Here is a 59,396-nt window from a genome sequence, read left to right as displayed (position 1 = left end):
AGGCTGCTTCAGAGTTCGCTTTTCGAGGGTAATGTTATATTTATTAAATATATAATATTTATTTTTTATTGCAGCAAGAACAATTACAATCGGTAATACAAGCAGCTGTTGCTACTGCGCATAGAGGATGGAGAGGAAGAGGAGGATGGAGAGGTAGAAGAGGAAGAGGAAGAGGAAGAGGAAGAGGAAGAGGAAGAGGAAGAGGTAGAGGCCAGGGTAGAGGTGGAGGCGGAGAAAAAGGGATACAAATTTATTATTATTAATTATTATACTATTATTAATATAATATTATTAATTTAATATTATTAACGTAAAAGTTAAAATATTAATAAACAAATAAAAAATAACTAAAAAATATTTTTATAAATGTATTTATTTAATGTTAACTGTGCCCGAATTTTTTTATTCATTTTCTGTCCTCAATTAATAACGAAGAACGTAAAAGCACGACGAGAGGAAAGGGAAATCAAAAGAGATAAAATCGTAAGATCGTCGCGTGGCAGTCGCGTGGTGTGTCATTGATGAGACAAAGATAGAATAATGGATTATCGGCCCTTATCTGACTCTCCATCTCTGAATAGTTCGGACATGAACTATATCGTAGACACAAACCATGTTTTGTTACCGAGCGTAATGGACATAGTTCACGTCCACTTTGTCAGACGGCGCGTCAAGCATCGAGAAATGTGCCCGTCGAGGCTGGTGGCCGCTCTCAGGTTTCTCTCTGACGTGACATTGCCATGAATTTTGGAACGCAGTTTGTAGCGCTGGCAGCACTGGCAGTGAATTTTGGAACACAGCCTATATGCAAAGAGAAACCTGAGAGTGGCCACCAGCCTCGACGGGCACATTTCTCGATACTTGACGCGCCGTCTGACAAAGTGGACGTGAACTATGTCCATTACGCTCGGTAACGAAACATGGTTTGTGTCTATGATATGGGTTCATGTCCGAACTATTCAGAGATGGACAGTCGGATAAGAACCGATAATTCATCGTTCTGTCTTTGTCTCATCAATGACAGACCACGCGACTGCCACGCGACGAGCTTACGATTTTGCTTTCCCCCTTCTCTCGTCGCGCTTTTACGTTCTTCGTTATGATGTAATAATGAAATGATCTTCACATAATCCTAATTTTCTAAGGGTATTGGCAAATAAGTTTTCCAACTTTGTATGCTCTGTAACAAAAATACAACACATTATGAAAATTACGATTACATGCATACTTCAAGCTGACATAGCAATTGGTGTACCGAATGTTTGGTAAAAAAAAATTTTTTGTCAGGCGTGTTGGTTATAATCAATTCGATAAAGTGTTACTTCATAATAGCGCGTAGCAGTGCAAGTAAGATGACTGCTTGTCACGGCGCTGACCCGAGTTCGAATCTCCCTGCTGTCGTTTTTTTTTATTTTTATTTTATGAAATAATAAAATAACAAATAATATGTATTGAATTTGGGAGTAGAAAAGGCAAAAAAATTAATAAAATAATGACAATTATTGCACAAAAACATACCTGTATTGCGTATCCATGTATTGCATCTTGTATCCTTCTGCATTGGAAATCGGAATAGCCGTTTCCCATGCGAAAATCTCCCATTCTTACATTCTTTGTATACGCACTTATCATAATAACTATCTACAGGGCACTGACTCGACATAGTGATTGTTTATTATAATGCAAAACAAAAAAATATAAAAATAAAATTTAAAAAACTTAAAAGTAGAAATAAAAGAGAAATACAACACGTGATAAAAAAATAAAAAAATTACACACCAACACGATAAAAGCATACACGCACGTACACGCAGAAATATTTACAGATAATGTGTCGTGTTCTATAAAAGAAACGATAACACATGTTGCAAAATACACAGATCTTACAGATCGTTAAAAAAAATATAAATTTAAAACAATATAAGAGATCTGTTATGCACAGATAATGAAGCACCGCAAAATCGAATTGGATGCTGTATTGTGCCGTATATGTGTGAGCAATCTTATTGAAACTTTATTTTTTTACAAGAAAATTATTCACAGCATTCGATACACTAGATGTTGTATTACATTATGTTTTTCATGTCTAACACTAACACGCAAATGCATCAAAGTAAGATATCATTCGCATTGATATGTATATTTTTTTAATTAATTAATTATTTAAAAAATATATAAAATAAAATATTACTATAATAATATAAGAGTTGTAAGCATTTATGAAATACAGATATAATTATTTTAAATAGAAAGAAAAGGTTTTATTAAAAAACATTTTTAATAAATGTCTTTATAATAAATAAATAAATTTGTCTCTATGTATTGGGTGCCCGAAGTCGTCTCGAAATCCTATCCGAATTATATAAAATGTAGCGCGTGAAAGATGAGACGGGGCCGACAAGGGTTGGAAGGAGACATGAGCTTTACGATAGAAAATCACCGCTCGCCTCATTCCTACCGCCGCGTGATTTGCCATCATTGGTGAGACAAAAGCAGAACGATAGATTATCGGCTCTTGTCTAACTCTCATGTCCATCTCATGTGAATAGTTCGGATATGAACCATAGCTCGGACATGAACCATAGCTCAGATACGAACCATGTATTATTATCGACTGTAATGGAGACTGTAGTTGACGTCCACTTTATCAGGCGGCGCATTAGGACAATGTGCCCGTTAAAGCGAGGTGGCCGCTCTCATGGTGCGGTCCCATGATACGGAACGTATGCGCAATGCGGAATTGGCGGAACGCTCGTGATTGGTTTAACCTGTTTTACGTCTGTTCCGCCGATTTCTATCCGCAAGTTTCTATTTTATACACATTTTGTGCGGAACTTCGAAATTGTGTGTATGATGAAAAATGTCGAAACAGCAGATATCCGTAAGAATATTATTAAAAAATATTTTAAATAAGAGTGTAACAAGGAATGGTCCAACTAATGCTAATAATGCGTCAAATAATTGAGGTGCCATTCTAAAATAATCCATATATTTTTCTGTGTCTTCGATCAGCATTTCCTTTACAAGATTCTCACTTGCTCCTTGTTGGAATCTTCTTTCTAAGCTGAATATAGGTCGCATCCAATATTTTCGTCGTTTTTTAATATTTTCATTTCTTTTTATAATTATATACAATGAATATAATTTTATAATCTTACGGCGTAATTCATTCTTTTTAAATATACACCAACTTTGTTTTAATTTACTTAACAATCCACAAATAATAATAAACAATTTTTCAGAATCCATATTCAATATTAAGTTGTTGTCAGTTTTGAAAGTTATATATGAAATTCATGAATTTTTTGACATATATGTGTGAATCCGATCCGCATAAATTTGTATTTCCTATGTCCCATGCAGCGGAAAATACGGAAGCGTAATTTGCGCGAGCCAATAATGTACGCTGTTCCGATATAGACAACAAAAAAATCTATGGGAAAGAATCTTGTGATTGGCCAACACCAATTGCGCTTCCGCGTTTTCCGCTCCATGGGACATAAGAAAATATATTTCAACGGAACACAATTGACGGAATGTCTGTGATTGGACGAACTTTGTTCCGCCAATTCCGCATTGCGCATACGTTCCGTATCATGGGACCGCACCATCAGGTTTCTCTCTGCTATATGTCTATGGCCGCGGACATTGGCCGCCTCTATTACCTTTATTACAATAAAATGTCGAAAATAATAGTATCGGAGTAAAAAAATTTTTTAACAAATAATGGCGAATTTTACCGAAGATTTATTTGACGTTTTTGATGAGCATGGCGATGATGTGGAAATACCGGACATTTCGAAGTAAGTGAACGGTTAATCTTTATTGTTAAAAGCAACCTCATGGCTGCAAATTATTTATTCTAACCAAATTTGTAGGAAAATCGAATCGGATGCGGGAATAAAGCGACAGCTTGACACTGAAGATGATAAGTCGTTTGTTAAGAAATTACGACATGATCCTATTCTGGATGACATTAAGTATGGCTCTTGATTTTATATTCTTGAATTCATTATTTTAATAAATGAAATCATTATTTTGAACTTTTTAATACAAATTAATCCAGAGGATAAAGTTTATATAAATGTTAAGAGTATTCAACTATATAAAGTTATGCATTAAAAAACTGCATAGACAGACATAAGCATAGATAAACTTACATAAAAGAAATTAATTTATATATATGTATAATGATATACAGCATGTGCCACCTAGAAGTGGCCACCCCCTTTTATCTTTTAAACTAAAAGAGATAGACCATAACAAATATATGTGAAATTAAATGGCTTGAACTGAACTTTATTGTGAATGTAGTGATTAATTACAAAATTTATCTGTATTGAAGAACGCAGAGATATGCATAATTTTTTTATAATGTAGATATTTTCATATAATAAAAGTTGTAGCACTATTTGAAATGAATATAACGATGTATGATTTAATGTAAATATTTTATTAAATATATTATATGAGATTTTCCAGCTTGAAATATCGCGGGCGACATCCATCATTTCATTTTCGGCCCTGTGATATAGCCAACTTCTGACTCGTGCATTAGAGATTGACGTATGTCATGTTGTCATTTAATCATGATACTCAGTCAGAAGTTGGCTATATCGCAGGGCCGAAAATGAAATGGTGGACGCCCGTGATATTTCAAACCGGAAAATCTCATATAATATGTAAAATATTTACATTAAATCATACATCGTTATATTCCTTTCAAACAACGCTATAACTTTTATCATATCAAAATATCTACATTATTATAAAAAAATTATACATATCTCTGCGTTCTTCAATACAGATAAATTTTGTAATTAATCACTATACTCAATAAAGTTCAATTCAAGCCATTTAATTTCACATATATTTGTTATGGTCTATCTCTTTTAGTTTAAAAGATAAAAGGGGGTGGCCACTTCTAGGTGGGACACGCTGTATATATATATATATATATATATAAAATTATATATACAATTTATATTTTTGATATTGCATATATTATTTTTAAAAATTAAAGTAAATATAATACAGATACATATATATAATTTTATAATTTTGTTTAATTATATTTATTTAATAATATGATATAAAATTACAGAGGTGAAATTATAATATACAATTATGTTAAACTAAATCAAAAGGAAATGGGGATTATGTTAAACATTATTATTATTATTAAACATTATTATTATTAAACATTATTTTTTAGTCTAGAGGATATGATATGTCGAATAAAAGTACATAATATAGAGACTATGGAATCTTGTATGCACGAGGTTGCTATTCCACCTGAGCAAGAATATGTACCCTTAGAACATAAACAGGGTAAACCAGCCAAAGAATATAAATTTATACTCGATCCATTCCAAAAAGAAGCAATTTTATGCATTGAGAATAATCAGTCAGTTCTTGTTTCCGCTCATACTTCAGCTGGTAAAACTGTTGTAGCCGAGTAAGTATCTCATATTTTATTTTCAAAGAATGTCAGCAATTTTTTCCAATGGCTTTCTCATTTCATCATCTAATGATCATTCAGGTATGCAATAGCATGTTCACTTAAGGATAAGCAGAGGGTGATATACACAACTCCAATTAAAGCATTAAGTAATCAGAAGTATAGAGAATTTCATGAGGAATTTAAAGATGTTGGTCTGGTAACAGGTGATGTTACTATAAATCCAACAGCTAGTGTATTAATTATGACTACCGAAATTTTACGTAATATGCTGTACAGAGGCTCAGAGGTTTGTTTTATTTTTAAAACTATAAAAATGCAAAGTGTTCTATCGCATCACAAAATTAGGCAGCAAAATTAGATTAACTTTTATTCTAATAATTTAATTTTTTACCATGAAATTGATACAAAGCTTACACAGTACATTTACTAATATAAGATTCAAAGTATCTCTTTTGTCAATTTAATTTCTTAATTTCAAGAAAGAGTTTAGAGTATTGAACAGATTATTTGAAGTTAGTAGAATAAGTGTAAGAAATAATCCAATAGTCATTTATTTGCTTATTTGAAGAAAATCAAATTTTTATATAAATTAAATTTCGAATTTTATAAATTAAATATATATAATTTATTTATTTTTTGTATAATTAATTTATTTTTTATTTAATTATCAATTCTATATATAATTAATGCTCTATATTAATCCCAATTTTATGCAGAGTATGAATTAACTATTAATGTAATAATGATTATATAACTTGTGTTACACTATAGGAAATTATAATTTTGTAATATTCCATTTTATTGCTTTTATGTAATTAATATATATGAAAGTATAGTAATGTAAAAGTATAGTAATGTAAAAGTAATATAAAAAGTAATATTAGTATAGATAAATATTAGTTTATATATATATATATATACATATATATATATATATATATTATAATATTATAATATTAGTATATATAAATATTATTTTATATAATTATAGTATAACAATGTTTTTTCTTTTTTAAATATTACATAAGAAAAATATATTAAATGCATACACACATTATATATATATATATATATATATATATATATATATTTAATATATTTTTCTATATATTTTTCTATATATTTTCCTATATATTTTTGTATAGGTAATGCGTGAAGTTGGTTGGGTAATCTTTGATGAAATTCATTACATGCGCGATAAAGAAAGAGGCGTGGTGTGGGAGGAGACGCTTATATTGTTGCCGGATAATGTACATTATGTATTTCTTTCTGCTACCATACCGAATGCACGACAATTTGCAGAGTGGGTGGCACATTTGCATAATCAGCCTTGCCATGTGGTCTCTACGGATTACAGACCTACTCCTTTACAACATTACATATTTCCAGTTGGTGGTGATGGAATTCATCTGGTCAGTGATAATTTTTGAAAATGTACCTATTTAAAAGTTTGATAAAAACCAGAAACACATCCATCTATTACATTTATTTATTATAAAACAGGTTGTAGATGAAACTGGTCAATTTAAAGAAGAAAATTTTAACAGAGCTATGGCCTGTCTGCAGAATATAGGTGATGCGGCTAAAGGTGACACAAAAGGACGTAAAGGTGGCTTGCGCGCTACTAATAGTGGACAAACAAATATCTTCAAAATGGTAAAAATGATCATGGAGAGAAATTTTGCCCCCGTGATAATCTTTAGTTTTTCAAAGAAAGACTGTGAAGTTTATGCAATGCAAATGGCCAAACTAGATTTGAACACATTAGAAGAAAAAAAATTAGTGGATGAGGTTTTCAATAATGCGATAGATGTCCTTAATGATGAGGACAAAAAGTTACCGCAAGTTACGAACTTGCTGCCACTTTTACGGCGTGGAATAGGTATTCATCATGGTGGACTCTTGCCAATTTTGAAGGAGACAGTCGAGATATTATTCGGCGAAGGTTTGATCAAAGCGCTTTTTGCCACTGAAACATTCGCAATGGGTTTAAACATGCCTGCACGAACAGTTTTGTTTACGGCACCCCGTAAATTCGATGGTAAGGACTTCCGTTGGATCACATCAGGTGAATATATTCAAATGTCCGGCCGTGCGGGCAGGCGAGGTCTAGACGACAAAGGAATTGTAATATTAATGATAGACGAACAAGTTAGTCCAGTTATCGGTAAAGCTATTGTTCAAGGAAAACCAGATCCAATAAATTCTGCATTTCATCTGACCTATAACATGGTGCTTAATCTTCTTCGAGTGGAAGAGATTAATCCAGAATACATGTTAGAAAGAAGCTTCTTCCAATTTCAAAATCAAGCTGGTATTCCAGCTTTGTATAATAGTAAGTCGTTATTCGCTAACATTGTAATAGTTTAAAAGCCGTGAAAATTAATTGCCTTTGTTATACTTTTTTACAGAAGTAAAGGAATTATACACTACCTACAATACCGTGAATGTTGAGAGATATGATGAGATTTCTTCTTATCATAATATACGCGAACAACTCGATCGTTTGAGCGGAGAGTTTCGATCATTTTTAACGCAACCAGAATATTTGGTTCCATTTTTACAACCCGGAAGACTAGTAAAAGTGTATATTTATTTATTACGTGTATTTCCGCCATTTTGAATAGAATTTTTAATTTTTTTTATGGATATTGTAGGTGAGAAATGAATTTGAAACATTCGATTGGGGTATTATAGTAAACTTTAAAAAGAAAAATCAGAAAAATCCAGTAAAAGATAAGACTATTATTATCATTGATATTTTACTTCACATATCGAAAGATTCCAAAGAAGGCAATCCAATTCCATGTCGCGAAGGAGAAGAAGGTGAAATGGAAGTAGTTCCTGTTTCACATAATTTAATTTCTCAAATCAGTTCACTCAGATTATATTATCCAAAAGACCTCAGACCATCTGATAATAGAAAGAGTGTATTGAAAACAATACGAGAAGTAAAGAAAAGATTCCCAGATGGTCCACCATTACTCAATCCTATTACAGATATGCACATAGAGGATCAAAGTTTTAAAGATATTGTTAAAAAAATTGAAGCATTAGAAAAAAGATTATATGCACATTCTTTGCATAAAGTAAGTGATAAATACATATATAGAAAAATATACATACATACATACATATACATACATGCATACATACATACATATATATATATATATATATAAACATAATTAAATGTTTTTCCATTAAGTACTTTTCGATATGTAATTTTTAATTGCAAATTACATATTTGTTCTTCGAAACAACTATATTTTTTCTTTACACCAATTGATTCCTCTCATTATTTTGTACATAAAAGTATTAAGGTAAGATAATCGAAAAATGAATATTTTACTAGATATTATATATATATTTTATGTAAAATTAAGATATTATTTCAAGTCTTATAACTCGAAAAGTACTTAATGAAAAAACATTTAATTATAGTGTTTTGGAAAGCTCTCGTGATAAGCTACAAGAATATGTAATGAGAAAATATAGGTTTCATTTAAGAAATTGGAGGTGACCTTCAAATAACTCTTCAAGGTCAAACCAATGGTACCATCTTATGTCCCCCCCGAAACCATACAACTTTTGTCCGAAACATTTTTGTTTGATGGGCTTAGTTTTTGAGATATTTTACTGTCCAAGTTAAAATGGAACACCCTGTATATATATATATATATATATATATATATATATATATATATATATATATATACACACACACATATATATATAAGTATATATATAGAGAAAAGTGGTAAATTGAAATACAAAATATTGTACAGTATAATTTTAAATTTTTAACATCTCCTATACACTTTCCATAACAAAAAAAATTCCATAACATATCTGTATATATATTTTTACATAAAAAACTTTCAAAGCTTACGTTTTGCTTATTATGCAACATATTTTAATTGTTTAATATTATGTAATATTCTTTTCATTTATAATCAATTTGATTTTGTAATATTTATAGGATCAGAATGTAAATGTATTATATGAACAATTTTTACACAAGGAGGAATTGGCTGTACAGCTTAAACAATCCAAGGAAGAATTTAAGCAGGCTAAGTCTATACTTCAGATGAATGAACTTAAATGTAGAAAGCGTGTTTTAAGAAGGATGGCATATTGCACATCGGCGGATATTATAGAATTGAAAGGACGTGTAGCTTGCGAATTGAACGGTGCCGACGAGCTATTAATGACAGAGATGATCTTCAATGGTCTTTTCAATGCTTTAAGTGTACCGCAAATGGTGGCATTGATAAGTTGTTTTGTATGTGATGAAAAGTCGAACGAAATGCCTAAAAGCACAGAGGAATTAAGCGGTCCACTCAGACAGATGCAAGATTTGGCTCGTAGAATAGCAAAGGTTTCAACAGAGGCCAACTTGGAATTAGACGAGGATGCATATGTCGATAGATTTAAACCATATTTAATGGACGTTATATATGCTTGGTGCAAAGGCGCAACATTCTTACAAATTTGTAAAATGACAGATATATTTGAAGGTAACGTATCTTGTTGTGTTGAGGCAATAATAAACTCAAACCTCACTTTATCTTTCTGTATTGATACATATAAAATATATTTTAGGATCTATTATTAGATGCATGCGTCGTTTAGAAGAAGTGCTTCGACAACTATGTCAAGCTGCAAAAGGTATTGGAAATACAGATTTGGAAAATAAATTTAGTGAAGCAATCAAACTTATAAAACGTGATATTGTGTTTGCGGCGTCCTTATATTTATAATGTAACAAAAAAACTAGTGTCACAAAATAATAATTTGTGTTTTTCTTCTTCATTACACGCGCACGGAACACATACAACATTTTTGTTTGAAACATTTTTTTTTACTAACACACCGTTTTTGAGATATTTGAGCGTATTATTTAAAATGGGACACCCTGTGTGTATGTGTATACACACACACTTTGAATGGGGCCATCAGATGGTGGCAATGATTCGGACCTTGAAGAGTCATTTGAAGGTAACGTGAAGATCACCATCAATTTCTTATATAAATGGAACCCCCCTATTTTTTATTGCATACTCTTGTAAGTTTATCTCGAGGGCTTTCCAAAACACTATAATAAAATATCCCCTCAAGTACTTTTTGAGTTATAAGGCTTGAAATCATTTCTTAATTATACATAAACCGTAAAAATCTTGTAAAATATTCATTTTTCGATTATTTTACCTTATAATACTCCCAGATAGCAAAACATATGCATTCTGAACTCATATTGTATTCATATTTCTTACAAACATGATAACAAAAATAGACAGATGCAGGCTCATATGCTACTCAAAACGCGGATATGTTGTGATATTTTTAAAATTTTGCAAAAGGATGACATTATGCGTACATAAATGATACTCAAATTAATATTGTATATTATATGTTATATAAAGTTCAGAAAATAACAACATTGTATGTTTGTATTTATTGCAGTGCTATGAGCTCACGAAAATAATATAATATTTTTGGGACATATTAGCTATACAAGAAATATATAAATACTATTGACATATTAGTAGAATATGCGTTCTCAACAGTTTGGAAAATATAATCATATAAAATTAAATATATGAAATATTATTATTAATATTTTAATAAATATTATTAATGCACATTAATTATTGAAAATTTTTAATATTTATAAAAATATTATTTCATATTTAAAAATAATGTTTCTCTTTTTTGCTTAATTGTTTAGACTGAAAACATAAATGTCACGGAAATCATTTGCTTGAGCTCCATAACATACAATAATGAAAATGCTGAACGTACATAACTTATAATACATAATAGATAATTGTTGCAGTCAACATGTGATTATCATGAATTAATGAAATAACGTTAATATCTCTCATTTACTCACATTTTTTCATCATATGTATGTAACTTGTGCTCATAATACCATGAATTAATGAAATAACGTTAATATCTCTCATTAACTCACATTTTTTCATCATATGTATGTAACTTGTGCTCATAATACCTATCATCATAATATGTTTGCAAGACATACAACACATTTCAATCAATATCAGAAGATCATGACGTGATAAAATCTGATCATCAGGCATTGCTATCTGAGCTTTTATTTACAAAATAATGAGAGGAATCAATTGGTGTAAAAAAAACACAGTTATTTTTAAGAAAAACTATATAATTGTTAATTGCAAATTACATATTTTTTCTTCGAAACAACTATGTGTTTTCTTTACACCAATTGATTCCTTTCATTATTTTGTACATAAAATTATTAAGGTAAGATAACATTTTTGAAAAATGAATATTTTACAAAATATTTTATGGTTTATGTAAAATTAAGAAATGATTTTACCTTATAACTCAAAAAGTGCTTGAGGGAAAAATATTTTATTATAGTGTTGTGGAAAGCTCTCGAGGTAAGGTACAAGAATATGCAATGAAAAATAGGGGGTTTCATTTAAAAAATTCAAGTTGACCTTGCCCTGACTTTGGCGACGCCACTCAATGTCAAATGGATATTACAGTTAAATACATCTTTTTAATCCTTACAACTTTTGTCTAAAGTATTTTGTTCTAAAATGCATTCGAGCTATACGAGATATTCGACTGTATCCAGACTTTTGGTCCACCCTATATATAGGGTGTCCTAGAGGGTGTCCTTAAGGAATCAGACGTTAATAGCAGATTCCTGAGATCATTTGGATTCGAAAATTCTAATATCAAAATGTTGAGGAGGACTTCATAAAAATGTTCAAATTACTGACTACTGTCGCATCGAAGACGTAATCGTGCTCACTGCAAAATCCTATTTTTTATTTTATATTGATCCTTCTATCGATATTGATATTATCTGTATATGCGGGCCCCTTGATGCGTTATGTTTCTGAGCATAGGACAATGTAACGCACCATTTGGTAATATTTAATCTTTTGTAGTGCCGAAACTACATCCTTCCTCAATATTTTGGTATTAAGATTTTCATTTCCAAATGATCTCAGGAATCACCATTAATGGCTGATTCCGAGACACTCTGTGCGTGCGCGCGCGCACGCGCGCGTGTGTGTGTGTGTGTGTCCCTCGCCGCGCATCATCTGAACCATGCTATAGCTGGAACGGTTGAGCGCTTCTCTCATTCGTCCGATTTCAATAATTAATATTTTGATTATTATTACAAAAATCGTTACATGGAATAGGATTTCTTTATTTAATTTACTATGCTCTACCTCCTCACAAGTGCGTGAGCTCATGCTCAGAGACACTCTGTATATTTATATATACATATACATATATATATATATATATATATATATATATATATATATATATATATATAAAGATTCCAATGTATTATCTCCATTACTTAATTGCGAACATTTGTAATAAAAAAGCATAACTCTCATTTAAAATTGATCAGAATCCGATTTATTCTTGGGAATTTAAAGTATATAATATATGTATGTATGGAAAACTTTCTTTTTTTTTATGAAATAACATTACATTTGTTATATATGACTCCATTGTTCGGGAAAAGTTCAGCGTAAAAATGCAATACATATTTGCAAGATAAACAAGATTCTATAATTTGCTGTTTCTATCTCGAAATTGTTAAATAAATACATTTTTGTAGAATATTTGCGACACTTAATTTCTATATTTAAATTTAATTATAATGTATTATATATTTATCGTTCTTCTAAAATTACCGTCTCCTGTGGGCAGAATTTTAATTCCATCAAGGTAAGTTTTGAGTCCATCGATGTTAACTGAATCAAATACATAAATATGTTAATATATTATTACATTATAAATATTTTAAATAATATTTTATAAAAGAATTTTTATGAGAAATTTCAACTTATATACAAAGAATACAATCTAAAACAAATTACAAAGAAATATCTACATAATAAGAACTTAAATGCTTACATCATCTACTTACATCCCTTCGAGGCCAACTAGACAGAAGTTTATATTCCTCTGTAGGATAACCCTCCACAATAAGAAAATTAAAGAGTGTTTGTAATGGCGTGTCCGGTTGAAATTTACGTTCTAGAAATTTCCCAGCTGGAAGCCGTACTCTTACTTTCATTACACCATCGCCCGCTCCCTGTTGCGGTTCAGGTGGTAAACTGGATTCTACAGCTTGTCTGTGAGCTTCTTTCCTCGCTTCTTCTGCTAACCTTTCGTTTTCAGCCTGTTCTTTCTTCTTCTTCTCGAGTTCTTCTTGCATCTGTTTTGCTTCTTCTTTTGCTCTTGAAATATATTACAAATACAGTTATTATTCAATGTAAATTATCTTTATGTAGTATTATGCAAATATATGTACAAGGTATTTCACATAAACTGTTATATTTTCATCAAAACCTGATGTCTTAAACAAAATTTATAGCGCTTTAAGAAGGAAAAAAGTTAACAATCTTGAATTTCAATTAAAGTGAAAATGGACTTAGTTTTTTTGAGGACTCGATTTGTATAAACATATTGTTGTGGTTTTATTTAAAAATTATATTCACATGATTAACTTGAAAAATTGACCTAGTAGTATATATTATATAAGAATTGATTCGTTATCACAACGTCTTTACTATTATTTAGATAAAAATCTAGCTCTATAAAAGATCTGGTGATTTTGCCAAACAATTCTTCTTAGATTAACATAGCTGACCTACTCTTATATCGTAATGTATTAACAGCAATCACACCATTCATATTTGACATTGTAATAAAATTGTGATTAATTGTGATATTGTAATCAAATTGATATTTTAATAAAATGATCGTAATATTTTAATAAAATGATCGTAATATTTTAATAAAATGATCGTAATATTTTAATAAAAGTATTTCCAGATCTATGTTTATATAGCATTTTTTAAAATTTCTATTTAAAGAATATACTGACACGATTTAACTTTGAAATTGTACAATAAAACTTGAATTTTTTTTATTTACCTATCAGCTGCCAAACTTTCTTGATATGCCCTGTCTTGTTCTTGTTTAACTCTTTCTCTAGCCTGCCGTTCTTCTTCAACGCCAATATCAGCTCGTCTTTGTTCCTATATTTCAAGAAGAATAGTAATTGTATAAAATTTCTATTTATATATTCATGATGTTTTGGAATAAAGTAATATACTTCATATATATATATATATATATATATATATATATATATATATGTAGTAGTATATATATATATGAAGAGTATATATATATATATATATATATATATATATATATATATATATACTCTTAAGAGATAACAATATTGCTCAACAGTATATAAAATAACTGTACTTCGTACTTGAAATATGTCGACGGCTTGTACCAAATTCGTTAATAACTCGTTAACTCCCACATTGCCATGTACAATAGTAAATATCTCTGTATTAGATCTAGATCTCATAATAATCATTAAAACTGGCAAGGTATCAACATCTATGCTTGACACAGCTAACGAGCCAATAGTACCAAGGGTTTGAGTTACAGAATATAGAAATCTAAGAATTAAACGAGATTTAATGATTGCTCAATAAATTCACACAGCTACATTTTTTATATACATTATATTATCTATATAAATTATACCTTTCTTTATTAGATTCATATGTGATATCCCAACCCCATACTATGAAATTTGCTGAGAGAAGTTGAAGCACAGTTTCAAAGCCTAATAATTGAGTACAAAAAACGTTCGCTAGTACACTATTATCGTGATGCAAATATACTGCTAATAATTTTCTCTACAACATAAGAAATATTTTGCTTTCAGATATTATAATAAAAATATTATATTTTTGTAGCACAAAATCAAGACAAACCTCTTTTGCTGGTTTCAAACATGATTCCTTTAGAGCATCTTCGAATGTACCAGCAAAAAATTCCGGATGTGCTGGCCCATATCGTTTTTCGAATTGCTCCGCAAAATGTAATGTGCCCATCACCTCATCAACTACATTTTCTGGCACTTTTTATAAAAAAAAAATCTCATTTATTGTTTTACCAATATTAGATAAAACATCATATCACTTAAATAAAACAAAGTAGTTTTCATATATTTCAATATACACTCACTGAGACGCTCTACTTTAGTGGACTTAACATCATCTATGAAAATATCATCTTCGACAGTAAACGTTTCAGGAACATCTTCAAATTCTTCCACATCCTCTGGTTCATCTATGGAACTATCGCTGTCAATCAAATCTATAACCTTCTAAACACAGAGAGGAAGAGAAAGAGAAAGAGAGAGAGAGAGAGACAATTATAATTTTTTATATATAAATTTATTGTTATAAAAAGAGAGACTCTTTATTCTTAACAAGATATTACCTTTTTTTCTTCTTTTACAGGAAGTTTTCCAACGGATAAATCATGTTCTGGGTAACAAATTCCACTTTGTGCTAATATTACATTATCATCCTTCAATGAACTAGGCCAACCTTTCCATTGCTGATTTCGTACAGGTACGTCTATTAATGAGTAGATGTCTGTCTTCACTTCTAATATAGTACGTGTACCAGGAAATTTCAAATTGTATGTTTTATTATGTACTTCATCTTTTACATTCAAAGTATAAGTTTGAATCATACGATCTGACAGGTTTATCCTTAAATAAAAAAAAAAAATAAAAAATGTAGGTTTATTATTATAATAATTACAAAATTGCATTGAAGTAAAATTTTACTACTTACGTCTCATGAGACAAATCACCATCTTGTGATAACGATGACAGGTACAATGTATTTTCTCTAGGCAGATCTAATGTTTGCAATATTGTATTCGATGTTTGAGGTTCCTTTTTCCATCCACGAAGATGTTGTTGACAAGGTGCTATATTTGTTTTATACCATATAAATTGCTTAAGATCTTCTAAAAAATATAATTCAATAATTAGTAATTCTTTACTTGTGGTAATCTTTAAATGTCAATATATGATCTACATATGATCCATACTTACTCAAAGTAGATAATTCAGACAAATTTATTTTATAAACATTATCAAGATAGTTAATGTGGAATGTAAGTGTTCTATTTCTCATGCAACTTTTAGGTCTACTTGTTCCAGGTTTTGCGCTTTCTACTATATCTGCTTTTGTTCCTATCTTTTTTGAGTTTTGAGCAGTTTGTTGCTTTGACGAAGATGAATGTGGTGTTATTTTAATTTCCTCTACCATTTCTATATCTGAAGTCATTTCAGATGGTAACTGTTGCGTACCTTGGGGCATAGCTTTATTTATTGCAGCCTATGTGAAAAAAAATATATATCTTAATATATGAAACTAATGACTACAATTTCATGATTTTGTTACATTATCTACCAGAAGATCCCAGTTTGTTTCTTCCAGATATAGAATAGCTTCTCCGAAATCATCGATTCCAGTGCAAGCCTACAAATGTGATATAAAATTTATGACAATTTATTTTAACAATAGACAACTTTTATAAAAATAATATAGTAAGGAAATTGGCAAAAGTCAATTGGTAAAGTCATTTGGCAATGTTTGTAAATTTATAACTCAAAAGACAAAAGTAAAAAACAAAAGTCGATTGTAAAAAGCATTATATTTTTTTCAGATTCAAGTACTTGTGATTATTCCCCAAAAAAAATGACGGAAATAACGAGGAGAGAGAAGAAGAAGAGAGGGAAAAAAAGGAGGAGAGAGAGAAAAAGAGAGAGAAGAAGAGAAGGAGGCAGGAAAAGAGAGAGAGAGGAGAGAGAGAGAGAGAAAGAAAGAAACTTATTTCAAACAACCAATTATCACAATGTCATTGAAACGCAACCATAACCTAACAACGCATTTATGCGTTGTGTGCGGAAAATCAGCTGTGGTTTACCTGAAAGTCAGCTAGTATCGCATCTCGATTTTCAGCCATCGCCAATGAAATTAAGATGTGAAAATAATGCAGGACAATCTCGTGCGAGGGAATGAATGAGAGAAAGTTGCCTCCTTTGTTATGTTAAAACTATTGCAAATACGAATAATGGTGAGCCATTGACGTCTTAAAGCAAGACTACAAAATTTCCATATAGGATACGCAGCGTCACATCACACTATAATATAATCGAGTACAATGCAATAGCACACCTATATCAGTACCTTCAATGTTGAAGCAAAACTGTCTATGGTCATGCGCGAGCTAAGCAAGCAAACCATAGACGTATAAAGAAACATATAGAGATAAACACATATCTAGATCGAATTTTGAAAAATATAGAGACTCTCTAATCAGAAGGTTTGTTCTTTATTAAGCCTTCGCTACAATAAAGCCAGCGGCACACGGTGGTGCTATTTTATCTACCGGATTACTAAATGGATCTGCATGCTTGCTACTGTGTCGGCAACACTGATGGCATAGCTGCTGAGGTTTAGTGCGTTCGAAAATATGTTTGATCGGTATTGGGAAAAAATGTAAAGTTGACAGTATTGAAAACCCCTAGTGCTGCGTTTTGTTTCTCCCACTGGGATCATTAGAATTGTATTGTACCGTACACTCCGCGACAACGATTCGTTCCGTGGTCTCTCTCGCGGAGCAAGTCTAACCAATCAGTCACTGCCACGCTGCCAGCTGATTGGTCACTTCTACGCTTCCCTTGCCTCGAGAGAAAGGGGCCACGGAACGAATCATTGTCGCGCAGTGTACATACAATATATGAAAATGTTGCAATTACACTAATTATTATTATGAAACAATATATTTTACTCGAAAACATCATTTTTGAATCTTCGAGTAGTTCTTCTTCAGATAATGATGATAATAATGAAGAATTACAAAATATTTTATTCGAAATAGAGGTAATAACAATAGAGGTAAAAGAAAAATAGTATCAAAAATAACAGATAATTTGGAAAATGTTGTTACCAGATAGTAGCAAATTTTTTACTTGAGATATTAAAAGAGGTAAATAAGTAGTTAAATATATTTTATAATAATATGTTTAATAACATCACATATATTAGTATTAATACGAACGTGTGTTTTATATTAATAATGCTATAATTATAATAAAGTGACATAATTTACCTCAAATGTGATTTAAATTCAATATTTGTATATCTGGTAACAACATTTTCCAAATAATAATCTGTTATTTTTGGTACTATTTTCCTTTCACCTCTATTTTCGAATAAAATATTTTATAATTCTTCATTGTTATCATCACTATCTGAAGAAGAACTACTCGAAGATTCAAAAATGATGTTTTCGAGTAAAATATATTGTTTCATAATAATAATTAGTGTAATTGCAACACTTTCATATATTGTACTTTCATACGATACAATACAATCCTAATGATCCCAGTGGGAGAAACGAAACGCAGCATTGGGAGTTTTCAATACTGCCAACTTTATCTTTTTTCCCAACACCGACCAAACATATTTTCGAACGCACTAATTTTTGAACGCACTAGTGTGTTCCAAAATAGTTATATTTACTGGCAGTAAATCCGGGGCAGTTGGCAGCAGTGAAAATTACTGGTGCTGCGTTTTCATTTTACTGCCAGTAAAGTGCCAGTAAAGTCAATAAAAGATGTGTGCAAAAAAAGCATTTATTCTCCAATGTAAAAGCATTTATTCTTTTAGATTAACGTAGAAAAAATAAAAAGATTAGTAAAATGGAAGAATATATTTTACTCGAAAATATGAAAAAAATAATGCAAAAAGGAGATCTGTAAATACTTATATTAATTTTAAAAAACAGTTTATAATCGTATTGAAAAAAAATAATTTATATTGTATTTTATATGTGTTTTACAAATATATTTTACAAATAACTACAATAAAATAGAAATATTGACTCTTTTTCATAGAAAAAAGAGAAAGGGAAAAAAATCATAGGTTAGAATAATAGATTTGTTCTCTTATAATTATGATAACATTCACTCATGTTTATGAATTACACATAAATTACGTAAGTAATGTATTTGATATAAGAGTATTTAATAAATATTTATGGTATATAATCCTACACTTCTTTTTTTAATTAAATTGTATTATCTTGTATTTAATCACTTTTTACTGGATTACACTAACTTTTACTGGCATTTTACTGGCAGTAAAATAAAAACGCAGCACCAGTAATTTTCACTACTGCCAACTGCCCCGGTTTTACTGCCAGTAAATATAACTATTTTCAAACATAGCTTGACTGTGTTGCTCACTTGGCTTCAGACGGGGACTTTTTCACTAGTTTTCGTGCTAGCATCCTTTCAGTAATGACAAATAAATATGGAGCAAGCAATTATTACAACAGTGGAACGTAGAAAAAATGCAATTGCATTATTTCTACTTATAAATTACGACAAATTTTTCATTTCCTTTATTTGTGCTTATCATCGACATATACACTGGACTGAGCATTGCGATAGACAGGCGAGCGCCCGCTGTAGAGAGAGAGATACTACATAGGAGGCCTATATCTGTCTCTTTTGCTAGTATCTCATTGGTAACTTTGGTTCCCGCCCATCGAGGTGGGAAACAAAATTACCAATAAGATACTAGCAAAAGAGACAGACATAGGCCTCCCTAGTGTCCCTAGAATACAGAGTCTGAACAAGCCCCTCAAAATGGCGTCAATGTGTGATGTGAGTATACAGGGTGTCAATTAAGTCCCGGGACGGCTGAATATTTTCTCATGTAAGGTATTTTTGAAAAAGGTCAAGGTCATTTCTGAAGTAATTTTCAACGAGGAATTCAACGGTGACCTTCAATTTGACCTTGAGCTTGACCTTCAAGGTTATTTGAAGGTCAAAGTGTTTTTTTTAAATAGGAACCCCTATTTTTGATTGTATATTCTTATAGCTGACCTCGAGAGCTTTCCAAAACACTATAATAAAATATTTTTCCCTCAAGCATTTATCGAGTTATGATGCTTCAAATCATTTCTTAATTTTACATAAACCGTAAAATATCTTGTAAAATATTCACTTTTCGATTATTTTACCTTAATACTTTTATGTACAAAATAATGAGAGGAATCAATTGGTTTAAAGAAAACATACAGTTGTTTTTAAGAAAAAATATGGAATTGTTAATTGCAAATTACATATTTTTTCTTAAAAACAACTATATGTTTTCTTTACGCCAATTGATTCCTCTCATTATTTTGTACATAAAAGTATTAAGGTAAAATAATCGAAAAGTGAATATTTTACAAGATATTTTACGGTTTATGTAAAATTAAGAAATGATTTGAAGCATCATAACTCGATAAATGCTTGAGGGAAAAATATTTTATTATAGTGTTTTGGAAAGCTCTCGAGGTCAGCTATAAGAATATACAATCAAAAATAGGGGTTCCTATTTAAAAAAAACACTTTGACCTTCAAATAACCTTGAAGGTCAAGCTCAAGGTCAAATTGAAGGTCACCGTTGAATTCCTCGTTGAAAATTACTTCAGAAATGACCTTGACCTTTTTCAAAAATACCTTACATGAGAAAATATTCAGCCGTCCCGGGACTTAATTGACACCCTGTATAATGAAAGAGAGTTTCTTATAGAAGAATTAAAGATACATAAAGAGAAAAAGTAAGTAATGAATAACATAAATAATAACACATAATAATATATAGTATATATAATACTATATATAGTATACTATATATACTATATATATACTATATATATATAATATATATATATATATACTATATATATATACTATATATATATAATACTATATAATACTATATATAGTAATAATATATAGTAATGAATAACATAAATAATAACACATAATAATATATAATGTATAGCATATCAAATATTATAACATATAATTATTAATACATATAATACATATAAATTATTTTATCTCTAACTTCTAAATAATGTTAATAAAATATACATTTAATTTTAATTATAGGCGAAATCATGCTCATCATCCTTATTGTTGTGTCACCAAGTGTTCCAATTCCTCCTTAATATTATGTAATATTTTGTTATATCTATTTGTTTTGCTATGTATATGATCAAATTTTACACTTAGAATAAATAAAATATGAAATAAATCTTGTTCTTCAATGTTTTACCTTTATTCTAGGATGTTTTAATTTTACTTTTCATTATTTTATTTATATATATTACTTTATTTATATTAATGATGTTTTATTGTTCTTTGAATATATGTGCGTTCCCGCTGCATTTTGATTCGTTCCGCCATTTTGAGGGGCTTGCGAGCTGAATCAATGAAAAGATGTCTATGGCCGGTATTCATAGTCCGATCTTATATTTAAGATCGTCTTAAGTCTGGTCCGAGGTTGACTTGAGACCTCAATCAACCAATCAAATAGCTGCGTAGCATTTCAAGCTCGAACTTAAGACGATCTCAAATATAAGATCGGACTATGAATACCGGCTTATGAACTGTCCAGACTCTGTATTCTAGGGACACTAGGCCTCCCATGTAGTATCTCTCTCTCTACAGCGGGCGCTCGCCTGTCTATCGCAATGTTCAGTCCAGTGTACATGTCGATGATGCTCATCACAGACATAGTAAGTATAGACCGAGCATTCATTCTATAAGCGTTAAGGTGCCTTTACATGGGAGCGTTTTAGCGTCGAGCGTTAAAGCGTCAAAAAGTGTGACATGCGCAGTGTGCCTAGTGATTTGTTGAAACGCTGGAGCAGTCAGTAAATCATCTAAATTGCGGAATATTATCAAATATTATCATTATTATCAATATTATCAATATTATCATTATTATCAAATATTATCAATAAAATGTCAGTTAATTATCGTTATCATCAATGGTTATTAGAATGCAGCAGCATTATTAATCATGAATATAAGAAACAAAAAAAAGTTACGTGCACACTCCACACGTTATATCCTATACAAAGAATACATTGTAATAAATAATATTCATGTTGTATTTAGAAAACATATATTTATGCCAATTATTCCTTCTGTTTGGTTATGTTGTAATACGCTACTAATCGCGCAATTCTATAATATATATTGTATAATGATATCTATTATATCTATTATATCTATTATATTTATTATATATTATATATATTAATACATTTTCTATTAAGAATATACAATCTACTTACCTCTACCGTATTTATTAAAATTTTGTTACTAGACATTGTTTTAGCGGTTTTAGCGTCAAGATGCTGGAATCTGCCTGTTCAGAATTATGCGCAAGGGTGCTGCGCACGTGTTTTTGACGCTCGACGCTTGACGCTAAACGCTTCCATCTAAAGACGCCTTTAAGCATACGAAAAGAAAGACAAAAGATGTAAGATGAGTTTCTTTCTCTTTTTAATGCCGAAGAAGTGGGGAGCACTTTTCCTCATCGGGTGGCACCCGATTAACCACGTCGCCAATTGGCCAATTCAAAATAGGACTCTCTGATTGATTAATCGTTGCTGGTTACCCTAGGCACAGGTCGATATAATTGGCTGTGGTCAATCGCAACGTGGTCAAACGGGACGCTCCCTTCCTCATCTCTTCGCCCCTCCATGACGAACCGGCGCGAGAAGATGTGGAGAAGTGCTCCCCACTTATCCGGCATTGAAAAGAGAAAGAAACTCATCTTACAACTTTGTCTTTCTTTTCGTATGCTTAACGCTTATACAATGGATGCTCGATCTATACTTACTATGTCTATGGTGCTCATATTCCCCTCCATCTTTACATAACCTAATAGCTTTCTGATTGGCTCTCACAATGAGCTAACACAGAATGGCTGCGTTCAGCAAGTCTCAACTAATTGCAACACGTTACAACAACCGTTGAGTGAGCGGTTGCCAATTGTTAAACGGTTCTGTTATTTTAGGTTATCTGTTATTTTAGGTTATATCACTTACATCTTGCAATCATTGCAATATATTGAGCGTAGGTAGCGAACTTGAAATGCGCTGAAAAAAATGGCGTCCGCTCAGTAAACACGTTGAGCATCGGGTTTTGATCACAGCGCGTTCAGCAGCTTTTTAGTCAACCGTTGTACAACCGTTGCGCTTGCTGAACGCAGCCAATTAGACAAGAAAAATAGCACCTGTTCTATCATCGAAATCCAGCAGATCAGGGCCTCCGCACTAGATGTTCCGTATCGCATTACGTTACGTTAAGTATAGATCATAAATTTAACTCCGTACGTAAACTTAAACTTCAGTCAACGCACAGAAAAAATCGTAACATAAAGACATATCTTTACGTAACGTAATGCGATACGAAACACCTTGTGCGGAGGCCCTTACAATCTATACTTAACGTAACGTAATGCGATACGGAACACCTTGTGCGGAGGCCCTCAGTCAGTAAAGTAACTAACACAGACAGATTTCCAGCCTAGTAAACAGCAAGATTGCCATCACTGGTGCACGCAAGCAATCCAGCAGATAAAATAGCACCGTGTGCCACTGGCTTAAGTCGCAAGTCGTAAATCATGAGAATTGACCAACCATAGTCGATTATTTCAAAAATAATCAACCATAATTGGCCAATTTACCTACAACCATATATATAGGTTACGTTCTAAAACGCAAGTAACCGAGGAAAATTTTACTCGATGGCTGATTTGAACCAATCGGAAATGCTTAAAAGAGTTTCGGAACGGCTAGCGAGTAAAATTTTCCTCGGAGAGTACGTTTTGGAACGTACCCATAGTACTTCTATATTGCCAGTTCAAGTAGAAGGAATGAACAAAAACATTACGGTGCAGACGATACCTTCTCTCTCGCACAGTTAGTCTGTTTTAGCACTTTTGCGCATGCGTCAAATATATACAGGGTGACCCATTTTAACTTAGGCAGCCAAATAACTCGAAAAATAAGCACTACGAAAAAATGGTTACAATCAAAATTTCGTCATTTCGAGGGGGACGTACAATGACGTTAAAATCAGCCCCCCCACCCCTCCCCCTGGGCGGTGAGGGGAGGCAAGTTTGAAATCTTAAATGGAACCCCCTATTTTTCATTGCATATTCTTGTAGCTTATCTCGAGAGCTTTCCAAAACACTATAATTAAGTACCTTTTTATTAAGTACTTTTTGAGTTATAAGGCTTGAAATAATTTCTTAATTTTACATAAACCATAAAATATCTAGTAAACCATTCATTTTTCGATTATCTTACCTTCATACTTTTATGTACAAAATAATGAGAGGAATCAATTGGTGTAAAGAAAACACATAGTTGTTTCTAAGAAAAAATATGTAATTTGCAATTAACAATTCCATATTTTTTCTTAAAAACAACTGTATGTTTTCTTTACACCAATTGATTCCTCTCATTATTTTGTACATAAAAGTATGAAGGTAAGATAATCGAAAAATGAATGGTTTACTAGATATTTTATGGTTTATGTAAAATTAAGAAATTATTTTAAGCCTTATAACTCAAAAAGTACTTAATAAAAAGGTACTTAATTATAGTGTTTTGGAAAGTTCTCGAGATAAGCTACAAGAATATGCAATGAAAAATAGGGGGTTCCATTTAAGATTTCAAACTTGCCCCCCCTCACCGCCCAGAAGGAGGGATGGGGGGCTGATTTTAACGTCATTGTACGTCCCCCTCGAAATGACGAAATTTTGATTCTAACCATTTTTTCGTAGTGTGCTTATTTTTCGAGTTATTTGGCTGCCTAAGTTAAAATGGGTCACCCTGTATATATATATACACCATATATATACTATATATATATTAAGCATGTGTTAAAACAGATTAACTGTGCGAGAGAGAAGGTATCGTCTGCACCGTAATGTTTTCGCTCTTTCCTCTTACTGAGCTGGCAATATAGGAGTACTATGTATATGCTGGATAGGTCCTAAAGGTCATTCTACAATAGCATAATTGTAAGGCGTAAGACTCAAGAAATTGACCAATCACAGTCAAGCATCTAAAGAATACTCGACTATGATTGGTCAATTTCTTGAGTTACAGCTTTAATTTATTAATCCTACTGTCATTGTAGACGACGCTTTACTGTTATGGCTGGGTTCGCTTTGTACGCTTACGCGCTGTGAGCATCATTCTGTCTTTATTGCACATCGAATGGAAAGTGTGTGCGACCGGGGATTGCACGATTAGACACAGTACGATTAAACATAGCCAATCGACCGATGCCTAGGGTAACCAGCACGATCAACCACGATTAGCCAATCAAAGCCAGTTGTGTCTAATTGTACTGTGTCTAATCGGAGGTGTCTCTGTGCGACCAGCTTAAAGGCCTTTGCACGTACAAAAATTTTAGTCGTAACCGTAAGGTTGTAAGAAAACTGACCAATCACAGTTGATTATTCTTTCATCGCAGAAAGAATATTCGACTATGATTTGTCAGTTTTCTTATGACCTTACGGTTACGATTAAAATGTTTGTACGTCAAAGGCCTTTACGCTTTATAATCTTATGCTACAGCCATTGTAGAATGACCTTTAAGCGGCGTCTACAATGAGATTTTAAGGAGACCTAAGACGTAAAGCATCGTCTACAATAAGTGGAGTAAGCTTGGCGTAAGAAGTAAGAGTAGGAGTAACGTTTTCGGCATAAGCTGTTTACGCTGACTCAATCTACAATACAGTGAAGTAATGCTATAGTTTATGACGTTGCCATCCCGACAGTCAAACGTTAAACAATTATTAATAAAGCAATTACAATAGCAAAACACATTTGCAATTAACGACGTTTTCGAGCGATCTTCCATTTTCATGTTCTAACCTTCCTGGGTTTTCTTCCTGCTCTTCTCTTTTGATCGAGTGTAAGCGTAAGAATAAGAGTAGGCGTAAGAAATAAAAATAATTCATTTTGCTTACGCCCTTAAGGCTATAGCACACACTTTCCATAAGACATGACAGTAAGGTTTCGACCAATCGCGTTGCTCAATTTGGTCGTCCGTAACCAAATTGAGCAACGTGAATGGTCGAAACCTTATTGTTATGTCTTATGGAAAGTGTGTGCTATAGCCTTTACTCCAGCTCTCTTAAACCGGAAATAGCTCTTTTACTTCTACTCTTACTTTTTACGCCACGCTTATTCCACCTATTGTAGACGACGCTTAAGACTTAAGATTGAAGAAATTGATCAATCACAGCCAAGTATTAAGAGAATATTTGATTGTGATTGGTCAATTTCTTAAATCTTACGCCTTAAGTTTCCTTAAAATCTCATTGTAGACATCGCATTATGGAAAGTATGTGCTATAGCCTTTACGGCTTTCGCACATGAATTGCCATAACCATAAACGTAAAACGTAAACGTAAGCTGAAGAACCAATCAGAATATTACTTTAGCTTTATGTATCCTAGAAGACGATAGAAATGATGATAAAGCTGGCCGTAAGCAGAAGTAATTAGGATTTCAACCAGCTTACTTTTACGTTTATGGTTATGGCAATTCATGTGCGAAAGCCTTTATTGCTTACGTATTTTTGTGTGCCCTAAACCTTATGACGTTATAAAATATGTCATGTTAGCAGAAAATCATATTCCATGTCAGCTTATTTGGCGCATGCGCTAGTTTTGTACATAAAAATTGGGTAAATTTAGGGTGCTTTCCAGCAAGTAACACAGGCGACACTGTGTCGCTACAGTGTCGATACAGATGCTTTCCAACTACGACACAAGTCGACACAATCGTACACAGCAAAAATGCTGTGTTCGCCTGTGTCGTCGTTTTGTAGCACCCCAGTGAGTGCCAACATAACATTTCATATTTGGTATCATTAATTTTTTTAAGAATGGTATTGCGTGATATTGCGTGATAGAAGATAACCAAACTTTTATATTCGCTAAAAAGACGACTTAAAGACATCTAGACGTCTTTAAGATGACATAATGTTGTGTGGGAACGTTCTGAAAATTTAGACCTAGTGACAACTATTAAAAGTGACTGCCCTGCACTCTAGTGGCAAAATAAGAAAGCTAAAATCGTTCCAGCTACAAGTCGACACTGTGTAACACTGGGTCTGTTCTTTTCAGCTGTACTACTGCACTAGTGCAATAAGTTAGAAAGAGACAAACATACTTTCTTTCACTCTAACTAATTGCACTAGTGTAGCAGTGCAGCTGAAAAGAACAGACCCACTGTGTCACACAGTTGGTGCTTTCCATTTAGCGACATAAGTCGACACAAGCGTCATTCTATCTTTTTTCAATGAATAACAATAAACAAAGATAGAATGACACTTGTGTCGACTTGTGTTGCTAAATGGAAAGCACCCAGTGTATCACTGTGTTACCATAGCTAGAGAACCTCTAGGAGAGAGAATGGACAACTGATCATGTGACATGTAATCAAGCTTTTTCATGATTGGCTGGTAGAAAATGTATCAATTTTAGCTATTGCGACGCCAATGCAAAATATCATGACACAAATAGGTTATATTAACTGTGTGTGTGTCATCATATTGTGCATTGGCGTCGCAATAGCTAAAATTGATACATTTTCTGCCAGCCAATCATGAAAAAGCTTGATCAGTTGTCCATTCTCTCTCCTAGAGGTTCTCTAACCATAGCTGGAAAGCACCCTTAGTATATAGGAGTTCGCAGTTTAGTGTTTAGTCTGTGGCCCCTCTCAGACCCTCTCTAATACTAAGCATAATAATCTCTTTCCAGTTTATATTTTATATATAGTTCAGTGAAAAAGCTCGCAAGAAAAAAAGAAAATTGAGAAATATGGAAAGATCTTTGAAAACGCAAAAAACTAAAGAGAAAAAGAAATCACGACCTTCGTCATCTTTCGCCAATTATGTAGAAATGTCAACCGATGAAGATGTAGGCAAAGATTTTGACACTCTCATAAATGCACCACTTTCAAAAAATGGACATTTCGTTTTCAAATCCGAAAAAGCGTGGTCTGTCGACTCATCACAATACTCGGAATTTTTTACCTTAAACTTGAAAACATTATCAGTCACGATCGATTGTATTCCATTCAATGAATATATTAACGTAAATAACAGGTATTTCATAGTAAGTACTTATATATAGGTAAGTATATATAGATAAGTTTATCACTAATTCAATACTGTATACAGTATTGAATTTCTCATAGGTATAAACAAAATATATATGTACAGTTCAACTATGAAAATAATTCTTATTATTTTCCAGCAGTTTTATCTTTTAGATAAATTATGGATTTATGATTGTTAATAAATCTGATCTTGTAATGATTTTATCATACTATTTTCTTATTTTCTCAATACTTGTAAATTTTTTGTCATCTAAGGTATATTCCATTGATCAAAACAGACAATCTGAAGATGTTATATCCAATGAATATGTCAAGTAGGTCAAAAGAATCCAGCCAAATTCCAATAATATACTTAGTCAATTTTACCACACAAAATCAAGTAAGATAGGATATAATTTATCATGAATTACTATGAACTGTAACTTGACAAAATAGTAATTACAGTTGCTATGATTGTTGATTACTTTATTTGAGTTAGAAGAAAACCTTTAAAAATCCTTGCCTTTTAGTTAAATTTTTACATATAATTATTGATATTACCCAATATTGTGCAAAAGTGATCAAGCATATTTTTAGAATTTTACTGGTCAAGAGTAAAAAAATGGCTTGATGAATTCATGGCAAGTAAAAACTAAACTTATTAATTCAAAATCTATTTACCTGAAAGTGAAAGTAAATGTGAAAGTAGAAATAAATGCTAGAAAATGATTGAAATTATTTGATTAAATTTGATAAATGCATAAATTGTACATATTTATTTTGTTAATAAACATTAAATTTAAAAAAAATGTTTATTTATACATTTAATATCTGCTCTTAATTTTCTCAGTTAAACGAATAATTACATATACATGATCACTTTTAGAATGATCAATTGACAAATATCAATAATGATGCTGAGAAAAGAAAGCTTGTTTACAATACAACTTTTTCTCCGAACATATCGAGTTCATTGAATATCATATTTTCAAAAAGTGAGATGGATGAGAATACAAAGACTGATCAGTCGAGAAATTTAAAGTCTATAGAAAATACGAAATTTGTATCAGAAGATAATATCAATAATTTAGAAAAAGAGATAGAATTTTTATTATCCTTAAAAGAACCAATCCAGAATAATCCAACGATTTCGCAACTTATTTCTACATCTCATAATGGTAAAATTTCAAATTAAATATAAGTGACATTCCTTGTCCTCCCTCCACACCTTCCTCCCTGTATTTATATTAGAATTGGTTTTTAATTCATATTTGTAAAATTATATAAAATATTTAATTTTTTAATTGCAGATTCCAAAATAAAACCACAAAGTGCTCCAATTAAACCAACTGATTTAGAAAAATGGCTAGATACTGTTTTAAATGATTAATTTTTTCTATATTGTGTTGAAATATAAAAATAAACTAAAATAAGAAAAAAGAGTAAAAAATAAAAATAAATTAAAACTAGGAAAAGAAAATATATTTGACACAAAATATGAAATATGATTTCTTATATTATATATATATATGTTTATATTAAATGCATCTTCTTAAAAAATGACTTATTACCTCCTTAGCCTCATAACTTTTTATAATATATAAAAATTAATCTTTGAATTTTTTGGTAAGAAATGCATGCATGTACTCATACACTACAAGCATAATGGCACCACCTGGACCTAATCTTAATACTTTTGGTACTAAGCCTTTGTATAAGGCTATGAAACTAGAAATATATTATACATATATATATATATATATATATATATATATATATATATATATATGAGAATAACACTGAAATGTAAACAATTTTAGCAATAAATAAATTACATGCATAAATAAATACCCTTCTCTCTTGTAAATAATGTACATGGTATTCAATGTTCCTTTATACTGTATGTCATTTTGTGATCCCTGAATGCGACTCTTGGCAACATCAAATGGTATATTTAGGCAAGAAGCAATAGTGCCTGATACAAATCCTATAATAATCTAAAATAATTTTCATATATATAACATATTGCATATAAAAAACAGATGCATATATTTATTTTGTGATTACTTTAGTCAAAAATTCCAACCAAGGAGATTCTTTTTTAACTGGTACATATCCTTTAACAGAATGATAAAAACTAAAATAAAATGAATTAAACACTGCATTTCTCATTATGGTGGCTGAAAGCCCTTTGTTCAGACCATTTAAACCAAAACCATATTTTGAAACTATTTCTTTTGTCACTGCAAAAGTTGATGGACTTTCTTTGATATGCTTTCGATTAGATTGTAGTTTTACTTTGATCACCTCAAAAGGATTAACTAATATAGCTTCTGTAACACCAGCAAGGAAACCAGCACACGAAAATGTCTATAATGATGTAAATTTGTTTGTCTTACAAATAATTATAGAAATTTTATATATTAATAACTGTAATTAAGATAATTACCAATGGAGTAGGTGCATTGGCACCAAATAAGAAAAATTGTTGATATTGCTCAAATGTAAAGAACTAAAAAAAATTGTAATTTTTATAAACATAAAAAAATCTGAAAATCAAATAAGCACTTACTTTAACTGCACGTTTAGGAGTTTCTACAATTATCGGGGGTAAAATTCCCTTCCAAAATGCTGATAGTCCTTCAGTCTTATACATTTTGATCATACAATCACAAATTCCTATAATAATAATTTATAATTCCTATAATAATAATAATTATTTTTATAATAATAATAATATAATGTAATAAATAATATATAATAAATATATATAATAAATAATGTACATAAGGTAATAACCATATTAATAATAATAATATAATATAATGTAATAAATAATATATAATAAATATATATAATAAATAATGTACACAAGGTAATAACCGTATTACTTCTTATGTACAGGCAAAAAGGATTAAATCAAATAAATAGTAATAAAATAATAAAAAATCACACACATATATATATATATATATATATATATATATATATATGTGATTTTTTATTACTTTATTACTATTTACTTGATTATACATATATATATATATATATATATCACTCATATATATATATATATATATATATATATATATATACATATATATATATATATATATATATATATCTACCCAACCAAAATATTGCAGCTACATTGCCGCAATATTGCTGCAGTATTCTGTGTTTGCTGGGTATATATATGTATGTGTGTATTTATAAAGTATATAAAGTAAGAGAGAGAATTAGATAGAAAAATACATGATTTAATATAAATATTGTTATATTACACAAGATAAATGTTTAATATAAGTTTAAAGATGTATATATATATATATATATATATATATATATATATACTAATATTACCTGTATAATACAATGGATCCATCTTTGCTGTCTTTACTTGAAGCTGAAAACGTGTTTTAACAAGATCCATTGGATGCATCATGCAAACCTCAATAAAACCTGCTGATCCTCCAGCACATATTTGGATAACAGCTTCTTTTAGAATATTATCTTTGGTGGAATATGCCATTTTCATAATCTCATTAAAAGAATTGATATAAAATATATAAAATAAATAATCAAAATTATTTTCATTAATATAATGTAATGTATAACTTTATATTATGTTAGATATTTGCTTTATACATATATATATATATATATATATATATATATATGAAATAAATACAAACATGTGTATATTGTATTGTATATTTAAAAGTAAATAATGTAACTTAATTTTTTCTATTCTTAGATTGTTGAATTAAAATTATTAATAGTATGATATTCTATGCTATGTAAAAAATAGTGATATTTACAGTTTTTATTTATTGCATTTCAGAGTTCCTTATTTTATATTATTTATCCTTATTATTTTGACAGATCGAATAAAATATATTCTTTTCTTCAGAGGGAGAGAGAGAAAGAGAAATAATTTAGTGAGTTGAATTAGTGCTTGTATGCACACAATTTTGTAAACCTTCTTTTACTTTCACAACTAAAATCTCATCTCGATAAGTGGCATGTGTTCATACTGTTCATATTGTATCCATAAAAAATCTGGAAAATATTTAAACCTAAAACGTTTGCTAAATTAAACTTTATTTTTTAATATAGGAAAGAATTTAATTTTTAATACAATGATTGACTTATTCACATTTTACATAAATTTTTTGTGAATTTTATTTAAAAATATATCCTTAACTAAATTAATCATGATATATAAAATATATATTTTATTATTAGCAGAATTTTATAAGAAGTTACTTTAAAATAATTTGTTACTATTACTGTTACTATTACTGTTAGACAAAAAAATTATGAATCATTATTTTCATGTTATTTTTTTTTTAAATTTTATTATACAAGACTAAGACCAGATTGCATCAACATTATATTTTGAATTTAAGCAAGATTTAAATATGTCTATCTTTATTTTTTTTTAAATAGAGATAGACATATTTCAGACAGACAAGTCTTGTCTAAAGTAAAAATAACATTGATGCAATCAGACCTATAAGTTATGTATAAATATATGCACACACATACATAAATACACACACTCACTTATACACACATTTATATTATATATATATATATATATATATATATATATATATATATATATATGTATATAAAATTTATGTCTTGAAACATTTTTTTTATATTAAAGTATAATAAAACCGATATAATTTCTATTTAATGTGGATATAAAACTATATAATAACCTTTTTAATATCTTTTAATAAAAAAATTTTTTTTTCAATTTATTGCATAAATTTTTTTTAACAATCTCAAAAATAAAACTTGACTAATAATAATATCTAATTTTAAATATATACTCTTATATGCATTAAGTAACATACAACATATTTTACGATAGTATTGCAATCAATTATATTAAACATCTATACATATAATATTGTAAAAGTAATAATGCTTCTATTATATTTACTTACGTTCAGTAAATCAATAGAGGTCGTAATTAACGTGAATGTATAGTTTTCACAACAAATGCGATAAATAAATTAATAAATCTACTAATTTTACTAGTGAACAACTCCTTATAAACTGACAATGTGTTATCTAACTGCATTGCGTAATTAAGTGATTAGACAATAATTTTTCAATTTCTCTGCGACATTCACACAAATATATACAAGTATGTACAACTGCTTTTAACATTCAGATTTTGAACGTGTAAAGACAATTGAAATAGAGAAACCATTATCAAACCAAGCTCATAGGGCAATAATAAAATAAGTTTCCTTTACAGTCTAATTAATCTGCAATCAGTCTGCTATTATGAATTACGTAAAAGTTTCGTGCTAAATATATATGTCTTTCATTCTCACATCAGCACCGCGATCACGTGATGTTGCGCATGTATAGGCACTCATTATTCCTTCAACTATATAGGGTATTCCTAAAAAAAGTGATTATCTTTTTTGCGAAATGATAAAAATTATAAAAAATATCTCTCTCTCTTTAAGACGTGAATATATATGTAAACAAAATATCTATTTTATTAATTTAATTTAGGTTTAATTTAATTATGAATCTGTGAAAAGGAAATTTAAAAAATTAACAAAAAATCATATAAAGCAATTAAATTTTTATAAATATATGTGAATTTGCATAACATTTGGATATATCCGTATAATAGTATAGGTATAACAATTTTTAAAATATCTTTAATTTCACCAAAATAAATAATCATTTTAGGAACACCCTATATACCAACTATTATATATATATAATTCGGAGTATAACTCGTTCTCTTTCTATTCACCTTTGTCCAAAACATAAAACGTCATCGCTCACAGTTCAAAGTATTTCAAAGAAGTTTCACATGCTATCTAGTCCAATGTTGCATGTCATGAATAACCCTCACACATCAGTATGTATCGGACACGTATCATCTGCACAGGCATAAACTTAAACGATTCGAACACTAACTGCCATATAGGCGAATTCTAGGAGCCTAATCAATCATATAGAAGAAGAAACAACTTGAACCGCGTCGTATATACATATACATATATATATGTACAATTCCATTAATTTTATCGTAGTTCGTCATCGTTTGCAATGGATTTCGCGTAATCTCTCTACTAATATCATCTCTTGACATTTTATGTGTTTTTTTCATTTGATTATCTCAATTATTTTCATTGATACTGTTTGTCCAGTGCTAATAAAAATTTGAGAAAAAGGATTTCGATCATCCGTCGTCGTACATACATACAACATAGGTCCAACATGAACGTGCGGCATCGAAAGGTATTTATACAATTTATCAATATATTGTCTACTGAAATTTCTTTATCAAAATTCGTTCGTTGTGCATTACACACAGGTATAATGTTTCATATCGGTGTAATGTTAATTTTGTTAATTATCATAATACGTACGTAATATGTACAGTAGGCGCCAATAATGTCTTAACATATGAAATTGGTCGCATTCGAACTAATAATAACTTAATAATATCTAATCATTCTTAATCCCGAAAGCGACCAATTTCATATATTAAAGCATTATTGGCGCCTACTGTACGTAATATGTACGTACATGAATCGCTATCGGAATTGTTCAAATTTCGAACATGCCTCTTTCTTCGCGTTGATCACATGATCACATGATCGCTTTACATATGAGAAACCTCGTGTTCAGTGCTTGTCATATGTATGTAGTAGATCCGATGCATTCTACACAGAAATAAAGAAAAATATGGGAATGCGTAATCGCACGATTTGACGCGATGCGACGATTTTTTCGTCGATTAGCTTATCGAATAAAAAGAAAAAACAAACGATTTTTTCATGACCCATCTGTCTCCGGCAGATCGTCGCACTAAATACAATACGCTCGTGAGTATAGAAATAGTGGAAGGAATGTTACACGAAGTTAATATTAATTAGAGATATATTTTTTTCATAAAATACATTGTAAATTTCGCTTTAATTAAGTAGAAAAGATTTTCCGAGAAAATTGTGTCAAATGACTTAACAGAAACTATTCTGTTGCATTTGAAGCTATTTTTTATTTGTCGTATAATTTTGTTTTGTATATACAATTTTTATCATTTATAATACACACACGCACACGTGCGCGCATACATACATACATATATATACATACACACATATATACATTTATATACATACAGTTTTTATTATCTTTGTCGTATTTTGAAGGTTTTTGCATTTTTTTGCTCACTTTAATATATTTCTCATTTTGATAATATATTTATATATTTATATTATATTATATATTTATGTAAAAATGTATAATTTATATGATGCATTGAAATTTGTTAATCTAGACTCTCATATAATAATGTTGTTTTTATGCTTCTAGCTAAGAAATGAAAATAAAGAGGAACAAGATAATCAATTGGCATCCTACCAAAAGAAAACCACTAATCAGCTAGGAAGAAAATACTTTACTATGCTAGTGTTGCTTGGCACATTATTCCTAGGTTATATAGCTATAGCAAATGATTTAAAACCTATGAGAATAGGTAGCAAAGCCATCGACACATTAGCATTCTCATTTAATTTACAAAAACCATTCTATGTTGTTGTTATCGATGCTGGATCTACTGGTAGCCGTGTATTAGCTTTCAGTTTTCATGAATCGATTCTCAATGGCAATTTAATATTAGACAATGAGCTATATAGTGAAATAAAACCTGGTTTAAGCTCATTTGCAGATAATCCAAAAGATGCTGCAAGATCTCTGACTATACTTTTGAATAAAGCAAAAACTGTTATTCCGCAATCTGAATGGTCTCGCACGTTATTGACTATGAAAGCCACAGCAGGATTAAGATTGTTACCTGAAGCTAAAGCTAATAACATACTGGAAGAGTGCAGAAAATTGTTTCAAATGTCTGGATTTCAGATTGCAAAAAATTCCATTTCTATAATGGAAGGCACAGATGAGGGAATCTTCTCTTGGTTCACTGTCAATTTCTTGCTTGATCGTTTTAATTCAATTGATTCTCAAACTACTGTGGCTGCATTAGACCTTGGAGGAGGATCAACACAAATCACATTTCAACCAAATAATGATCAAGCAAAACAATTGGAGAAACATGTATATTCCATCAATGTATTAAATCATAACATGAGCCTATATACGCATAGTTACTTAGGCATGGGTTTAATGGCTGCCAGAAAGGCAATATTAACTTATGACATGAATCTGCAGGAAACTGTAGATCCTAAGCTTCCTATAGAGATACATTCTGAGTGCATCAATCCGATCATATCCACTGAATGGTCGTACGGCGGACGTGATTATATTGTGAAAGGTCCGATAAATGGCACATACAAACTAATCAAAACTCAAAACTTCGCTGGTGGAGATGAAAATAAACCAATTGTACGCTTTTCGGAATGTTCAAAAATCATTAAAAAATATGTTAATACTCTGACGGACAAACCAATAGGCTTAAAAGATCATGAAATATATGCATTTTCATACTATTTTGAACGTGCAACAGAAGTAAGATTTCAATGAAATAAAAATATGTAACAATTATAAAAAATAGAAATATTCTCTTAGTTATAAGAATATTAAATAAAACATCAACTTTTATAAGTTATGATAAAATATGAAAAATTTTATATATTATACACACACACACACACTGATTTTTAGGTAGCACTAATAGATCCATTTTTGGGTGGAATTGTACAATTAAATGGATTTTTAAAACAAGCTATGGAAACATGTGACTATCCAAATACAGATCAACCATTCATGTGTTTAGATTTGACATTTATTTATATTTTGTTAAGAGATGGATTTAGTTTGGAACCAACAACTAAATTATATGTAACTATAATAACATTTGTATTATGTTATCATTTTCGTCATTTGAGAATATTTTGAAAGATAACAAAACATTTTTATCTTGCAGCTTTACAAGAAGATCAGTGGTCACGAATTAAGTTGGGCATTAGGAGCCGCATTCAATATTCTCCAAAATGGGCTTTAATTTATGTTTTATTGTTGTAACTGTTAGATAAATTTTATTCCAGATTTTTGTACAAAAGTACAAAATGAAAAAACATGCAATTAAGAAAAAACAGAATATACAAAAACAGTTAATAAGATGTAAAAATTTTGAATTTGACGAAATGTTTGAGGTTTATTGACGTTCACTGCACAATTGCCTAATATTGCAATCATATAATCTATCTTGATAGTATTCCTATGAAAAAAGGTAGTATTTAATATATATTTTTAGGTACATATATACAATATATTTTTATGAAAATGTGTCTTATTACCTGACAAATAGGAGACATCACTTTTATATTGTAAAAGTATTTTTAGCTATTATATATTTAGATATGTAAATATAATGTACATTCAATAATTTTATATTAATCTTTTTCAGTTCTTATATCTTTTCTCTAGTTTAAGATTAAGATTAATCGTAATGTAAATCATATATAAAATTGATTTGCACCATTCAATACAAAAGATGATTCAGTAATTATAGAAAATTGCGAAATTATGAATTTGATGTTTGCAACAGAACTTTTGACTAAAATATAGGGAAAAATCTTTGACATATATCAATATATAAAAACTAATAATTATCACAAATTTAGTACAAATAGAATTAATTAAGATGCTAATCTATTAAAATATGCCACTAATGTATATAAAGTTTGATTTTCAAATGTATCATTTTATTGTGATATGTTATAAGATTCTTTATTTTTCTACAATATGTTTTTTTAATTTTGGTATTAATTACAATATATGCAGCACAATGCAACGAATCATATATAGGGTGATTCATTTTAATGTTAACATTAAAGGAAAATATTTAAAAACAAATGCGAGATACGAAAAAATGTTTCAGACAAAAATTATATGACTTTAAAGGAGACATAAGATGATATCGTTAATTTGACTTTAAATAGTTACTTGAAGGTCACGTGAAGGTCACCCAATTTTTTAAATAGAATCGCTTATATTTTATTACATATTCTTGTAGGTTATCTCGAAAGATTTCCAAAACACTATAATTAAGTTAGTTTTTAATAAGTACTTTCCGAGTACTTTTACATAAACCGTAAAATATCTTATAAACCCTTACGAAAAAGAACTATTGCCAGCCGTGTAATTATTACACGCGATTGTGTGATTATTACTGGTGGCTCTGTAATTATCAAGGCGAATATTAATAATATTATTGCCTCTATAATAATTACTAGCAACGGAATACAGACAGATATTACTCGCCTGTTGGATATCACTGGAAAGATCACTGCATATGTAACTACTGAGAGTACGAATTACACGCAGATATTACAGGATGTTGCTCATGATTAATTCTATTATATAATATGAGCAGGGATATATTGAAAATATTATTGCAAATATAAAAACTTAAAAATTTTTTTTATATTAAAAGTTTTAAATATTTTCTTCAAATAAGACAGCAAAATATGTTTGCAAAGATACAAATAATATAGGTTTTTTATATATAAATAATATATATTTGATTAAATAAATGTTTTGTAAATATGTAGTATAAGTTATTTATATATTTAATATAAGTTATTGCTTTTAGTATTAAAAAAAAATTTTATTGAACGTTTTTTAATGTTTAAAAATTAATGTTCCATACTTTCTGCAATAAATATTTTTCTACAATGTTAAAAAAACAAAGTGACATCCTATGGAAGAGAAGCTTTTTGGAATAATTTCAGTAGTTACTAATAAGGCACAATGTTTTTAGTAATATAATTTTCAATTAATTTTAAAACGAAAATTATTGGACACAATCACCATTATATTTACTGCTATTTCAGTGGTGAAAAAATAGCAATAATATATTTTGGTCATTGTGTTTACTAATTTTCTTTTAAAATTAACTGGAAATCATTATTAAAATATTGTTGTCTTATCAGTAACTACTGAAATTATTCCAAAAAGCCTCTTTTATTCAGGCAGTAATATTTTGACAATAATATATTTTGGCAGTAATATATTTCGGCAGTGGTACGAAATAATTATTGACATTCTATGTAATTGCCAATAATATTTTCTATGATATCCTGTAATATTTCCTGTAATATCCAGTAATATTTTCTGTAGTATCCAATAATATTTCCTGTGATATCCAGTAATATTCCTATGTAATTATTAGTAATATTTATGTGTAATCAGTGTAATAGTTCTTTTTCGTAAGGGAAATATTCATTTTTTGATTATTTTATCTTAATACATTTATGTACAAAATAATGAGAGGAATTAATTGGTATAAAGAAAAGTTATTTTTAAGAAAAAATATGTAGTAATATATGTTTTCTTTACACCAATTGATTCCTCTCATTATTTTGTACATAAAAGTATTAAGGTGAGGTAATCGAAAAATGAATATTTTACAAGATATTTTACGGTTTATGTAAAATTAAGAAACGATTTCAAGCATTATAACTTGGAAAGTACTTAATGAAAACTAACTTAATTATAGTGTTTTAGAACAAAGCTGCCAGATCTCCGCCGCTTCTTCTTTCGTCTTTGAATTTTTATGGCCACTTCTAATTTTTATGGCCAGAAGCGATGAGTATATTCAGGCCAACAACTGATTTGAGCGAGAAAATAGTATAGTGAGTTAAAAGGTAGTATCATGGACGTAAGAAATACAGGACACAGTGTATTGCTGCGGGGATGAAGCTCAAAGGGTGAGGAGAAAGAAATGTCTACTGCAACGGAATATGAGGGATGTAAGATGGCGACGGATATTAATTTCACGAAGTGTGATATTTTGAATTCCTTAATATTCAGAAATGATTCGGAATAACACAGCGATTTCAAATGATAGATGATTTCACGGAATCTCTCATATTTTATTCGATTTACGTCCGTGCGACGTGAAAATAGATGCTACATTTGAGGCATCTAAGATGGCTGCGACAAAAAACCCCTTACCCTTCAGGCTTCACTTCCCTCTAAAGTCTAAAAGAATATTTTATGCTCTGTCCTGTATTTCTTACGTCCATGGGTAGTATGTATAGAGGGTGCTCCGTTCAGAGTTGGAGACTACAGGATTTTAGGAAGGAGAGTAGTACATGAATAACCCCAGAGAAAGGCTTAACTAAAATCTCTTGAATCCTGTAAGGTCGTGTTATTCCTTTAAATCTTGATAGCTGTTTTAAGAGAGTTATCCTCTGTATATCATATAGTGGGCAGTTCCAGAATATGTGATCCGCATCTTGGATGGAGAAACCATTGGCAGGAGGAGTCTGAAACCAGATTGCAGCGTTTCAGACTGTGATTAAGGACGTAATGGCCACTCCTGAGTCTACAGCAAGTTACTATGCTCTCTCTGTTGGACTTGAGCTTGTGAAACCAGGGTTTTAATGGGGGATTGCCCGATTAGACACAGCCAATTATATCGACCGATGCCTAGGGTAACCAGCACGATCAAGCGATTAGCCAATCAAAGCCAGTTGTGTCCAATTGTACTGTGTCTAATCGGAGGTGTCTCGTTTTAATGTGATTTCGCTAAAGGAAGTAAAGTACTTCACTCCCTTGTGTCTACCTTGTATCTTGAGTAGTCTAGAAAAGCTTTCGATGTACTTTCTTTGACGAATGGAGAAGAAATCAGAGTGAGGAAGTTGTCTTTCAGTTAATTTTCCTATGGAGATGGCTCTTTTTGCCAAGTGATCGACGGTTTCATTCCCTAGGCATTCCTCATGCCTGTGTGTGCCGGGATCCATACGATGGTATTTTCCAGATCAGCCAATTTTATGTCATAAAGCTTTTGTTTGATGGCAAAAATAACGTAGTAAGTAAGTAGTTGTAAGAGTGAGCCAGGTTAACAGAGAGAAGAGCTTCGGTAACACTTTTGGAGTCAGTGAAGATGACGGATTTCTTGATTGATTTGAGGAGTATATGTTCAAGGGTGTAGACAATGGCGAGGGCTTCTGCAGAGAAGATGGATGAGTAGGACTAGGTTCTAAATAATAGTTGCAAGTGAGGAGAGGGGAAATATACAGCGAATCCTACATAGTCGTTGGTTTTGAAGCGTCAGTGTAAAAACATGTGCAGGAGGAAATTACCGTTTTATAGATTTCCATGAAGACGATTTGAGGAATGGAAGCATTTTTGATTCTTTCTACTTCGATTGAAGGCGTGATAGTTATTGTAGGAAGAAAAATAAGAGCATTATAATCTATAGAGTAGACTGCCGGATAGTCAAATTTCGTAATATAAGATTTTAAACAAAGAAGAGAGCTAAAGGATTTAAACAAAAGGAATTTTTCAGAGGGATTAGTCTTTCGAGATCTACGCGAATACCAAATAAGTGCGAACAATTTGTCTATGAGTGGGTGAGAGTCTAAGGCAAAAATTTTGAAAATGTATTTGGAGATAAGTAGTTCGAATCTGAATCTTAGGGGTCCCTCCCCGGCTTCCGCGAGGACAATATTCGTAGGAGTAGTTTTACGCAGACCTAAGCATGCGCGAAGGGCTCGTAATTGGATGTTTTCAAGAAGGCGCATGGAGGAGTGATTATTGAAGGAAAAAGTGAGGCATCCATGAGGTATTCCATGGAACCCCTTATCAGAACTTTGTAAATATTCAGGAGGGATGAAAGCGATCCTCCCCACCAGGTGCCCCTCAACATATTGAGGATATTAAGGAGTTTCGAGCAGCGGTAGAAAGAGAGCGGATATGATTGTGGCCGGAAAGGTGAAAATCAAGAGAGATTCCAAGGAATTTATGAGAGTCAGTTGATTAAACAGTGGAGTTTGCAAATTTAACGGAGAAAGCAAAAGATTTACGTGTTTCTTTGTGAAGACAATTAAGGAGGTTTTGAGTGCAACTGTGAGGCCTTTAGAAACGAGATACTTGGCAGCTTTATTTGCCGCGGTTTCAAGCTCTGTAGGAGCTTTTTCAATGTGACGAGAGCTGACAAAGATAGCGACGTCGTCAGCAAACTGGACTAATTCGCAGTCTTCGCCTATATGTTTGTATAGTTTTGATACGTATATGTTAAAAAGGATGGGACTGAGTATGGAGCCCTGAGGGACTCTTTTGTAAGTGTAGCGTCAGTAATTTCTCCATTAATTACAAATTGAAGTCTACGAGCATGAGAGAGTAAATAAATTGACATAGAGTAGGAGGCAAGACTAGGTCAACAAGATCTGAAATGAGGACAGAGGGGATAACGTCGTCGAAGGCGTTAGAAAGATCGAAACACCTCCGATTAGACACAGTACAATTGGACACAACTGGCTTTGATTGGCTTATCATGCTTGATCGTGCTGATTACCCTAGGCATCGGTCAATATGATTAGCTGTGTCTAATCAGGCAATCCCCGAAAGATCAAGGAAAAGACATGCAGTGGAAGTGCCCCGAAGCTGATATAAATTTCTGTGGTAAGAATAGATAAGTTATCTTGACATGAACGAAATTTACGGAAGCCGAATTGTGAGGTAGAGAGTTTTTCGTATCTTTCCATCCACCAGTCTAGCCTGAGAAGAATAAGCTTTTCAAGGATTTTAAGACAACAAGAAGTGAGGGAGATAGGACGAAATTTTTCTGGGGTTTTTGGGGATGAGATAGACCAACGAGTGTTTCCACGAGTCAAGAAAATCTCCAGAAAAGAAAAGTTTATTTAAAATTGAGAGAAAAAGGGGGAAATATTCAGAAGGAAGATTAGAGAGAGTAAGATAGTCTATTTGGTCTATGCCTGGAGAGGATTTCTTGTTTTCAAGTGAGAAAATGACACATAGTGGAGCTCTTCGAGTTGAAAAGGATCATCAAAAATATAACAGGAGTAGGGATGGTTCGGGAGAAAGAAGGACGAAGGAGGTTTGTGAAGGCATGAGGGAGGGGGGAGGTGGAGTTTATTAGGTCTAGAATTTTAGGCGGCATGCCACTGCCGAGAGGGTGAAGAGGGGGAGTTGTATTAAGAAATCTATTTTTAAACCTTTTGACAATACGCCATAAAGTAGAAATGTTGGTAGAGGAAGAGATGGATTCACAAAAGGATTTCCAACCCGCGCGTTTGGCGTGTCGAAGGATTTTTCTGATGAGTGCTTCTTGTTTTTTCAAGTTAAGATAGTTGTGTCTGGAAGGGTTACTGCGGAATGCACGAAGGGCTTGCTTCCTAAATTCAATAGTTTCAGAACATTGTTCGTTCCATCAGGGAGCGGGGGGGGGGGCGAGTGAGAAGGAAAGGTTGAGTTCTGTTATTTGATTTGATTTTCTTACGATTTAGAGCAAGAGAACAGTTAGCAGAAAATTTATGTGGAGGGAGTAAAGAAATGATTGTGTCTTTAAGAAAATTGCAAAAGATATCATATTTTTCTATTGGGGAAGAGACTGAATCAATGCTATCAGAAAGAGAAGGGAGAGAGAGTAGAAAAGTAATAAAGAGGAGCTTCCGGTTGATCTTAGAAGTTTGAAGTTTGTGAGAAAAAAAAGGAGCGAGTTTGAATGGGAAGATTTATAGAAATTATGGATGGAATGTGATCACTGCCAAACGAGTCGTCGAAAGAGCTTCAAGTACAGTAAGGAATCAAACCCGAAGAAACAAAGGTGAGATCAATAACTGAGGAGGAATGAATGGAGTAAGAAATGTATGTAGGAGTACCATCGTTGATAGGAAAGAGAGAAGAATTTTGAGAAGACTCGAATAAGGAAGCTCTCATGGAATCGGAACGAGTACAGCCCCAAGAAGTGTGGTGAGCGTTGAAATCACCTGTAATGATGATCTGTCCCAAGGTAGATATTGAATTGAAAAGGTCTTCTCAGATGGAAGAGGAAGAATTGGATGGATGCCTGTAGATTGAGATGATAAGTATGTCGGTGTGTAGAGAGGAGATTTTCACTGCAATCGTCTCGAGGATGCCGTCTAAAGAAAACATAGAATCAAATTTTATGAATGGAATGGATTTTTTTTATTGCTAGCAGGACGCCGCCGGACTTATTGGAAGGCCCGTCCTTACGCAATATATGAAAGTCTTTCAGGAAGAATTCTTTATCCGGGGAGAGCCAAGTTTCGGATAACGCGAGAATATCAAATTGTTCACAGATTTGGACAAGGGAATCTCTTTTGTTGAGTATACCGTGACAATTCCATTGAAATAATGTGAGGTTATGTGTAATTTTACTGGTCATACTATGTAGGAGTGGTGTTGTCTGAATTAACAGGGAGATTCCGTATGAAATGAATAATTTAGACGGAGACGAATTCAGGAAGATTGGAGGAAGTAAGTAGAGGCAGTAATTCAATGATAAGACGAATGATATGTTTAAGTGCATTCTGAGGAGTGATTGGGGAATTTGAAAGGAGAGGATTGGGTAGAGTAGAGGGGTTGTCAGGATAATTGAAGGGAGCAGCTGAGGAAGTAGAGGGGAATACAGGAATGATACGCAGGGGCGAGGGGACTTGGAAGTGGGAGAGGAGGGGCGAGAATTTTTATTTTTATTAAGATGTGCGAGATAGGGGAGAGAAACAGAAGATTTTAGCGAGGTGTTTTCGCGGGTAGCTATGTGAGGAGGAGAGGGGACTGGAGGTGGGGGGGAGAGAATCTTGGTAGCTTGAGCGAAAGAAAGATGTGGTGAGGTGTAATCAAATGGAGGAGAGATGAAACGTGTGAACTGGAATGCAGAGGACGAGGTGTGGAATGAGAAGAATTTAACACTGGAAACTCTTCAGAGGATGAGGAAAAGGAGGGAGGAGTTCTGTTACCTTTAAAAATCTCTCTTGCATCCAGTAAAGAAATGTTTCTATAGGCAGCGTATTTCTTTATTTCTTGCTGTGTCAGAAATTCTGGGCAGGTAGATGAGTCTGCACGGTGTTCGCCTTGGCAGTTTACACACTTGGGAGGTCGATGCCTTTGATAGTGTTCTTCGGAAAAGGAGTGATTTTTTTTTCTTTTTTCTCCACAGTGTGAGCAGCGAGGCTGGCTCTTGCAATTGGCTTTTATATGGCCAAATCTATAACAGTTATTAGAACATGAGATTCTTGCAACATAAGGCGATACGGGATAACTAACGTGGTGCAAATACACATGCTTGGGGATTCTTTGCCCTTCGAAAGTAGTACTGTGAGAGATGGAGAGTAGGAGACTGCAGAAGACGAATCTGATTGAGAATCAGAATGAGAAGAAGTAAAAACTCTGCGGTTTAGTTCTGCTTGCTGCGACGACTTTGAAAGGACTAATGATATTATGTAGAATTTGTTGATCAGTAAAATCGAGCGGTACGTCTCTGATAATAGCTTTTCTGAAGTGCGAAAAGGAGGAATAAAGGCTTCTAAATCTTTGTCAGATAGCTTTCTATCATTAACTAAAGCGTTCGCAGCATCTCTAGACTTAAAATAGATAGATGCTTTGGAAAATCCTATCTTTTTGATCTCTAGAATGTCATCTATGCCTAATTTACATGCGGGTCTTTCTACATGTAATGGATGAAGTTGAAATTTTGGATTAGATATACGTTGTACATGGACGTCGAAAGGCCCGGCGTTGTTATCAGAATATCTGTTATTGCGAATAGTGTCCGTTAGAGACGTCACAGATCCAGAATTCTGTTTTTGATGAGATAATATGCTGCTTTCAGTGCTTGAGCGAGAAATTTTGGTGGAAGTTGGTAAGAATTCTAGCTCATTAGGCCTTTTGCCTAAGATCTTTTTATCTAAAATTTTTGGTCGAGATACGGGTGAAGAACCGGACTCGGAGATCAACGATTTAAGAGCGGCGGTCATATCAGGATCTTCTAAGTCCATAGTCGTGGACATTCTTGATTAATAATATGAGTAAGATTATACTTACAAACAGTAAAAAGATGTTGTGACCCTTGGCTGGTGTGTAAAACCGGCGAAATCCTTTCTCCAGGGGCGAAGGAGATGAGAAAGGATTGCGAGGGAAAGTGTGGCACAATCGCCGAAGCCGAGAACAAAGGTCTGAGAACGCCCGCTGGTAGATTCGCTCTATTATTTGTTTTCTGCGTATAGGGCCGCCAGAAATTTATATATCCAGAGGAGACACACGATGAGAAGAACAAAAACAGCTAGTATTTAGCACTCGGAATAGCCCAGAAATGGACTGATTTATTAAATCTTGAGGAGGCACTCGAAAATACGTCTTACTTCTTCTTCTAAGATTTTTGGCGCCGGGTCTATCCGGACCCTTACGGCCAGAGATAAGTTGTTTCAAGGTTGATACGTTAGGTTCGGTTTCCAATTTTGTTTGATTGGTTTGAATGCAGCTATAGTTTTTCCAGCTTTTCAGTTTTGCAGTTTCAGTTTCAGTTTCTATGGAGTTGAGAATGAAGCCTAGGAAGGAGGAATATGTGTTATATATATAGAAGTTGACTGTGGGTGAATGGGGGGCAAAAAGAGGGTAACAAAAAGGAGGGGGTGAGGGGAGTGGTAGGAGTAAATTTGTAGGTGAGGAAAGGAAGTCAGAAATCATGTTGAATTTAAATTTTGAGATTGTGAGAGTGTAAAAAGGAAAAATCAGAGTTGACAATAGAAAGAGACGGATCTTTTAAGAGAGAGGTTAGGTGATAGGGAGGAGGTTTTTTGAGTGTGGTTTGTAGAGAAGAGAGAAGGCGAGGGCGGTTCGAAGCGAGGGAAGGACAATCCCATAGGATATGTTCAATGTCCTGCTGTGGACATCCACAGCAACAGAGGGGGGATGTGACTATTTTGTATTTATAGAGGTTGGCATTAAGATTGTAATGCCCAGCACGCATACGACAGAAGGTGGTGATTCTCTCTCTCTCAAGCCCAGAGTTGTAGAACCAGGACGGGTAGAAAGGGGGAGAAGAATAGTGTCTAAAATAATTTTTTCCTGTTGATACATTAGAGAGACAGTTTAAAAAGGAGGTTTTAAGACTTTCATTAGAAAGGTAAAAGAGGTCGGAATAGGGTATGGTGTTAGGAAGAGTTATACCCGTGCTGATTGCCCTTTTAGCCAAGAGATCGGCCGTTTCGTTACCTAGGATTCCTACGTGAGCAGGGACCCAGACAATAGTAATATCAAGATGGAAGGATTCAGCCATCCTAAGTTTGTCTTTGATGGCAAAGATAAGATGACTGAATTCCCTGCCGGGTTTTAGAGATGTTAAGGCCTCGACGACACTGCGCGAGTCGGTAAAGATAGATGAGGAACGAATCTGTTGGGAGATGATGATCTCGATAGAAAAAAGAATGGCTAGAGCTTCTCCTGTGAATATAGAAGCGTATGAAGTAATCCTATACAATTTTTGGGTTTTGAGAGAGGGAGAATAGATCGAAAAGTCCACGTATATGGCTGAAAGAGATTTGGAGGCATCGGTGTAAAAGCTCGTACGATCGGAAATGTATTCGTTAAGGGAGGACATGAAAGCGATTTGGGGGAAGGGGGATTTCTTAAGGAGGTCGACAAGATTTTTGGGAGTAAATACAGTTTTCGGAAGGTAAATAGAAGATTGATAAGAGAAGTTGTAAACAGGAGGGCCCTCGAAGGAGGAAATATAAGATTTATATTTTTTGATTTTAAGAAAAGCGTGATATAAGGGAAAGTTGATAGAGAATTGTTGGTTGTTTCTATTAAGAAGAGATAGCTGCAGATCATAGAGTGAGTCTATGATAGGGTTGTTGGTAGAGGCAAGAGACCTGAGAATGTATCTTTCTGAGAGGAGATTGCAGCGGAGTTTAAGAGGTGGAATGCCAGATTCTGCGAGAACAACATTGGATGGGGTTGACGCTCTCAAACCGAGGCAAATTTTTATGGCTTTCCTTTGAATTTTTTCCAGTTTATTGATTTTAGAAGAATGATTAATGGGGAGAAACTGGCAGCCATATTCGATGCTTCCTCTGATAAGGGATTTGTAGATACCAAAGAGGAGGTTCGGATCAGAGCCCCGCCAAGTACCGCACAGCGATCTGATAACACAGATAAGTTTATTAGCTTTTTGAGTCAGAAAGTTAATATGAGGATGTCCGAGGAGCTTAGGGTCAAGGAAGACACCTAAGAATTTAAATGACGAGACAGATCTAATCGTATGTCCGTTAAGCACGATAAGAGGCGCTGGAGGGGTGGATTTGGTTCTTGAGAAAGTCATGAGTGCAGATTTTTCAGGCGAAATGTTTAGACCTTTGGAGCTGAGGAAGTTAGAGAGTTTAACAAGGGATGTTTCGAGTTTTTTACTGGAGGATTTGATTTGAGAGACGGGACAGGAAATAAATATCGCGATGTCATCGGCAAACTGTACAATTTGACATTCTTTAGATATGTAATTACGGATCTTAGAGACGTATATGTTAAATAGAAGGGGGCTTAAAATAGATCCCTGAGGGACGCCCTTGTATGAGTAATAGACGTTGGATAGTGTTCCGTTGACGACGAATTGTAATTTTCTACAGGAGATGAGATTGTATACGAAAAGACAAATTTTTGGAGGAATGTCTATAGTTTCAAGATCTTCGATTAATAAATTAGGGATGACATTATAATAAATTAGGGATGACATTATCGAACGCTCCGGTTATATCAAGGAAAGTGCAGATGGTAACGTATCCTTTAGCAAAACCTTTGTAGATTTCAGAAAAGAGGATGCCGAGGTTATCCTGACACGACCTGCTCTTTCTGAATCCAGATTGGTAAGGAGGAAGAACATGGTGCCTTTCAATCCACCAGTCCAGCCGAGACAGGATCAGTCTTTCCAAGAGTTTCAGGCAGCAGGAGGTGAGGGAGATCGGGTGAAATTTGTTAGGAGAGCTTTTGGGGATCAGAAAGACCAGGGAGTGCGACCACGACGAAGGGAAGGTTCCCTGGTCAAGGATGCTATTAAGAATGTTAATAAGGATCTCCAGATAGTGTATGGGAAGTAGAGAGATGAGTTGATAATCAATCCTGTCCAGGCCAGGAGATGAACGGATTTTAAGGTTATTAATTACTATGCGGAGTTCATCTAAAGAAAAGGGATCATTAAAGATAGTGCAGGGGGGAAGAAAGGAAGCAAGGGGGGAGAAATCATTTAAGAAACGGTAGACTTTGTGAAGTGAGGAGGGAGGACAAAGAGAGTCGATTAAGTGTTGAATAGAAGGAGGAGTTTCGAAGTTTGAAGACGGAGGAGAGGGAAGGAGTCCAAGGTGTCTGCGTTTGAAGCGTTTAATCATGCACCAGAGCTTTGAGATAAAAGTAGTGTGAGAAAGAGAGGCGCAGAAGGAACGCCATCCGGCTTTTTTTGCTCTTTTAAGAGTTCGTTTGGTGACTTCTTGTCTCTGGAGTTCAATGAAATTGGAGACCGATGGAAAGGCCTTGTAGAGAAGGAGAGCTAGTTTTCTCTCTGAGATAGCTTTGTTACAGTCTTCGTTCCACCAAGGAACTGAAGGATTAGGGGAGGAATGAGAGGAGGGATTAGGGAGAGGGGGAGAGGGATGAGATGAGATGCGGGGGGACTTGCTGTTGTTTTTGTTGTTATAATTGTTGTTATAATGAGAGGGATGAAATTTTAGCAGAGAGGAGGTGAGGATGTTAAGTCTTTCATTAGGGGAAAGGGAAGGGTTCTGGAGAGAGGATGAGAGGTCGTGGAAGTTGGTTGAGAGGGCTTCCGCGAAAGATTTTTTGATTGAGTCGGACCATTTGAGTTTACAAGAAAAGAAAGGGCGCTTTAAGGCAGGATATCACCTTTGTACTTTCAAAAAATCGAAAATTTTTTTTTTGGCTTAAAGTACTCTTTCAAGTGTATAGAATCGAAATTCATTCATTAGAAAGGTGACTGAAACCTTTTTCTAGTGTTATAAACCGGTTTGGAGCGAGCGCTCTCGGCGCGTTTCTCGGGCTGCCGAGCGCGCACAGACAGACTACCTGTCTCATTCTACTACTTGTCAATTTACCGACCTAATTATTGTCCCTTTTAGTTCCAAATAGTGAAGTATATGTCGCTAGTTACTTTTTTCATTATAATATGACATATACTTCTATGTTTTATATAGTTCATAACGAATTAGTCGTGTAAACATTCACGTGTTGCTTGGTTTTGTCTTTCACAAGTTTCTTTTGAACGTTTATTCATTGTTCATCATGGGGAAGACAAAAGTAGTGGAGAAAAAAGGGACAAGAGGAGGAATTAGTCGTGCCTCGAAACCGAGAAGCAGTGGAAGGAAGCCGCTGAATCGATACATGTTAGAAATAGAAAGTGAGAGTGTCAGTACATCGGCAAAGAAACTGAAACTTAGTAAACATGAATATCATATTAATGTGGACGCAACTTTTGGTTATCGTGTGATCAATTTTGTAACTGTTTTTGCAGCAATTTCTGAATTTCTAGTGTGCAAAGAGTGTAAATCTCCCATAAAGTTTCAAGAAGCAAGTATCCATGGATTGGGTTTTAAAATTGCAATTCTTTGTGAACAATGCACACCGAAATATATAAACTCGTGTCCCGTCATAAACAATCACGCATATGATATAAATCGTCGTATAGTTTTGGCTATGCGATTGCTCGGTGTTGGTGTAAATGGTATTAAAAAATTCTGTGCATTCATGTGTTTATCAATTCCAATATTCCAGTCATTTTATGACAAAATAGTTTCGACTATTTTTATTGCTACCGCAGCCGTACGAGAAAAATCAATGAAGAACGCAGCTGCTAAAGAGAAAGAATTGTCAGTACAGAAGGGACTCGCAGAAGGGATAGTAGTTTCCGGCGACGGTACATGGAAGAAGAGGGGATTCTCGTCTTTGTTAGGCGTTACATCATTGATAGGGTGGTGCACCGGAAAAGTCATTGATGTTAATGTAAAGTCGAAAATATGTAATCAATGCAATTATTGGAAAAAAAAGAAGGAACGGCAGAATATGAAGAATGGGCTGAGACACACAAAGATAGCTGTCAAAAAAATCACGAGGGATCGGCAGGAAAAATGGAGGTTGACGCAGTAATTCAAATGTTCCAACGATCAGAAGAGCTCCACGGTTTGAAATATAGTCACTACGTAGGAGATGGAGACAGTAAAACATTTAAAGGTATTTTAGATTCGAATCCATATGAAAATTTGGACGTCAAGAAAAAAGAATGTATCGACCACGTTCAAAAGAGGATGGGAACGCGACTTCGGAATTTGAAAAAAAATGTACGAGGTCTTGGTGGCAAAGGCAAACTAACCGGAAAATTAATTGATGATCTATCATTATATTTTGGTCTGGCAATACGTCGAAATCATAATTCAATTGTTGATATGAAGAAAGAAATATGGGCCACGCTTTATCACAAGATTTCCACGGACGACAACCCGCAGCACGATAGATGTCCAGATGGCGAAAATTCCTGGTGCTCGTGGAAAAAGACTAAATCTCGCAACGAACTCGTCGATTATCAACACAAATCAGCAATGAAAGACGAAGTTTTCAATGCTGTTAAATCCATTTATGAAGAACTCAGCCAGGTTGAACTATTAACACGGTGCTTGGGTGGATTTACGCAGAACAGCAACGAGTGTTTCAATTCTGTTCTGTGGGCGCTCGCTCCTAAAACCATGTCCAGTGGCAAAAAAGTCATCGACATTGCTGCTGATATTGCAGTATGTAATTTTAATGATGGATTACAGAGCATTATGGACATTATGCAAACTTTGAACCTACCTATAAGTCAAAGTTGCTACGATTTTTGTATAAAAGCCGATAATTATCGTATTCAGAGAGCGGAGGTTTCGATTACTGAAGCTGCTCGAGAGACTAGAAGAAGTGGTGTTTCTGCTCACAAGCTTGCTAATGAAGAAGAAATAGATGCTGAAGGTATCCTGTATGGCGCAGGTATTGCAGATTGACGGTTAGTTGAAAATATTTATTAGTTTCATGTATGTAAAACTTTAACCGCGTTTTTCTCGAAACGATATTTTTTAAATCTGCGTGTCAAATTAGTCTTCCAATTTTCATCGGATTGACTTGAAACTTTGCATAATTCTTCCCTATGGTATAATCTAAGGATGTACGTAGGATTTTTTCTGTAGCGTTGTTATTTTATTTTTGGTGCACAGTTTTATAAAATTTTTTACCCTGAAAAATTGAATTTTTTTTAAATGACCGTCATTTTCTTAAAAATCGAAATTTCGTAAAATCCCTACGTAAAAATATTGTTATTAATAAGAAAAAATTTTGATTTTTGTTCTAGGAGCCACATAGAAGAAGGAATTTGACACGCAGACTGACGGTGTTTCTCAAAAGCCGTATACTTTGGCCCCACCTACAAGAGGCTATTTTTTACTTTTTCGACATTAAAAAATTTTTTATTGCAGCTTAAGGTTGTCTTAATAAATGGCTAAAACCGATTTTCTTTCTGCGCATTTTTTGTATAAAAAAAAAATCATGAAAAACCTCCAACATTGCAATCAAAGGTGGTATCCTGCCTTAAGTAGGAGCAGTCAATAGAAGAAAGAGTAAGAAAATGGTCGCTGGTTAGAGAATCTTCAAGCACTTTCCATTTTACGTTAAAGAAGAAGGGAGAAGAAATGAAGGCTAGATCGATAGCAGATTTAGCCTGGTTGGGGCGAGAGAGAAAAGTCGCAGATCCATCATTGATGCATCTAAAAGAAAGGGAGGAAGCTGAGTTAAATAAAGAGATGCCGGGGTAGTTATTTCTTTCGCATCCCCAGGAAGAGTGGCAAGCATTAAAATTGCCCAGAAGGATCACAGAATGAGCGAAAGAAGAGCAATAATGGAATAGCTCGTTCCACTCCTCGATGGAGAAAGAGTATTAAGAATATCTGTAAATAGAAAGTATAAGAAGAGGCTCTTGTACGAGGGGGATGATGATTCCAATTGAGTCTAGTTTTCCTTGGATAGAGAAGGGGTCGGGGACTAATTTGAATGGAATGTGTTTGTTGACAGCAAATAATAATCCTCCAGAGTTACGGGTATCTCCATCTTTCCTAAGAATTTGAAAATCTTTTATCGAGAGATACTGTGAGGGTTTGAGCCAGGTTTCCGACAGGGCGATGATGTGGAGGCCGAGATCGAGAGCTGATCTACGGAGGAGATCAATTTTATTTGCAATAGAGTGGCAGTTCCATTGAAGGATATTTATGGGGGAGTTGACTTGCAAATCAGCTGAGGGCGTCATTATAGTGATTTAGATTTGAAAGACAGAGAGAAGAGAGAGAAGAGTACGGATGATATCGAGAATGCCAAGAGAGTGTAAGAGAGGAGAGTGATTTTCGATGAGGAAGTTGAAGAAGGTTTTAAGAGAAGAAAGAAGGGAGGAAGAGGAAGTGGGGGGAGAAGGAGAGGAAAGAGGAAAGGAATAAGGAGGAGGAGATTGGGAGGGAGCGAGGGGGATAGAGGGGAGAGGGGGAGGGGCATACCAGAAGTGGGCTGAGGTTGTCTGCCGTTAGTGGACAACAGGAGGGGATGAGGGGATGAATGGGCGGGGGGAGAGGAAGTATTATTCGTGGTGCGGTTGTTCTTTGCGGGGGGAGTGTGTCTAGCGTTTTTAGCGAAGTTGTGAATGTTTAGTAGCATATTCTGGAGGGGGGAAAGGGAGGAGAAGAGGAAGGGGTGTTTGAAGAGGAAGCGGGTGACGGGAGAATGGGAGAGGGAGGGGAGAAATTGTGAAGTATGGATTGCACAGCTTGCGCGAAAGACCTTAAGGGAGAAGAGGACGTGGGGGGAGAGGATACCAGGGGGGGGAGAAAAGGACTGAGGGGAAAAGTTAAATGAGGGGGAAGAGGATAGTTCGGGAAAATTGTGGAAGTCAAGCTGAAGATTATCGTGAAGACGACCGTTAAGGTTGTGGATAATATTTTTTGCTTCAATAAAAGGGATGTTGCGTTGGGCAGCGAGCTCCCTTACCTGTTTTTGCTTGAATAATTCCGGACATGAAGGATCACTGGGTTTGTGTGGTCCGTGACAGTTCGCATAGGTAGGGGGGAGATTGGACTTGGGGCATTGTGTATTGTCCGCATGCCTATCTTCTCCGCAGTGGGAGCAACGAGCGCTACTTTTGCATTGAGTGTGAGAATGGCCAAGTCGTAGACAGGACGAGCAGGAGGGGACTTTGGCCACAAAGGGGTGGACTTCATATCTGACCCAAAACAGATGGAGGTACTTGGGGAGTACTTGTCCTTTAAATGTTAAAGCAATCGTTTTGGAAGGCACGTAGTTTACCTCAGAAGAGCTACTTGAATTAGAGGCTTTGCGGTTGAGTCTGCGTACAGAAGAAATCTCAAAAGGCGAGATAATTTCTTTAATAATCTCTTCTTTGGAGAGATCAAGAGGAACACCACGAATAATTCCTTGTCTGTGTGTTCTGAAAGTAGGAATGTAAGCAATTAAAGATTTATCCTTAAGGATTGGGTGCTTGACTAGTAAATTAGCTGCTTTGCTGGATTTCAGCTGGACGAGGATCTTGGAATATCCCATCTTTCTAATTTCGATGAGATCGAATTTAAAAATTCCCGTGACAATCTTACCGACGGTGAGGGGGTGGAGCGAAGAATTGTCATTGGATTGTATAATAACATCAAAAGGGCCTTGAGCGTTGCTCTCATATTTGTTGGCCATGGAAGCCTCGGAAATAGTTAAAGATAAGTCAGTCTTCTAAAGTTTTTTAGCACAATTTTCGTTGGAAGTACTTGTGGAGGGGGAGTTCGTAGAGTCATCCGCGCTAGAGGAACGCTTACGATTAAAAGATGGTTTGATAGATGAGGAAGGGGGGACAGGAGAGTAGAAGGGGGGTTAGAGGAAAGAGAACCACCTCGAACTGTCGTATTTTCGCTGGGACTTACCACGATTGAGCTTCTATATGTTTCTGAATCTTTTGTTAGATTAATCACCGGAGTCAAGTCCTTGGGATCCGCACGAGGAGTGGATGCCTTTGTTACAAGGATCGACGAGTTATCCAGATCCATTGTTTCCTCGTCCGTTATGAGACCATCGTCATCCGAGGGGGGGATGGGTGGAAACGAATTGGAAATATCGTTAAGAATTTTAACAGCAAACTCTGTTTCCTTATTATATAATGTAGAGTGAGAAGGAGAGGAAAGGGAAGGTTGGGAAAAATGGAAAGATCCGCCAGGGTCGGGTTCCGACATTGCGGATAGGAATGTACTGCCGCGAAAAAGATGGCGGCCGAAGCCGCGTGTTGCGTGCAACACGCAAAAATGCTGTTATATGCGTCAACGCGTCTGGGTCTCACTTTTTGGTGACTCGAAATGGATCCGAGCAGAGAATGAGGCAAACAAAAGCAGTTGCACAGAGTTATAAAAGAAATGTCGCACTGAAATTAGCTGCTAAGTCACAAGCGAAAGAAAACCGATGCGTACTGTAAGACAGATGGCGCTCGAATCTCAAAATACGTCTTACTAATGACAATACCAAGATGGCGGTCCGATCTCCGCCGCAAGCAACATGCAACACGGCGTGGAGGGGGTAATGAGGGTGTGAGCGTAAGCGTACGTGTGAGCTCGGTGCTTCGGCTAGGTTCGGATAATAGAAGAGGACAGAATACAGTCTTCTGTCTCCTTTCTACCGAGCTGGCAACGAAAGACGGGCGACGCACGACGCTGCTCCTCGATATCTCGATATGCGCTCAATGTTTCTCTCTTACAGCTTTTTTATCGTATAATATGTTTATAATATGTATGTGCATATATATATATATATATATATATATATATATACAGCGTGTGTCAAAAGTTCCGGGACGGCTGGATAATTTGAAAAATACGCATCACAGAGGAAAATGATCTAGACAAAAGTTGTAGGATTTTTCCCGGGCAATCCGACGGTGACCTTAGATTTGACCTTGGATAGTTATTTGAAGGTCACATAAAGATTACCTTCAATTTCTTAAATGGAACCCCCTATTTTTCATTGCATATTCTTGTAGCTTATCTCGAGAGCTTTCCAAAACACTATAATTAAGTACCGTTTTATTAAGTACTTTTTGAGTTATAAGGCTTGAAATAATTTCTTAATTTTACATAAACCATAAAATATCTAGTAAACTATTCATTTTTCGATTATCTTACCTTCATACTTTTATGTACAAAATAATGAGAGGAATCAATTGGTGTAAAGAAAACACATAGTTGTTTCTAAGAAAAAATATGTAATTTGCAATTAACAATTCCATATTTTTTCTTAAAAACAACTGTATGTTTTCTTTACACCAATTGATTCCTCTCATTATTTTGTACATAAAAGTATGAAGGTAAGATAATCGAAAAATGAATAGTTTACTAGATATTTTATGGTTTATGTAAAATTAAGAAATTATTTCAAGCCTTATAACTCAAAAAGTACTTAATAAAAAGGTACTTAATTATAGTGTTTTGGAAAGCTCTCGAGATAAGCTACAAGAATATGCAATGAAAAATAGGGGGTTCCATTTAAGAAATTGAAGGTAATCTTTATGTGACCTTCAAATGACTATCCAAGGTCAAATCTAAGGTCACTGTCGGATTGCCCGGGAAAAATCCTACAACTTTTGTCTCAAACTTTTTTCTCCAAAGTGCATTCCTCCACAGTTATTTGGCCATTTCCATACTTTTGGATCACCCTGTATGTATTTTTCTTTCAATGAGCAATATTTATGTTTTATTGATTCTAATACATAATTTCATTTATTTTTAAAACTGAAAAGTCACACTCTAGTCATAAATTAATTTTTCAATCGAAGTAAATTGTAGACTTACTTTTTTTCCTCTTACTTTATGCTTCCTCTTTCTTGCATTTCTAAAATAATTTTTGTTGTAATATTGCGTAATATTTTTCGCTTCAATTAATATTGAATATTGATCTCTGCAATTTATTTATTCGCATTCAATAATATAGATTAGTAAATATATCAAGGATTTTTTCAATTCGTAAATTAATAAGTTAAATTTTAATTGTCACAAAATCTATTTCCGTTGGAAATGTAAATCATATAGATATATAGGTTTCATTAATTCGAGATATAATTTATCAATCTGTAATCGAACACACGCGAATTATACAATTGTATTACATTATATCACATATTTTATAATACAAAAATATAAAAAAATCTAATTTATTTTACGAGAAAAAAATTTGTGTTCTTCGTTTCATGTTATCATGATTTAAACAATCATAATAATTGTTCGAAATGTGTGCGTGTGCGTGCGTGCGGTGCGTGTATACAGAGATCAGGTTAGGTTGCACCAAACGATTGCAAATGTGTTTCAATGTGTTAAAGTAAATGCTGAAAGTGGCTGCCATTTACTTCCTGACAATATGCTAATCTTTGGTAGAATGTAGAAATGACTTTACGATTCGTTTCAAAAGGTATCAAAGCCATTTCATCCCTTATTCGCTGTATCAATTCGTGAATGGTTTTAGGTTTTGTTCTGTATATATATATATACAGGGTCTACCAAAAGTGTGGAAACCCCTAAATATCTCGGAAAATATACGTTTTACAGAAAAGTGTTTCCAACAAAAGTTGTAGGGTTTAGGAAGATCTATATACTGATTCTATCAGTTTGACCTTGGATGGCGTCGTCAAGGTCAGGTCAAGGTCACATTGACTTTTTTAAATGACACCCCCTACATTTGATTGCATATTCTTATAGCTTAATTCAAGAGCTTTCCAAAACACTATAATAATGTTCATTTTTATTAAGTACTTTGCGAGTTATGAGGGTTGAATGATAGAGTAGCGCCGGTATTAACATTATCCAAGGTGTACTACATGGAGGTTACTCGCTCGGATTTGCATCTGTTGTGTGTGTGATCCAGCTAACTAAGGCAAGATCGATTCCTCAACATATCCTCATATTTCGCTGAAGTCAAATTGCCAAAAAATTGCTCCATAAAACGTGTATGAAACGTCTCGTTAGTTCCTTCATTTACCGCTATGTGACGCACTACATGCAGTCTAACTCGCATTTAAAATTCAACTAAGAATGTATAAAGCTATCAAAGAACGAGCACCTTCTAACTTCAGCTTTGAGCAAGCAGAAATTAATTGTTATCGTCCAAATACAACGTACGATTAATTAAAATTAAACGTTTTAAAAATGGCTGGCGACTTGTCGGAACGTGAAAGAATCACTATCCTCATGATGCGTGGATGGGGTGATAACGAAAGATCGTTCTCTGATGTCGTTCGATTATTTAATGACACGTATCCGAACCGTCGAATTAATAAGTCCACTGTGTTAAAAACAATAGAACGTTTTAGACAAACTGGTAGCGTAAGAAATCGCTCTAAGTCAGGAAGACCATTGTCTGCAACCAACGAAGAAAAACAACTTGATGTTCTGCAGACATTTATTGAAGATCCCAATTCTAGTGTTCAGAGAGTCGCTCAAACTCACGATATTGCTCCCATGTCGGTTTGGAGAATTTTAAAGAAGAACAAGTTCCATCCATATAAATTGCAATACGTTCAAGAATTGCAAAACGGAGATGAGGAGCGTCGTATACATTTCTGTGAAAGAATGATGGCACTAATAGATGTCCGGCCCATCTTCCCTTATCAAATTGTTTTCACAGACGAGGCAACTTTTACCTTAACGGGAGAAGTTAATAATCAAAATTTTCGTTTCTGGTCAGATGAGAATCCGAATTGGGTGCGGGAAACTCACACACAACATCCACAAAAAATAAATGTATGGTGCGGAATAATAGATGGCTATTTAATAGGGCCGTTTTTTTTTGAAGAATATTTGAACGCTCAAAGGTATGAGAGATTACTTGTTGATCAAATAATTCCAGCCATACAGAATACTTTTCCAAATAATTTCCAAGAAATATGGTTTCAGCATGATGGAGCTCCTGCTCATTTTGGTGCAGGACCACGTCGTATTTTAAATGAGACTTTTCCGCTACGGTGGATAGGAAGAAGGAACGGAAATGAGGGAGGAGAGGATTGGCCACTTCGGTCACCAGATCTAACTCCTCTTGATTATTATCTATGGGGATATCTGAAGAGTAAGGTTTACAGAACAAAACCTAAAACCATTCACGAATTGATACAGCGAATAAGGGATGAAATGGCTTTGATACC

General features: G+C 33.3%; 5 protein-coding genes across 9 annotated transcripts; 3 read left to right on the top strand and 2 right to left on the bottom strand.

The window, feature by feature from the left end:
* The first annotated feature begins 3,608 nt into the window (after positions 1-3,608).
* On the top strand, positions 3,609-10,232 carry LOC105258686 (exosome RNA helicase MTR4). Its single transcript, XM_011270109.3, has 10 exons — positions 3,609-3,803; positions 3,879-3,980; positions 5,216-5,458; positions 5,543-5,750; positions 6,610-6,876; positions 6,968-7,799; positions 7,876-8,048; positions 8,122-8,553; positions 9,447-9,984; positions 10,070-10,232. The coding sequence occupies exons 1-10, from the start codon at positions 3,727-3,729 to the stop codon at positions 10,225-10,227; spliced, it is 3,030 nt and encodes a 1,009-aa protein (XP_011268411.1). The 5' UTR covers positions 3,609-3,726; the 3' UTR covers positions 10,228-10,232.
* A 2,643-nt stretch (positions 10,233-12,875) lies between these two features.
* Positions 12,876-17,617, bottom strand: LOC105258687 (FAS-associated factor 1). Of its 3 annotated transcripts, none has more exons than XM_025410679.1 (12): positions 17,312-17,617; positions 16,795-16,863; positions 16,434-16,719; positions 16,168-16,345; positions 15,806-16,082; positions 15,548-15,689; positions 15,295-15,440; positions 15,062-15,216; positions 14,778-14,973; positions 14,429-14,532; positions 13,403-13,728; positions 12,876-13,239 (listed from the first exon to the last, which is right to left on the bottom strand). In XM_025410679.1, the coding sequence occupies exons 1-11, from the start codon at positions 17,348-17,350 to the stop codon at positions 13,404-13,406; spliced, it is 1,917 nt and encodes a 638-aa protein (XP_025266464.1). In that variant the 5' UTR covers positions 17,351-17,617; the 3' UTR covers positions 12,876-13,239; position 13,403. The 3 variants fall into 3 exon arrangements, with proteins under 3 accessions (XP_025266464.1, XP_011268412.2, XP_025266463.1); XM_011270110.3 differs by having other exon boundaries at positions 13,416-13,728; positions 17,312-17,616; XM_025410678.1 differs by having other exon boundaries at positions 13,416-13,728; positions 15,548-15,686; positions 17,312-17,616.
* Positions 17,618-27,914: 10,297 nt separating this feature from the next.
* Positions 27,915-29,884, top strand: LOC105258685. Its single transcript, XM_011270108.3, has 3 exons — positions 27,915-28,392; positions 29,262-29,553; positions 29,686-29,884. Exons 1-3 carry the CDS (start codon positions 28,096-28,098, stop codon positions 29,763-29,765), a joined length of 669 nt encoding a protein of 222 aa, XP_011268410.1. The 5' UTR covers positions 27,915-28,095; the 3' UTR covers positions 29,766-29,884.
* A 25-nt stretch (positions 29,885-29,909) lies between these two features.
* On the bottom strand, positions 29,910-34,345 carry LOC105258684 (mitochondrial 2-oxodicarboxylate carrier). Of its 2 annotated transcripts, none has more exons than XM_025410682.1 (8): positions 34,170-34,345; positions 32,197-32,437; positions 31,739-31,916; positions 30,948-31,054; positions 30,825-30,887; positions 30,443-30,745; positions 30,227-30,372; positions 29,910-30,103 (listed from the first exon to the last, which is right to left on the bottom strand). In XM_025410682.1, exons 3-8 carry the CDS (start codon positions 31,911-31,913, stop codon positions 29,983-29,985), a joined length of 915 nt encoding a protein of 304 aa, XP_025266467.1. In that variant the 5' UTR covers positions 31,914-31,916; positions 32,197-32,437; positions 34,170-34,345; the 3' UTR covers positions 29,910-29,982. The 2 variants fall into 2 exon arrangements, with proteins under 2 accessions (XP_025266467.1, XP_025266466.1); XM_025410681.1 differs by lacking the exon at positions 34,170-34,345 and adding an exon at positions 33,337-33,763.
* Positions 34,346-34,350: 5 nt separating this feature from the next.
* On the top strand, positions 34,351-37,715 carry LOC105258683 (ectonucleoside triphosphate diphosphohydrolase 5). Of its 2 annotated transcripts, none has more exons than XM_025410680.1 (4): positions 34,351-34,660; positions 35,741-36,892; positions 37,049-37,225; positions 37,311-37,715. In XM_025410680.1, the coding sequence occupies exons 1-4, from the start codon at positions 34,640-34,642 to the stop codon at positions 37,386-37,388; spliced, it is 1,428 nt and encodes a 475-aa protein (XP_025266465.1). In that variant the 5' UTR covers positions 34,351-34,639; the 3' UTR covers positions 37,389-37,715. The 2 variants fall into 2 exon arrangements, with proteins under 2 accessions (XP_025266465.1, XP_011268404.1); XM_011270102.3 differs by lacking the exon at positions 34,351-34,660 and adding an exon at positions 34,948-35,250.
* Positions 37,716-59,396: the final 21,681 nt, after the last annotated feature.

This window comes from Camponotus floridanus, unplaced genomic scaffold (genome assembly GCF_003227725.1).
Source record: "Camponotus floridanus strain SB8 unplaced genomic scaffold, Cflo_v7.5 scaffold34, whole genome shotgun sequence".
NCBI lineage: Eukaryota > Metazoa > Arthropoda > Insecta > Hymenoptera > Formicidae > Camponotus > Camponotus floridanus.
The sequence above is the reverse complement of the archived record's forward strand: the minus strand, read 5'-3'. Positions and strand labels throughout refer to the sequence as shown.

What these genes read in the sequence shown, in the direction of transcription:
- LOC105258686 (XM_011270109.3), top strand. Translation starts at nt 3,727, where the DNA reads ATGGCGAATTTTACCGAAGATTTATTTGACGTTTTTGATGAGCATGGC. An exon ending in GTGGTGATGGAATTCATCTG is followed by an intron (nt 6,877 to 6,967) that starts GTCAGTGATAAT and finishes ATTATAAAACAG; the next exon opens with GTTGTAGATGAAACTGGTCA. An exon ending in AACCCGGAAGACTAGTAAAA is followed by an intron (nt 8,049 to 8,121) that starts GTGTATATTTAT and finishes TGGATATTGTAG; the next exon opens with GTGAGAAATGAATTTGAAAC.
- LOC105258687 (XM_011270110.3), bottom strand. Translation starts at nt 17,350, where the DNA reads ATGGCTGAAAATCGAGATGCGATACTAGCTGACTTTCAG. An exon ending in CACTAAAGTAGAGCGTCTCA is followed by an intron (nt 15,441 to 15,547) that starts GTGAGTGTATAT and finishes TTTTATAAAAAG; the next exon opens with TGCCAGAAAATGTAGTTGAT. An exon ending in CTAGTTGGCCTCGAAGGGAT is followed by an intron (nt 13,240 to 13,415) that starts GTAAGTAGATGA and finishes TATTTGATTCAG; the next exon opens with TTAACATCGATGGACTCAAA.
- LOC105258685 (XM_011270108.3), top strand. Translation starts at nt 28,096, where the DNA reads ATGGAAAGATCTTTGAAAACGCAAAAAACTAAAGAGAAAAAGAAATCA. An exon ending in TAAATAACAGGTATTTCATA is followed by an intron (nt 28,393 to 29,261) that starts GTAAGTACTTAT and finishes GATCACTTTTAG; the next exon opens with AATGATCAATTGACAAATAT. An exon ending in TATTTCTACATCTCATAATG is followed by an intron (nt 29,554 to 29,685) that starts GTAAAATTTCAA and finishes TTTTAATTGCAG; the next exon opens with ATTCCAAAATAAAACCACAA.
- LOC105258684 (XM_025410682.1), bottom strand. Translation starts at nt 31,913, where the DNA reads ATGAAAATGGCATATTCCACCAAAGATAATATTCTAAAAGAAGCTGTT. An exon ending in GGATCCATTGTATTATACAG is followed by an intron (nt 31,055 to 31,738) that starts GTAATATTAGTA and finishes TTATTATTATAG; the next exon opens with GAATTTGTGATTGTATGATC. An exon ending in ATTATTTACAAGAGAGAAGG is followed by an intron (nt 30,104 to 30,226) that starts GTATTTATTTAT and finishes ATATATTTCTAG; the next exon opens with TTTCATAGCCTTATACAAAG.
- LOC105258683 (XM_011270102.3), top strand. Translation starts at nt 35,203, where the DNA reads ATGACCCATCTGTCTCCGGCAGATCGTCGCACTAAATACAATACGCTC. An exon ending in GCACTAAATACAATACGCTC is followed by an intron (nt 35,251 to 35,740) that starts GTGAGTATAGAA and finishes TTATGCTTCTAG; the next exon opens with CTAAGAAATGAAAATAAAGA. An exon ending in AACCAACAACTAAATTATAT is followed by an intron (nt 37,226 to 37,310) that starts GTAACTATAATA and finishes TTTATCTTGCAG; the next exon opens with CTTTACAAGAAGATCAGTGG.